We start from the raw sequence: 52,767 nt of genomic DNA on the forward strand, positions 1-52,767 counted from the left end.
CATCTGATGATAGTGTTTGAGAATAGCACTGTCCGTGACCAAAATCTACAAGTCTGCCAGTATTTTGGAAATGTCTCCAGTATATTTTCCATTCCTCCTGAAAGCCCTAATCTGCTCACTTAAATGAATAGAGATCCTGGTCATGGTGCTACATTATAATCAAAGTGAGGACAATCTGCAATCTGCTGTATACTTTTTGCCTATTGTAACCTGAAAGTCATGCCTTTCCTCACCCCGCCCAAAACTACACACTAAACACAGTTACCATTCCAAAACGAGCTGTTAATAAACATTTAAATCACATTGCGACCAAAGAGAACAGACGGAATGGACATGGTTTTCATCAAACCAGCTTCTTTCTATGGTGCTACCCGTTCCAGGGTTTGGACTGTAACCACCAGAGGACTTGAAAATGAGCCGGAGCTGAGAGGATCACCAAAACTAAAGGTATTTTGGTTTCAGAGCATTTTATTAAAAAAGAGAGAAGGTATGTAGCCTATCAATGTGTAGGCATACTGTATAATAAAATCGATAATTGTGTACTAAAAACATGAACGTATTTTTGCAGAGCTTACAACCATGCGGACAACCATCCGTGGAGATCAGTGGACAAAGGGCTGGACAACGGGCCGCACCGAAAAAACGCATGGTTGCCAAGAAAGTGGTTAGTTAAGCTAGATTCTTAAAATGTGTACGCAGCATTTGTGTGTTGGAGTCACTTTTAATTCTTAATTGATCTACCGTTTCTATCATAGGCCACTGTAATCGATGGGGGCTCAGGGCGGTACCATTCTGCTCATCTGATGAAGGTGCTCATGGGTGAGATTCAAACTTTGAAGACCGAGATCGAGTCATTAAAGGCAGACCAGCAGAAAGAGAAACATTATCTGAGGGCAGAGATATGGGCGACAGCTGATGCATTGGTCCAGAGTCAGGTGGTATTGGTGGAGAGTCACTCCTCATTGGTCCAGAGTCAGGTGGTATTGGTGGATTGTCACTCCTCATTGGCGGAGAGTCAGGTGGAGATGTGTAACCGAAGAGAGATACCACGAGTGGGCACAAAATACAAACTGTGATGGATCCCAAGGCAAATGTGGCTTAACAGTGAACCTCCAGGTGTTTATCATTAATACTGTGTCTCAGAAGTTTCCGTCCATGACTGATGCAACCCGAAAAATAATTAATGACAGAGTTAATGAGTACTTGAGTTCACCGAGAAAGTCTGGACATGGCCTGCTCTCCCTTATGTAAGGAATTAGGCACTTTCCCATGTTTACTACAGTATGTACTGTAGGCTATGTTTTGTTTATAAAATAATGCTAAAAATAATATTTAAAAACGCTGATGTTTATTTCGTTATGGATCCACAACAAATTACGTGTTCAAAAATGCCTGATATTCTTGAGATATGTGTTGAAGCAAGTGATGTCTGTTTTTTTGCCTTTTTCTCGCTCACTCTAGGTTAAATGAAAACGAGATCTCCAAAATATAGTTACTTTTTAAACAAAGTGATTATTATTATTAATTCATTTAGAATTATACAAAAGCCCCTTAGGATCTGTGAGAATATCTAACGGAAAATGCCCCTTAGATATTCATTTAGAGTCCTCCAATCCTCTAAATGTAATTATTGGCAGAATCAAGTCATTGAAAAAAATATTTTTTTGATATAATGTAGGCCTACCATAGGTAAAATGAGTCTCACTAGTGTTGATTAATGTCTAATGAAGGCAAACAATTTAGAATCCTCCAGTCCTGTAGCCTACTCCTGACTGTCACGTTGTACTGGCTCTATTTACAAATTAGTGAGAATGTCTCACCCCATGTTCAATAATTGCCTTTTTCTCGCTCACTCTTGGTTAAATGAAAATGAACGGGATTTGAACCCTGGTCTCCCACTTGCCCAGCATTCTGTAGTAGACATCAAAACTATGTTGTGAAGACATCTCATCTATGAAATAACACATATGGAATCAGTTAAGTACAAAGACAGCCTACTCCTTCCTCCTCGTCGGGGTTCTCCACACAACACAGGGATTCTTTAGCTAAATAGCCCAGTACTGTACTGCCTACCGTCACGTTGTACAGCGCTGTATTTTCCGTTCCATTCTAACAGAAACCCAGAGGTTTTTTTGTTTTTCATGGAATAGAAACACCATAATAATACTCAATTTAATTTAATTTAATTAAGCAAGTACCAGTCAAAAGTTTGAACACACCTACTCATTCCAGGATTTTTCTTTACTTTTACTATTTTCTACATTGTAGAATAATAGTGAAGACATCACAACTATGAAATAACACATATGGAATCAGTTAGAAGGAGTAGGACAGCCTACTCCTTCCTCCTCTACGGGGATTTGAATCCCGATCTCCCACTTGCCCCGTATTCTGTAGTACAGACATGGCCTGCTCTCCCTTATGTAAGGAATTAGGCACTTTCTCATGTTTACTACAGTATGTATTGTAGACTGCACAGTAGCCTAACAAACAAATAAACACATTTTGTTTATAAAATAATGAGAAAAATACTCTTTCAAAATGCAGATGTTGATTTAGTTGTGGATCCATAACAAATTACTATGGGAATAAATATCACTGATTTACAGAAATATTGGAACAAAGTTGTCTAATGAAGGCAAACAATTTAGAATTCTCCGATCCTGTAGCCTACTCTCAACGTCACGTTGTACAGCGCCATAGAAACCCTGAGAGTTTCGTTTTTCATTTTTCTCTGAATAGAAACACCATAATATTAATCCAATTAATTAAGACAAATTTCTTAAAATCAATCCCATATACTATGTTATTACAAAAAAGGTTTTAAATGATCTGGTAATGCCAATACTGAATACTATCAAATGCTTCTCAAAGATGCCCTTTGGTGGTCAAACTAGCAATAACTTGCAGTAACAGAAAAAATGGCTGAGAATTAAATGACGTGCCACAGAATACTGCAGCAGCACGCAAGGTGTGCCGTAGTATGACACAACTTTTAAAGGAGGAACCAGAAGTCACAATTTTCTTAAATGTTTTATTCATTTATGGATAGCCAAGGGCACACTCCAACACTCAGATATATTTTACAAATGCTGTATTTGTGCTTAGTGAGTCTACCAGATCAGAGGCAGTAGGAATGACTCCTTGTTCTCTTAAAAAGTGTTTGAATTGTACATTTTTCTTTTCCTGCTAAGCATATGAAATGTAATGAGTACTTTTGGATGTCAGGGAAAATGTATGGGATTAAAAAATAGGGAGAGTGGGGTAAGTTGAGCTAAAGGGCTAAATTGAGCCATCCTTGTTTACCAAAATGAATAATTTGATCAAATATTTAGGAAGAGGTCATCATTTCATGGAGTCTGTGAAGGAAGAAACCACATGGAAAAAGTGGTGAGCTAGTTAGGTCCAAAACAGATTTTCACCAAGTCAAATGAATTTATTGTGTTTTGAGGTTTCATGATGCTTGTATTTAAACCAAAGTGGATCATTTTAAGATTGTTACAAGAGTTGGGGTCTCTATAAGCTTAAATATGATGTCCTAAAACTAGCATGAAAGTGCATCCTTGTAGCTGTGTAGGCTAATATAGTCAAAATGTTTGTCTTGGGGTAAGTTGAGCCAATGGCAAGTTGTTTTCTGCCCAGGCGTATTGCAAGGCATTATCGCTGGGATGTGAGGTAACAACAGGGCCAGATAGGTTTTAAGCCTGTGTTAAAATATGTTTAAAATGGTTTTTCAAAGGTAGTGAGAATATTTCATTGAGTACAGAAATTTGTAGGTGACTTAACTATCCCTGTGCCGCAACTCGTGCAAGAGACCACTTTTTCTTTGGACAAGCTATGTTTTCAAAACTGTAATGTTTACATTAATTCTGATTATTTCCAGTGATACACAACATCCTGAAATATATGTAGATACTGTATCTTTGTTAGAGAGAATACTATATTTCCCTTGATGGAGTGATGCTGACCGTAAAAAACGGCTGAACTTACTCCACTCTCCCCTATATATTTTCTTTAGGAATGTAGTGGAGTAAAAGTTGTCAATGATATAAATAGTACAGTATAGATTCCCCCCAAAACTACTTAAGTAGAATTTCAAAGTATTTCTACTTAGTTACTTAAAGGAAAAATTCACAAAAAAAAACAAATTCTTATAATTTACAGTGGTAATTAACACTAATATTAACACTCACTACTTCGGGCGCCGACAGAGATGGCCTCCTCGCTTCGCGTTCTTAGGAAACTATGTAGTATTTTGTTTTTTATGTATTATTTCTTACACTGTTACCCAGGAAATCTTAAGTCTCATTACATACAGCCAGGAGGAACTATTGGATATAAGAGCAACGTCAACTTACCAACATTACGACCAGAAATATGACTTTCCCGAAGCGGATCCTCTGTTTGGTCCATCACCCAGGACAATGGATCAGATCCCAGCAGGCGACCCAAAACAACGGCGCCGCAGAAGGGGAGGACGGAGCGGTCTTCTGGTCAAGCTCCATAGACGGGCACATCGCACACCGCTCCCGAGTATACTACTAGCCAACGTCCAGTCTCTTGACAACACGGTAGACGAAAAGTGTTGCCTTCCAGAGAGACATCAGAGATTGTAAGATTCTCTGTTACACAGAAACATGGCTCACTCGGGATACGTTATCAGAGTCGGTACAGCCACCTGGTTTCTTCACGCATCGCACCGACAGAAACAAACATCTCTCTGGTAAGAAGAAGAGCGGGGATGTACAGTCGTGGCCAAAAGTTTTGAGAATGACACAAATATTAATTTTCACAGTCTGCTGCCTCAGTTTGTATGATGGCAATTTGCATATACTCCAGAATGTTATGAAGAGTGATCAGATGAATTGCAAAGTCCCTCTTTGCCATGCAAATGAACTGAATCCCCAAATAACATATCCACTGCATTTCAGCCCTGCCACAAAAGGACCAGCTGACATCATGTCAGAGATTCTCTCGTTAACACAGGTGTGAGTGTTGACGAGCACAAGGCTGGAGATCACTCTGTCATGCTGATTGAGTTCGAATAACAGACTGGAAGCTTCAAAAGGAGGGTGGTGCTTGCAATCATTGTTCTTCCTCTGTCAAACATGGTTACCTGCAAGGAAACACGTGCCGTCACCATTGCTTTGCACAAAAAGGGCTTCACAGGCAAGGATATTGCTGCCAGTAAGATTGCACCTAAATCAACCATTTATCGGATCATCAAGTACTTCAAGGAGAGCGGTTCAATTGTTGTGAAGAAGGCTTCAGGGCGCCCAAAAAAGTCCAGCAAGCTCCAGGACCGTCTCCTAAAGTTGATTCAGCTGTGGGATCGGGGCACCACCAGTACAGAGCTTGCTCAGGAATGGCAGCAGGCAGGTGTGAGTGCATTTGCACTCACACCTGAGCAACTTTTCCCAACCATCCAGGAACAGTTTGGTGATGAGCAATGCCTTTTCCAGCATGATGGAAAAGGCAAAAGTGATAACTAAGTAGCTCGGGGAACAAAACATAGATATTTTGGGTCCATGGCCAGGAAACTCCCCAGACCTTAATCCCATTGAGAACTTGTGGTCAGTCCTCAAGAGGCGGGTGGACAAACAAAACCCCACAAATTCTGACAAACTCCAAGCATTGATTATGCAGGAATCGGCTGCCATCAGTCAGGATGTGGCCCAGAAGTTAATTGACAGCATGCCAGGGCGGATTGCAGAGGTCTTGAAAAAGAAGGGTCAACACTGCAAATATTTCATGTAATTGTCAATAAAAGCATTTGACACTTATGAAATGCTTGCAATTATACTTCAGTATTCCATAGTAACATCTGACAAAAATATCTAAAGACTCTGAAGCAGCTTTTGTTCACCTGACCTAGAATTCCTTACAATTAAATGCGGACCGCATTATCTACCAAGAGAATTGTCTTCGATTATAATCACAGTCGTGTAATGCCAGTGCTCAGGTCTGTTCAACGCTGGTCCAACCAATCTGATTCCATGCTTCAAGATTGCTTTGATCACGTGGACTGGGATATGTTCTGGATAGCGTCAAAAAACAACATTGATGTATATGCTGATTCGGTGTATACGCTGATTCGGGGATTCGAGTTTATTAGCAAGTGCATCAGTGATGTTGTACCAACAGCGACTATTAAAACCTTCCCCAACCAAAAACTGTGGATTGATGGCAGCATTTGCACAAAACTGAAAGTGCGAACCACTGCTTTTAATCAGAGCAAGGCGACCAGAAACATGACCGAAAACAAACATTGTAGCTATTCCCTCCGCAAGGCAATCAAACGAGCTAAGCGTCAGTAAAGAGTCAGTAAAGAGACAAAGTAGAGTCACAATTCAACGGCTCAGACACGAGAGGAATGTGACAGGGTTTACAGTCAATCACGGACTACAAAAAGAAAACCAGCCCCATCGCGGACCCTGATGTCTTGCTCCCAGACAAACTAACAACTTCTTTGCTCGCTTTGAGGACAATACAGTGCCACCGACACAGCCCGCTACCAAAACCTGCGGACTCTCCTTCACCGCAGCTAACGTGAGTAAAACATTTAAACATGTTAACCCTCACAAGGCTGCCGACCCAGATGACATCCCTAGCTGCGTCCTCAGAGCATGCGCAGACCAGCTGGCTGGACATATTCAATCAATCCCTATCCCAGTCTGCTGTTCCCACATTCTTCAAGAGGGCCACCATTGTTCCTGTTCCCAAGAAAGCTAAGGTAACTGAGCTAAACGACTATCGTCCCGTAGCACTCACTTCCGTCATCATGAAGTGCTTTGAGAGACTAGTCAAGGATCATATCACCTCCACCCTACCTGACACCCTAGACCCACTCCAATTTGCTTACAGCCCCAATAGGTCCACAGACGACGCAATTACAATCACACTGCACACTGCCCTAACACATCTGGACAAGAGGAATACCTATGTAAGAATGCTGTTCATCGACTACAGCTCAGCATTTAACACCATAGTACCCTCCAAACTCATCATTAAGCTCGAGACCCTGGGTCTCAACCCCGCCCTGTGCAACTGGGTCCTGGATCTTCTCACGGGCCGCCCCCAGGTGGTGAGGGTAGGAATCAACATCTCCACCCCGCTGATCCTCAACACTGGGGCCCCACAAGGGTGCATTCTCAGCCCTCTCCTGTACTCCCTGTTCACCCATGACTGCGTGGCCATGCACGCCTACAACTCAAACATCAAGTTTGCAGACTACACTACAGTGGTAGGCTTGATTACCAACAACGACAAGACGGCCTACAGGGAGGAGGTGAGGGCCCTCGGAGTGTGGTGTCAGGAAAACAACCTCACACTCAACATCAACAAAACAAAGGAGATGATTGTGGACAAATTGTCTTTCACTAAGACTGCCTGTTCTCTGTTGCCCTCTTGCCATCTCTCCTTGTGTCCTTCCTTCCCCCTCTCCTTCCCTGTTCTCACACCCGTCTGCCTCCATCAGCCGCCAGCCTGTCTGCTGGGGATAAAGGACAATTAGCTGTGGTTCTCTGTCGCTCTAAAGACTCTCCTTCCTCTAGTGGCCATTACCATGCATCTTCCTAATTAATTTATGGCTTGTCAATAAAAGATGACTTTCAAAATAAAAAAATAAAAAAACAAAAAAACGGTTATGTTGTGTGTATTTGATCTTGTGTATTTTGAACTATGTAACTCTATCTTCTGATTATTTCCTTATAATCTCCCAGATGTCTTCTTTCCAAATATACCAAGTTTTGACAGAATCATGTAATTACGCATGAATAGCAATTACTTTTGGGTATATCTAATTATGTGGAAATCTACTTTTTGCCATTACATTTAAGCATCAGCTGTCAGAGCAGCTTACCAATCACTGTACCTGTACACAGCCAATCTGTAAATAGCACACCCAACTACCTCATCCCCATATTGTTATTTATCCTCTTGCTCTTTTGTATCCCAGTATCTCTGCTTGCACATCATCATCTGCACATTTATCACTCCAGTGTTAATGCTAAATTGTAATTATTTCACCTCTATGGCCTATTTATTGCCTTACCTATCTACTCTTCTACATTTTTTCACACTGTACATACATTTTTCTATTGTGTTATTGACTATACGTTTATGTGTAACTCTGTGTTATTGTTTTTGCCGCAATGCTTTGCTTTATCTTGGCTAGGTCGCGGTTATAAATGAGAACTTGTTCTCAACTGGCCTACCTGGTTAAATAAAGGTGAAATAAATAAATAAAATAAAATCAAGAGAACATCCCTGGTCATCCCTACTGCCTCTGATCTGGTGGACTCACTAAACAGATGCTTTGTTTGTAAATTATGTCTGAGTGTTGGAGCATGTCTGGCTATCTGTACATTTTAAAAATAAGAACACGGTGCAGTCTTGTTTGCTTAATATAAGGAATTTGAAATTATTTATATTTTTACTTTTGATACTTAAGTATATTCTAGTAATTACATTTACTTTTGATACTTAAGTATATTTAATATCAAATACTTTTAGACTATTACTGAAGTAGGATTTTACTGGGTGACTTTCACTTTTACTTCAGTAATTTTCTATTAAGGTATCATTACTTTTACTCAAGTATGACAATTGGGTACTTTTCCCACCACTGATCATAACTATGTCCATCGATGCAAGACTCGGGTTCCGAGCTTCTCACCACACCTTCCACCTCACTTAAATCAACCTCATTCACTTCCATTTTTCACCTCCAGGACATCTCGCTCTGTTTGTACTTGACCCCGGTCTTCTTCGACACACCATCTCCCTTTTTATCGCCATCTTCATCAAATTCAACCTCTGCTTTCCTCATTCTCTTCAACCTCTTCTTCCTCTTTTTCCTCATCCATTCCTCCTCTGAAATCCATATTTTCGTTACCCTGTCTCAATATTGCTCTACTCCCAGCTTTGTTATCGGCACGGTGGTATCCCGACATAACTCCATTTCATAATAATTTCGACTTCATGAATTAACTTTTCCATCATCCATGTTGTATCTTCCCGCGTCACCTCGATTCCACACCTGTTTGCAACCAGCTCCTACCCAGAATTCCATACCTTAACCACTGAGTGCCTTAGACAATGTAAGCACACTAATCTGCCAGGAGGTGGCGTATTACCCATTTTATGCAGGAATTCAACACAATTTATTTAAACCGTTACACATAGTCATGAGGACAGTGTCAGTGTGGGATAAGTTAATTCACTTGGCAGATGGACAACGGCTAGGATAAGAGGCCGTATTGGGGTGACAGAGTCTAACCGTGGAATCGGTATGGAGCTAGTCCGTCTGCTGGCAGAGTCCACCAGTCCCCCGGCCCAGCTCTTGCCGCCCAGCTCTTGCCGGGTGTAGAGATCAAATAAAAAAAATTTGTCACATGCGCCGAATACAACGTGTAGACCTCTACTCCGGATGGAGCTCAGGTAGTCCACAGCATCTGAGGCCAGTTTACAGAGAGTACTGTAGCAGAGAGCTCCAGAGACTAACACTGGGCACATATAAGGATCCGCCCCTTTTTTTCAATTTTCGCCTAAAATGACATACCCAAATCTAACTGCCTGTAGCTCAGGACCTGAAGCAAGGATATGCATATTCTTGATACCATTTGAAACGAAACACTTTGAAGTTTGTGGACATGTGAAATTACTGTAAGAGAATATAGCACATTAGATCTGGTAAAAGATAATACAAAGAAAAAACTGTTTTTTTGTATTTTTCTTTTGAACATTATCTTTGAAATGCAAGAAAAAGGCCATAATGTATTATTCCAGCCCAGGCGCAATTTAGATTTTGGACACTAGATGGCAGCAGTGTATGTGTAAAGTCTTAGACTGATCCAATGAACCATTGCATTTCTGTTCAAAATGTTGTATCAAGACTGCCCAAATGTGCCTAATTGGTTTATTAATAACTGTTCAAGTTCATAACTGTGCACTCGTCTCAAACAATAGCATGCTATTCTTTCACTGTAATAGCTACTGTAAAATGGACAGTGCAGTTAGATTAACAAGAATTTAAGCTTTCTGCCAATATCAGATATGTCTAATTCCTGGGAAATGTTCTTGTTACTTATAACCTCATGCTAATCGCATTAGCGCACATTAGCTCAACCGTCCCGAGGGTGGGACACCGATCTGTAGAGATCCTTAAGAGTTAGAGAGGGAGATATAAGTCTCCAGCTTCAGTGATTTTTGCAATTCGTTCCAGTCATTGGCAGCAGAGAACTGGAAGGAAAAGCAGCCAAAGGAAGTGTTGGCTTTGGGGATGACCAGTGAAATATACCTGCTGGAGCGCGTGCTATGGGTGGGTGTTGCTATGGTGACCAGTGAGCTGACATAAGGCGGGACTTTACCTAGCAAAGACTTAGATGATCTGGAGCCAGTGGGTTTGGCAACGAATATGTAGTGAGGGCCAGCCAACGAGAGCATACAGGTCGCAGTGGTGTGTAGTATATGGGGCTTTTGTGACAAAACGGATGGTGCTGTGATAGACTACATCCGGTTTGATGAGTAGAGTGTTGGAGGCTATTTTGTAAATGACATCGCCGAAGTCAAGGATCGGTAGGATAGTCAGTTTTAGGATTCCTGTGAGTAGAAGATCTGTGCCAGCACAGAGCGATCGGCCAATGAGCTTTTTAGCGTTCACAGCAATGGATATCAACTATACCACAGGAATGGAAAGTAAATCACAGAAAACAGATGTTGTGGTGGCAGCTGCAGAGAAGTACTTGGGTGTACCAGACTTGACTGTACCAGAAGAGTTATAGGGCGTGCTGACCCGTCCTCCTAGGCCGTTGGTTAATTTAGTGGAATAGGGTGGTGGGTTTTTAATGTCACAAAGTATAATGGATTTATACACCAGTCCAGTTGGTGGCGGTAATGCAACATATTGGATGCCAACCGCCATAAAACCTAATTGAAGAAGAACAACAACAAATTCTGGGTAATCCACAGTAGGTCTATGGATAATTGTTGTGGGTGACTTGAAAGTTGAATGACCCAGGGATAGAAACTGTCATAAAGTTGTCATTAGGTCATAAAAATTGAATCTCTCCCATGTAGGTTTTATGCTAGGTAAGTTTGCCCCGTTGTAACTCAAATGCATCTTCTTTAGGAGTGCTGTTAATATCCCTTTGATGACTGAACATTCATCAATATACTGTCTCCCATCATTGCAGGTAATATTTTGTTGACGATTGTACGAAGTATGTTTTTATAAGCTCATGAGCACCAGCTAGCTTGTTAGCTGTGCCTGTTAGCATGGTTGTTAGCCCAGAAAGTATTGTGTGTGCATTCTATTTCTTCATCACAAGAGTGTTACATTAAGTCACTTTTCAGGTTCATTTGATATATTTTGTATACTAAAATGGATGATTGTAGTTTATTCTGTTGTACACATGAGAACATTTGAAAATTATGTATTTGTTTTTATTATAGTAAATTAGGAATTACTAGAAATAGTTTAATCCACTATTACAATCACTATAACTTTTATAGACATTTAATATACTAACATTTGTTAGTATATTAAACAGCAACTATAAGGAGAATTGTTATGGAAGTGCTGTTAATAACCCTTTAAAGACTGAACATTCATCTATACTGTGTCCCATCATTGCAGCTTGGCAATAAATGAACTGTCATCCAACACTTGACTCACTGACTTGGGAGATGGGATCGAGAGATCACATATGGATAATGTATGCGTGAAGGAGTACAGTATTCATAGTTCATGCTCTCTTTAGTTCATGCATCCTTACCTATGTTAATGTTTACTATTCCTGGGCTGCACCTTAGAACCAACCCTTTTCCCCAACAATGGCTGGCCTGCCTACTCACTATTCAGCAAACATATAGACTAGCATTTTCCTAATGCTTTGTTGTGCCATCTGTAGCTGAATTGGGCAGTACATTGTTCATGGCAAGACCAGTATAAGACAAAATACATGGACAATTTAAGCAGTGGACCACACAGAAGACCCTAGTTGTGAAATAATTCAAAAATACTTCACCAAAGGGAGATAATGCATTATGTCCACAAGGTGGCATGAGTGACCCATAGTTCAGAGCAATGGTATGCTGTAAGACCACTTGCAACAGAAAATTCCCCAAAACACATTGGATATGGGGTGGATAGGAAATGTGATGGACTATTTTGATCTTCAATCACCTGGTAATAAAATTAACATAGAGACATACATAAATGGATCTGTTTTTGCATTTATTTTGACCAGTGGCTTTGGGACATTAAAAATAGCAGAACTATGGGAAGCATGACAACTGATGAATAGAATTGGTGAGAAGACAGACCAATGATATCTACAAGACATAAATGGATGCTTTTTCCTTTCACAATCTCTCCGTCTCTCTGAAAGGCATGGTATGTGCTGATATCAGATAAGGAACTTTCACGACTTCATTGAAACACAACAAGGCCATCGTAAAAACGAATACACTATGCGTGCGCGAACACACACAAACAGTATCTCCTCTCAACTGGAGAATAAAGAGCATGCGTTTCAGTCAGGTGAACACGGTTACCTTTCACATTCCTGTTACAGTACTCAAATTTCAATATATTTATGTCAATCAATCTTGAATCCTCACAGTCATGATTAATCCCATTGAAAAGTTATGGATTGATGGATGAGTAAATAAATAAAACACGCATTCAAATAAGCTAACTACTTTTTATCTTCAAGGGACACAAACAGCGAAACAAGCTTATATATGATGTGGCATGCTTGGCATTTCAACCAGACAAAACACATAAGAATGTGTACAAGCTCGTATTTCTCCTTAGGGCTATGAATGCACATGGCTGATTGTAGGCCAACCATGAGTGGTTCTCTCTCACTACTGTCTCTGCACTAGTGTCTCCTTCAAAGTATATTAGTCCCCCATCACAGTGAAACATTCCTCACAGAGTTAAAGTCTCTTTTTGTTTTGATGCTTGACTCAAAAATGTTTGAATCCTTCAGTAAGACGTGTGGGACTTCTACAGCAACTTGCCCTGCACCATGCCGGATTCCTTTGACTAAAGCCAGAGGAATGCTGGGTAGGTAGCCAGGCTGCTCTGAGCCAGTGGGTCGGGCCTGGTAACCTGCTGAGGTGTGGGAGTCATAGAGCTAAGGGTATGCAGGGCCCAGAGCAGACAGGCTGGTCTGACAACATTACTCAACCATCCCAGGAATCTTCTACAGCATTCCACACAACTTTCTTCAAAATTTAGAGCACTGCACAGGTTCCACCTGCATCATCCACCTTGGGTACACTGTGTTGTGTTTACTGGGGGATGGCTTGCCTATGTACAGACCCTTTCATTCAATGAAAAAAAGGCCACCAGTTCTATCTCATGAATCATTTAAACATCTGCTGCTTGCTCTGCTGCACTATCATTGGTGTCTCTCTTAAATTCTTTAACCCAAGCAAGTCTTCAGTACTATTGGCACAAGTTTGAATATGTATTATTGCTCAGGTAGTGGTGGTGGTGGTGATAGTATGCTCAGATAAGTTACAGTAAAGGTACAGCATAATCCTTTCCCTATAAAATCTTAGCAGAGAAAAGGTGTGGAGGAGACAACTGTTCACAATTAAGTAAATTCATCTAATTTATAAATGTTATCTTCGAAGAGGACATGAAAAGGTGAATAACCAGAGAGGTGGCTGTGGAAAGGTAGTACCACAACAGTGGGCGAGTTGCAGCTATTGAATACAGCAACAGGAATAACAAACATGAGACTGAAAACCGCCCCCCATTGTCTATTTGGTAGCAGGATATGAATAGAGGCATCTCAAAGAGGAACCATCACTTGAACGTCATCACCTGTACCTGTCCATCTATGAGCTATCACAGGGCTTTCGATTTCCGTGCTTGTGCTTCTGATAGACATATGCTACTCGAAACTCTCTAACATTTGCCCAGTAGTTTACTGTAGTTTCCCCAAATTAGAGACGTCAGACAAATACATCACTTTGTTTTAGAAGAATATTGCATTTCAGGATACCAGTTAATTTAATATTTCACAGAGAAAACCTTGTCTTAGTAGTATTTTCAGTCACTATAGAGTGAATTACATTCCTGATAGATGAGAATGTTTTTCCAGGGCAGTCGCCAGAAGGACAGGGAGTCAGGGGTGGGAGCATTATATATCTTATCAACATTACTGCTCAGAAACCTGACATGGCTGACTCACATACAGTAGCTTACATTCTTAGGCAACAACTAGTGGAAATTCTGATGGAAGTTGTCCTGTGACTCTCTCAAGGGTGTGGCTACAGAGGTGAAACTGCAAACGTATAGGGTTTCTTTGACATGCACCCTTTCCTCCTGGGTGATGGAGGAGTTTTATGAGCTGAATCTGTTTATTAGCAGAATTAACCATATTAAATATATTTGTGTTCATGTGGGTAGGCTCCTTGGATACCTGCGTGCTGACATGGAACATGCATTTACAGGAACCTTCCTCTGAGAAGAGCTCAGGAAATTGCTTGTCCCCCTTGGCAGCGGTGTGAAGATGAAAGCACTGGCAGGCGTTGAGCAGTATCCACTGAGGTTGCAGGATTATCTCTCCACATTCCTGCATTCCAGCTCTCTCCATCATCTGAGACACTGTGGGGCCCCGGGAGGGAGCTCCACACTAAATACATTTGCTTCTAGAGATCTGGTCAGGTTTTTAGCTGTTAGTCAGGATGTTGTCATTGTCCCAGTCTGAACAGGTTGAACTGTGAATGAAGAGAAAGATGGTACAAAATACAGGGGTGAAACAGAGAAGGTTAGGTCACAAACATCTCATTGGTGAATTTAACAAAACAAAATGAACAATCTAATCCTTAGTATCCTAATCTGGAAAGCTTTTGAGGCATTTACATAACTTAGTAGGGTCCATGCCATACCAAAACCATGTTCTTTCGTCAGAGATACAGCGTGATACTGATTACACAAGGTCATGAAGGTAAGACCCTATTCATGCTCCCTAACAAAGTGGATTGGGTTCTGTTTCAAAATATCACTTTTTTATAAAATATGTGTGTTGACTGTGATCGGGTAGATTTTTTATTTTTTTATTTCACCTTTATTTAACCAGGTAGGCAAAAGTTCTCATTTACAATTGCGACCTGGCCAAGATAAAGCAAAGCAGTTCGACACATACAACAACACAGAGTTACACATGGAGTAAAACAAACTTAGTCAATAATACAGTATAAAAATAAGTCTATATACACAATGTGAGCAAATGAGGTGAGATAAGGGAGGTAAAGGCAAAAAAGGCTATGGTGGCAAAGTAAATACAATATAGCAAGTAAAACACTGGAATGGTAGATTTGTAGTGGAATAAAGTGCAAAGTAGAAATAGAAATAATGGGGTGCAAAGGAGCAAAATAAATAAATAAATACAGTAGGGGAAGAAGTAGTTGTTTGGGCTAAATTATAGATGGGCTATGTACAGGTGCAGTGATCTGTGAGCTGCTCTGACAGCTGGTGCTTAAAGCTAGTGAGGGAGATAAGTGTTTCGAGTTTCAGAGATTTTTGGAGTGTGTCTTGTTAATGAACAAAATAACAAACTATTGATTTCATTTGGATGGTACAGTCATGCCTGCCAGCCCATAACATAGGCCTGATTAAACCAAAAGTATGCTATTCTATTATTTTGAACAATTGTATTACCTGCCTCAAGAAATGAATAATGGATTACTTATTGATGGGGTATATTCTCAATTGATTGATTAAAATAGATGCCCACCCACATCTGCACACCACTACCAACACTTTTCCTCAGCATGCATGCACATAAAATGTGTATGCAGGCAAGAATGTGGTAGAAATGGGCCTGTTTGTAGGGTCATATAAACATTGCCATTTTTTCCACAGGCAAAATACCATAAATCCTACTTGAAAGCAGTATATGTTGTTTTTCTTAAAGTTGCCGGAATACCACGTGCATCCATTTTTATACGTACATTTATTTGTAACAGCCTAAACATTAAGAAACTTATATTCGATTAAATAAGCTTAACGTAACTTCACACTCTCATAGACCATACAAGGACAGATTTTGGGCCGAGTAAATCCTCTCGCTTCGCTGACTATCTTCATTTATCCTCCATCTTTGGCCTCGTCTCACCTGCTCTATGCTTCCTGGTCTCCAGGGCAACACCAACTGAAACATTTCATCTGACACCACGCACGACCCCATCCCCGCCTTCAAGCGGCGTGTCTAGCTGACGTCATTGTTATTGAGGCAGTGGTGTAGCTCTGCCCATCGTGAGGAGAACAGATACAGATCTGATTCCTGTTACAGCGCCAGGACTGTTTAAGGGCTGTACCTGTGCGTCTATCTAGCCCCATGTTGCTGCGAGCAAATTAGTTTACAACGAAGTGACTGACTATCTACTCAAACCTGTTTCAAGGAAAGCCTGTGGATGGTTCAATCCGCCGGGGTTCAACGCGCAAACATGTCAAGGCATCAGAGGACCCCATTGAAAAACACGAACAATGTGGTCGAGGTCAAAAGCAAAGTAAGTGGATGGCTAATTCATTTCACATTCATAATGCGGTTACCGTGGAACGAACCGGTAGACCGCGGTTTATTGGTTGGTAGGCTACCGTATCACAGGGCTAACAAAATTAAGATGTAGCCTATAAATGGGATTGTCCGCATTGCACTACCTGTCACAACGGCGCTCTTGAATCCCCCCTAAACGAATCATATCCGAGCGCGAAACACTGATGTTCGTGTCCTTGATTTATGTTTGTCACCACGACGTTCCGGCCGCGAGCGTGTCTATCTCTATCCATGGGGTCGTCATTAGTTACCACAGTCACAAAGTCCTAAACCCCGCCTATTTCTAATATGTATCTACTTAAAATCAGATTTTAAACATAACCCTAACATTAACATTAACCACACTGACAATATTATACCTAATCGTATACCTAATCCTAAACTTAAATGAAGACTAAAAAGATAATTTTTGTTTTCATACATTTTTACGATATAGAGAATTTTTACTTTGTGGCTTCGGTAACTAGTGGAAAGAATCCCTATCCATGACAGTTCGCATGCTATCCATGTGTAACAGGCTAGGAGGCTATGACAGTTCGCATAGTCGCTCTCTGCTCTGAAAGCGCACTGTCAGTTGCCATTTCTGTTATGCATTGTAGCGCACTGCTATGGTGCAGAATGGAGGTAACTGTACGTGGTTAATTAGAATATAGGGCCTGGCTAGTTAATTAGGCTATGCATGAAACCTACAAACCATATGGCTTAAATTATTTAATCTTTATTTAACTAGGCAAGTCAGTTAAGAACAAATTCGTATTTACAATGACTCTGCCCTATGGGACTCCCAATCACAGCCGGTTATGATACAGCCTGGAACCGAACCAGGGTCTGTAATGATGCCTCTAGCACTGAGATGCAGTGCCTTAGACCGCTGCGCCACTCGGGAACCCCAATGTTTATGAATTGCCCATAATTGAATAGACCATAGGCCATAGTAGCCAATACAATACCATAGCCTAACTGTAAAAAAAACATTGAAGATAATAAATTATATATTTATTATCATTTATCATTCTCATCTTCATCAGTGTATCACCTTAAAACCAATTGACCTTCTGTCAATTATACTCTGACATATTGGTTAAGGTGTCCTTTATTATAAAAATATTAGTGAGGACAATACTTCTTTCACACACTGTCTGTCCTGGCAACACATGTTTTTGCAAATGTACAACTTGCAATGGCTCCATGGATCCCCCGAAGATAAAGAGTACTCAAAGAGTTAGGAATTCAATAGGAATAAAGTTGTTGCGAAATAATATCTAATTATAGCTGTCACAAGAGTTCAAATTCAATAGTGGTTGTAGTTTTCCTTTAGACTGCATGTTTTCATTTCAAGACAAGAATGAGCTAGTGTGAAAAGTAAAACCTCATGCCTCCATGCACTTCTTTCTTAGACAAAGCAAAATTGGTAACTGAGTTTATGTTAAAAAAAATAGGGTTAATACCTCTGATAATCACTTTTTCAATTTTACTATTGTTGTTCACTATTGTTGTTCACGACTCAGATCCTATACAATGGCGGCGGTGGAGATGGCTGCTGTTTTACGGTCTCCTAACCAATTGTGCTATTGTGTGTATTTTTTCGTGTTATTTGTAACTTATTTTGTACATAATGTTTCTGCCACTGTCTCTTATGACCGAAAATTACTTTTAGATATCAGGACAGCTATTACTCACCTCGTACTGGAAGAAGATTTTTTTATTTAACGAGTCGGACGCAAAGGATTTACTTTAGACACCCGACAAGGCCCTCATTCCCGTAATTCGCAGGAGAAAGAGACGGAGATATCGGGGACATAGGTTGGGGTGCCTTGTAAGGATCCAACGGCGAGTGGGTAATCTGCCTTTACCATCAGTCCTATTAGCCAACGTACAATCAATGGATAACAACATAGAAGAACTACGATCACGTATATCCTACCAACAGGACATTAAAAACTAATATCTTATGTTTCACCGAGTCGTGGCTGGACGACGACATGAATAACATACAGCTGGCGGTGTTTTACCCTGCATCAGCAAGATAGAACAGCCGTCTCTGGTAAGACAAGGGGTGGCGGTCTGTGTATATTTTTAAACAACAGCTGGTGCACGAAATCTAATATTAAGGAAGTCTCGAGGTTTTGCTCACCTGAGGTAGAGTATCTCATGATAAGCTGTAGACCACACTATTTACCAAGAGAGTTTTCATCTAAATTCTTCGTAGCTGTCTATTTACCATCACAAACCGATGCTGGCACTAAGACCGCACTCAATGAGCTGTATCCGGCCATAAGCAAACAGGAAAACGCTCATCCAGAGGCGGTGCTCCTAGTGGCCGGGGACTTTAATGCATGGTTACTTAAATCCGTTTTACCTCATTTTTACCAGCATGTTAAATGTGCAACCAGAGGGAAAAAAACTCTAGACCACCTTTACTTCACACACAGAGACACGTACAAAGCTCTCCCTAACCCTCCATTTGGCAAATTTGACCATAATTCTATCCTCCTGATTCCTGCTTACAAGCAAAAACTAAAGCAGGAAGCACCAGTGACTCGGCCAATAAAGAAGTGGTCAAATGAAGCAGATGCTAAGCTACAGGACTGTTTTGCTAGCACAGACTGGAATATGTTCCGGGATTCTTCTGATGGCATTGAGGAGTACACCACATCAGTCATTGGCTTCATCAATAAGTGCATCAATGACATTTTACATTTTAGCAGACGCTCTTATCCAGAGCAACTTACAGTAGTGAATGCATACATTTCATTTAATGCAGGTTTTTTTGTTTGTACTGGCCCCCCGTGGGAATCGAACCCACAACCCTGGCGTTGCACATACCATGCTGGCATTGCAAACACCATGCTCTACCAACTGAGCCACAGGGAGCCACTGTGATGTCGTCCCCACAGTGACGGTACGTACATACCCCAACCAGAAGCCATGGATTACAGGCAACATCCACACTGTGCTAAAGGGTAGAGCTGCCACTTTCAAGGAGTGGCTCTAACCCGGAAGCTTATAAGAAATCCCGCTATGCCATCTGACGAACGATCAAACAGGCAAAGTGTCAATACAGGACTAAGTTTGAATCATACTACATCGGCACCGACGCTCGTCGGATGTGGCAGGGCTTGCAAACTATTACAGACTACAAAGGGAAGCACAGCCGAGAGCTGCCCAGTGACAAGAGCCTACCAGACAAGCTAAATGACTTCTATGCTCGTTCAGCAACACTGAAGCATGCATGAGAGCATCAGCTGTTCTGGATGACTGTGTGATTACGCTCTCCATAGCCGATGTGAGTAAGACCTTGTGCCCAAGAACACTAAGGTAACCTGCCTAAATGACTACCGACCCGTAGCCCTCATGTCTGTAGCCATGAAGTGCTTTGAAAGGCTAGTCATGGCTCACATCAACACCATTATCCCAGACACCCTAGACCCACCCAAATTTGCATACCGCCCCACAGATGATGCAATCTCTATTGCACTTCACACTGCCCTTTCCCACCTGGACAAAAGGAACACCTATGTGAGAATGCTATTCATTGACTACAGCTCAGCAGTCAATACCATAGTGCCCTCTAAGCTCATCACTAAGCTAAGAACCCTGGGACTAAACACCTCCCTCTGCAACTGAATCCTGGACTTCCTGACGGGCCGCCCCAGGTGGTAAGGGTAGGTAACAACACATCCGTCATGCTGATTCTCAACACAGGGGCCCCTCAGGGGTGCGTGCTCAGTCCCCTCCTGTACTCCCTGTTCACTCATGACTACTTGGCCAGGCACGACTCCAACACCATCATTAAGTTTGCCGATGATCACCGACAAAGGAGATGATTGTGGACTACAGGAAAAGGAGGACCGAGCACGCCCCCTTTCTCATCGACGGGGCTGTAGTGGAGCAGGTTGAGAGCTTCAAGTTCCTTGGTGTCCACATCACCAACAAACTATCATGGTCCAAACACACCAAGAGAGTCATGAAGAGGGCACGACAAAGCCTATTCCCCCTCAGGAGACTGAAAAGATTTGGCATGGGTCCTCAGATCCTCAAAAGGTTATACAGCTGCACCATCGAGAGCATCCTGACTGGTTGTATCACTGCCTGGTATGGCAACTGCTCGGCCTCCGACCGCAAGGCAGTACCGAGGGTAGTGCGTACGGCCCTGTACATCACTGGGGCCAAGCTTCCTGCCATCCAGGACGTCTATACTAGGAGGTGTCAGAGGAAGGCCCTAAAAATTGTCAAAGACCCCAGCCACCCTAGTTATAGACTGTTCTCTCTGCTACTGCACGGCAAGCGGTATCGGAGCACCAAGTCTAGGTCCAAAAGGCTTCTTAAAAGCTTCTACCCCCAAGCCATAAGACTCCTGAACAGCTAATCAAATGGCTACCCTGACTTTTTGCATTGTCCCCCTCCCCTTTTACACTGCTGCTAGTCTCTGTTTATTATCTATTTATAGTCACTTTAACTCTACCTACATGTACGTTTTACCTCAATTACCTCGACTAACCTGTGCCCCCACACGTTGACTCTGTACCAGTACCCCCTGTCTATAGCCTCGCTACTGTTATTTTACTGCTGCTCTTTAATTATTAGTTATTTTATTAACATTTTTTACTTATCTTTCTTAAAACTACATTGTTGGTTAAAGGCTTGTAAGTAAGCATTTCACTCTCCACCTGTTGTATTCGGTGCATATGACAAATAACATTTGATTTGATGTCAAAATCTTTAAAGGCCCAGTGCGGTTAAAAACATGATTTACCTGTGTGTTATGTATATTTCCACACTATAAGCTGGAATAATACTGTGAAATTGTGAAAATTATGATAATTCCCTTTTAGTGTAAGAGCTGTTTGAAAAGACCGCCTGAAATTTCAGCTTGTTCTGGTGGGATGGAGTTTTGGCCTACCTGGTAAATTAGTTAATAGACTAATAAGAAAGAGAGTTCCAAACCTCTCTGCCCAAAACGGCTAGTTTTCTCCTCGCCCTCCCCACTCAGACCACACGAAGACAGTCCTATCAAAATTCTTGCTTGAGAAATTGCTCTTCACTAAGAAGCTATTTTTGTTTATTTTTGACCATTGTTTTCAATTAAAATCACAGTAAGGTACTTAATTGTTACCCGGAAATGATTTGATATTGAGATAAAAATAGCTGCATTGGACCTTTAACAATCTAATATGGTCTGAATTAGAGGTCGACCAATTAATCGGAATGGTAGAGTAATTAGGTCCGATTTCAAGTTTTCGTAACAATCCGTAATCGGCATTTTTGGACACCGATTATGGCCGATTGCATTGCACTCCACGAGGAGAATGCGTGGCAGGCTGACTACCTGTTTTGCGAGTGCAGCAAGGAGCCAAGGTAAGGTGCTAGCTAGCATTAAACTTATCTTATAAAAAAACAATCAATCTTAACATAATCACTAGTTAACTACACATGGTTGATGATATTACTAGTTTAACTAGCTTGTTCTGCGTTGCGTATAATCGATGCGGTGCCTGTTAATTTATCATCAAATCACAGCCTACTTCGCCAAACGGGTGATGATTTAACAAGCACATTCGCGAAAAAAGCACTGTCGTTGCACCAATGTACATAACCATAAACATCAATGCCTTTCTTAAAATCAATACACAAGTATATATTTTTAAACCTGCATATTTAGTTAATATTGCCTGCTAAAATGAAATGAAATGAAATTGTGTCACTTCTCTTGCGTTCTGTGCAAGCAGAGTCAGGGTATATGCAGCAGTTTGGGCCTGGCTCATTGCGAACTGTGTGAAGAACATGTCTTCCGAACAAAGACCGTAATTAATTTGCCAGAATTTTACGTAATTATGACATAACATTGATGGTTGTGCAATGTAACAGGAATATTTAGACTTAGGGATGCCACCCGTTAGATAGAATACGGAACGGTTCCGTATTTCACTGAAAGAATAAATGTTTTGTTTTCGAATTTTTTTTGACCATATTGATGACCTAAGGCTCGTATTTCTGTGTGTTATTATATTATAATTAAGTATATAATTTGATAGAGCAGTCTGACTGAGCGGTGGTAGGCAGCAGCAGGCTTGTAAGCATTCATTCAAACAGCACTTTCCTGCATTTGCCAGCAGCTCTTCGCTGTGCTTCAAGCATTGCACTGTTTATGACTTCATGCCTATCAACTCCCGAGATTAGGCTGGCAATACTAAAGTACCTATTACAACATCCAATAGTCAAAGGTATATTAAATACAAATGGTATAGAGAGAAATAGTCCTATAATAACTACAACCTAAAACTTCTTACCTGGGAATATTGAAGACTCACGTTAAAAGGAACCACCAGCTTTCATATGTTCTGAGCAAGGAACTTAAACCTTAGCTTTTTTACATGGCACATATTGCACTTTTACTTTCTTCTCCAACACTTTGTTTTTGCATTATTTAAACCAAATTGAACGTTTCATAATTTGAAACTAAATAGATTTTATTGATATATTATATTAAGTTCAAATAAGTGTTAATTCAGTATTGTTGTAATTGTCATTATTACAAATATAAATAATAATCGGCCGATTTAATCGGTAGTGGGTTTTTGGCCCGCCAATAATCGGTATCAGTATCGGCGCGGAAAAATCATAATCGGTTGACCTCTAGTCTGAATGCACAGTTCATGTGTGTTTATCAAATTCAAACAATATGCTACTGATTGTGGTGTTAAACTCTAATAGGGAAATCTATACAGGCAATATCTCTGCAGTGTAATGTACAACTGCCTCACTGTCTGTCTCTCTGTCTCTCCTCAGCAGTGATTTTTAACAACTTGTTGACAGTGGATTCTTTCTAATTCTGTTAGTATTTCAATTATGTGCCTCAGCTGCAGCACTGCATGTTAAAATGGTTTGAAGACAAATAGGCCCATCGTTAGCTGCCCTGTTCTACAGCCTTTTACACTGTTCTCCAGAGGGCTGGCTTTGGCGAACTAGTACGGACTTTCTTGACTCAGCAAAGATGTTTTGCACATTGGAGCCCCAGGATGGTTGGGAATACAGTAGAATCTTCTACACTAACTTGTCCAGCACTCACTCACTCATTGATTTGTTTTCTTACACATTTACCGTCACCTTCTATATTCTCACACTCAAATACTCTTTCACTTGACTACTTGGTATGAAGGTGATATTTAGGCAGAGTTGATTTAATCATAATTGATAGAAGCTGTCCTGCCCATACGTAGTTTACTGTATCCACCCAAATGGCTCATTAAGGTATGAAGAGAACTAAGGAATTGAAGCTATAATGTTTGACTTCGTTCTCCAGAGTGCATTCCTTGATATTGTTACAAAATGAGAACTCCATGTCCCCATAGATACCACCATCAGAGGAGGGGCGATAAAGAGCAAACAGAGATGATGTGTTGAGAGTTGAGATGAGAGTGTGCATTGTATCTCTGATGGTCATTATAAATATGGTGATTTCCCCTGCAACCCTGTTCTGATCTTTGTGAAATTGACTGAAGCTCAGAAGCTGTGTTATAGGTGAATGGGTGGAAATGGCATAATCAGTCACCCTTTCTGTCCAGTAAAGCACGCAATATATTCTTCTTCTTCAATAGGAAACCCCAGCAGAGGTAGAATGGTGAGAGGAAAAGGTGATTAGGGCCTGGATCACTCATTTTCTGTGAGGACCTACAATCACTCATAAAGTAGTCATTATTTGTTTGTCTGTAAATACGGTTGGACATACAAACAAGTCAATCATGCTATTATGAAAACACCCAATGGACTTAAACTGGTGGTGCACCATCCAGTACTCTTCAGTCCACTCCAGACTGTCTGGCCCTGTTTTCCCATCCTCTCTCTATCTGTCTGTCTGCCAATCTGTTTTCTATCTGTCTCCCTGTCTTTGTGATTGAGGAAGTCTGTGCCCCAGACAAGGATGGGATTGCACATTATGTGAGAGGAGTGACACAACCTTCTGTGTGTGTTTCCATGTGACACGCACCTCAGAGATAAATTCACTAGCCTTGCAGGGCAGCAGCTCCACACAGACAAGCATATCTCACAGTTTGTGTTGTCCCCAAAACAATCTTTATGTATCTGTGCTACACAGCTACCTCACAATGACCCACACTCCACCGTGTCGCACCTAGTGAGACATCTCAGAACATGGTCCTAGTTGTTACATACTGGACTATGTCTATAGGTCTAGTTCTGTGTCTAGTCAAGTTAATACCTAGGTTATGTTATGAGGACCAGAATGCATCCATGAAAAGCAGTAAGAGGGGAATTTTAAATTGTTTAGTGAAGGGCAATGTCATGACCGAGGCTTTTATTGGAGTCTGGATGAATTGTCTGGAGTTTGTTGCTGCACCATTCGTTATGAGTTCGCTTTATTGTTTTCATGACACAATGTTCTCTGACCTTTGTGTTCTAGTTTGAGGCGGAGTACAGACGTTTCGCTCTGAAGAAGAGCAGCACCGGTGGCTTTCAGGAGTTCTACCGACTGCTGCAGACTGTTCACCGCATCCCTGGTGTGGAGGTGCTGCTGGGATATGCGGACGTCTATGGTGACCTGCTGCCAATCAACAACGATGACAACTTCTACAAGGCCCTGTCCTCAGCCAATCCACTACTCAGGATCATCATCCAGAAGAGAGGTGAGGCTGTGGCATGGAGAGAGGAATGGGAGGGGAGGGGAGGAAGGGAAGGGAGAGAGGGATGGGGTGGGAGAGGAGAGTTATTTATAGGGGAAACCTCATTGTTAGCTTACATAGTTGGTTATAGCTCTCTGCTATTGATGTTGACCTTATTGCAATTGGAGTCACTGTGTTTTTGTTCCAATGGCTGTTGACTGTTGTGTTGAAGTGAGTTGTTTGCCAGTGCTACTGTTGATGCTTGTTTGTTATCGGCGCTGTTGAGGTGTTTTTAAATCAGTTGTCAATCATGGAAATTAGTTTTGAGGTGAGCTAGCAGAAAATTATAGCTTAGTAGAGTGTGTAGTGTGTGTTCATGATTAAATACTGTGTTATGTCTTATGCTGTTGTCTAATTGTTAGCAGAAAGGGTTCTGCTGTTGACAGCTGCATTTCTTACTGTGACTGATAATGGAAGTATGAGAGTCAGTCAGTGTGGCAATGGTGATGACGTTGTTGTTTGTATTGTGAGTGGATGAGTGTCTGGGGCTCTGCTCATTGTTGCCAGTCTGGCCTGCCTCAGTGGGTGGGGCTGTCTGGTGCTGTGCCAGCCCTCAGGAATGCAGAGGCAGAGTGCTGTGCTGAGAGGAGATGGAGCTGGGGATGGAGCTGGGGATGGAGCTGGGGATGGAGCTGGGGATGGAGCTGGGGATGGAGCTGGGGATGGAGCTGGGGATGCAGTCGGTGAGGGAGCTGGGGATGGAGCTGGGGATGGGTCTGGAGCTGGGGATGCAGTTGGGGAGGGAGTTGGAGCTGGGGATGAAGCTGGAGTTGGGGCTGGAGCTGGGGATGCAGTTGGGGAGGGAGCTGGGGATGGAGCTGGAGCTGGGTCTGGAGCTGGGGATGCAGCTGGGGAGGGAGCTGGGGATGGAGCTGGAGTTGGGGCTGGAGCTGGGGATGCAGTTGGGGAGGGAGTTGGAGCTGGGGATGAAGCTGGAGTTGGGGCTGGAGCTGGAGCTGGGTCTGGAGCTGGGGGTGCAGTTGGGGAGGGAGTTGGAGCTGGGGATGAAGCTGGAGTTGGGGCTGGAGCTGGGGATGCAGTTGGGGAGGGAGTTGGAGCTGGGGATGAAGCTGAAGCTGGGACTGGGGCTGAAGCTGGGGATGAAGCTGGGACTGGGGCTGAAGCTGGGGCTGAAGCTGGGGATGCAGTTGGGGCTGGGGCTGACTCCTCACCCTTATCTCACCCAGCCTGCCCTGAAACACACTATACCTCAGATGCTCCCCTCTCTTCCCCACCACGCTCTGTTTCTTGCTCTTTATCTCCATCTATACCCCTCCATTCCTAATGCCCCATCACGGTCAGTGAGTTTGATCAAAACCAATTCTGCATTCAGGAAATGGTCCATTAATGCTCTTAAAAGTCGCTCCCCTATTGTTTATACTCCAATCTTTCTATGTGATGTTGTTTTATTGTTTTGTTTGTTTGCATAATTCATTTGGAAATGTTAATCTGGAGAATGGCTGCTATTGTTCCCAGTTTTAGAGGACCATCCTGTTCCATAATCAGCTCTGTTTTATTTTGTAACAAAAAAAAGAGCTTAATGAAATTCCCATTATTATCCTTCTTTATTAGCCAAGTCCAGCTGCTTTGTGATTGCTACAGGATAGAATCCATGATTCAATTACCACTTTATATAATTATCCATCAGGCTCACAATGTTATACAGTCCAGTGGGTATAGATGGGTATTCTAGTTAACCGTCTTTAGTATGTGCTCAGCTGTGGGTAGAGAGGAGAGAGGAGATTCCCTGTAGTGCCCTGTAGTTCAACCCTCCTCTGTGTGGTCGCCGAAGCTCTAATGGTTTAGTGTGCTATGTGTCAGTCAGAAGAGAGATAGGCTGTGCAGCTTTGCCTCTCTGTCCAGGCTCTCTGTGGGAGTGAGTCCTGCTGCATCAGCACCAGGGCCAGGGCCCTGCTCTGCCTGTCATTGTGGGGTGCACAGAAACCTCCCTTCTGGGGCCTGAGAGGAAGTCAACACAGGTGTGGTTAGGAGCAGTAACACTGGATGAACAAAGATGACATGGATGCTTAGAGTGGCATGCTGGAATAGTACATTTCAGGAAGAGCAACTGAAATGCCATTTGTGAGGTGCACTGAGAGGTACGGCTTTGAGGGTTGGCGGCTGGGGGAGGGAAGCTCAGAGGGAGCCTTCCGTTCAGCACAGACCAGGGGAGCGAGGAATGTAGCTAATGAGATCTAGTCGGCCCTGTGGTTCTAGAAGAAGGCTTCAAGAGAGAAACCCAAAGATGGAGATGAAAAGTGAGAAATGGAAACAGAAATAGAAGGAGAGAAAGAGACTGCTATAGGGAGATCTTTTTCCAATCCATCTCAGTGTTTGCTACCTGTTCTCATCTACAGCATCTGCAGTATATATGTGGAAGAAAGGCCTAGTTGAATAACAAAGCCATAGCTTGCACAGTGAATGTTTCTGTGTATAAACAGGAAGCCATCATCCCTGTATGCTCCAGGAGATCCAGCACACCTGCTAATTACTCATTAGCTGGGAAAAGCCTCCTCGCTTTACAGACAATACTCTGATCATTCATTTGAATGGCTCAGGAGACAAAAGCAATCAGAATCTTTGAGCTCTATTTGTTCATTCAGCAGGAGTTTTTCTGTTCTGCTGCCACCGACTGACAACATAGTTACTTCCTGTTCTCATGGGGGATGCTCTTTAGTGTCCTGAATAGCTGAACACCTGTCAGCCTTTCAACGGGCTAAATGTCTGGCTATAGTTCCACTTACTAACCATATGGTAACAGGAAATATGTTTGTTCCCTCATCAAAATGCAGTTTCATTTAGTTTGATTTTATTTCGTACCCCTCTGCAATACTACTGCATGTGCTAGTGTTTTTTCTTTCTTTTTAAGATTATACTATGCGGCTAGTGAAATCTTCATTAGTTATGCCTGTATTTCTATTTAAAGGAGAATAAGAAGGCAGATTAGCCCCTGGTCCTCAATCTCAGCTCTCTCCCTCTCTTTCTCTCTTCTTTCTCTCTCATTTCTCTCATTCTCTCTCTCGTTCCCTCGCTCTCTCTCGTTCTCTCTCTCGTTCTCTCTCTCCCTCCCTCTCTCTAGCATAGGTTTTTCAAAGGATCTATTTGATAAAACCATGTTTTGCGGGGAACAGAAATGCACATTTCCAGAGAGGGCTTATCGCTGTTCCAGACATACCCGTGCAGGGCCTGGCGCTACGTGATTACAGCTTCATCTTCTCCATGGAAGGAATGTCATTTTTCCACAGTAATGGCTTTTTCGCTCACAAGTTTTGTTGTGAGAGCAAATAAGCAGCAAATCATTAGTGCAGTGCTCTTCATTCAGTTGAACTGCTTTACACGGTCGTTATTCAGTCAACCACGTTTCGCTCAACCTTACTTGCTTTTCTCTCTATTTCTCATCTCCCTTTCATCTCTGGAGAGACCATCTATACGGAGAGACTATTCATCCTTGCCATACAGTTCAGACACATGATATATTTGAATAATAACCTCAGAGGACTATGGGCAATCATATCAGATGGTGACATGGGGGTGGAGTCCCTGTCTGTTGTCAGCTTAATGTAAAGGTTGTAGTGATACTAACAGACCGTAGGTAGTGGTGATACTAGTCTAGGACCACGCCTAGGAAACTGGTCAACCACTCTGACCAGCACAACTGGCCCATCTGGCTATTGAAGGCCCAATAAGCTGCTGTCCAGAGATGGACTCTTATAGCAGCCTCTGGGGGAGGTTAGATATCACAGAGCTTTGGTCCATTGACACGTTACTGGCATGATGGACACATTGTGTTGGTGGAGCCATTAAAGTCTCTGATCAGATCCTCCCTTCTCCACTGCCCCTGTATGGGGCATTAATGTCACAGAGTGCTGCTGGTTCACCGAAACACTGATGAGATTGATGGGGCTTTTAGCATGAGCTCATCTCACAGAGTGGCCATTGACAGGCTGGCTAATGGGATTCCATACAGAAGTGATCCAACGCTCGCTTTCATCCTCACCCGTATATAATCCCAGCACAAAACACCTACGGTATCTGTCAGCCCAGTGAGTCCACTAGCCCATCCTTGCCGTTCTGTACTAGCTAGCTACCACGTCCCTCCACAATCTCTGGGACAGTCACAAGAGGCCAGTAGTAAAGGTCTGGGGAATTAGCTGGGCTATAGCTGGCAGTCTGAGAAGCATAGATTAGTGAAAATAAGATATTTTTTGTGGTTGCTCAATCTACTTCATTGAAGATTTATTTCAGCAAACTGTTTTATAAGCTGGGGTTTAACCGGCTAATTCACATGGAAAGAAAGGCTGAGAGGAGGGAGGGAAAAGAGGGATAGAAGGGAAAAGAGGGAAGGAAGGGTTTTCTCTTCTCTCCTCACTCTCCAGAGAGGGCCCTGAAGACGCCTCCAGTAAGATCTCCTCTAGCTAACATTAAAAGTCAACCCCCCCATCTCCCTTACCCACACTCATGCACAAACACAAACACACACTGCTACTACATTCAAAACAATATGCAAATTCAAACCGTGCTCCGACGTCGTTATGCAGGAGTGCTTTAGGTAGTGTTTTAGTGGTGTTATTGTGGGTCGGCATGCTGGTGCAAAGCCCATTGGCTGTGCTGCTGTTTTTTGCATAGTCAGAGAGATTCCCTTGTGTTCACCCAGCACACGCTCAACTGAGGCTGCACCAGCTGCTCAATACCCCGAGGAGCAACTCTGTGTGTGTCTGTGTGTGTCTGTGTGTGTCTGTGTGTGTCTGTGTGTCTGTGTGTGTACATTGAGTGTACTGTTGTGTGGGTTTGTGTGTGCCTGGGAATGCATTTGTGTTATGTATAGGACTGGGAGGGAGACGGTGAATTTATGCCCCCACAATCCTGCTGTCTTTGCACGCTTAATGCAAATGCTTACAAATGTATCTGAGGATTTATGTACATTGCACGGTGCCCACATTGATCGTGTCCTCGCTTATAAATATGTGGGTATCTGGATTGACTAAAAGCTATCTTTCGAAAAACATGTTGATGAGTTAACGTTAGTTAAGAAGTTAAGAATTAAAATGGGCTTCCTTTATAGGAATAGGGCATGCCTGAGTTAAATAGCAGAAAACAAATCATTCAGTCGGCATACATTCTGGCTTTAGACTGTGGTGATATCGCCATGCAGCTGCCACTGTATTGAAGCCATTGGACGCACTTTCTCATAGCACACTACACTCTTAGAAAAAGGGTTCCAAAAGGGTTCTTCGGCTGTCCCCATAGGATAACCCTTTTTGGTTCCAGGTAGAACCCTTTTTGGTTCCAGGTAGAACTCTTTGTGGAAAGTGTTCTACATGAAATCAAAAAAGGTTCTACCTGGAGCCAAAAAGGGTTCTACCTGGAACCAAAATGGGTTCTCCCATGGGGACAGCCGAAGAACCCTTTTAGGTTCTAGATGGGATCTTTTTTTCTAAGAGTGTACGGTTTATTATGGGCAATAGGTTCTTTTTTAATGAGGAATGTGATTGTTTTTCATAAGCGTGTTTTGTAAGTACATTTTTTTAAACTGCTTGTAAATATTGTACTACCCCCCAATAGGAATTGTAAATATTTTGAATTGTATGATTGTGTACAGGGCTCCCATGTAAAAGAAGCCTTGGTCTCAATGGGATTTCCCTGTTTTAATACATCAAAAATACATTTAAACAAGGATAATAACTGTTGTTAGTGACAGAGTGAAATCAAATATTAATAGTTATGGAGATTTAAATATAGGTGGACTAAAGGAGGAAGATACTTTTGATCATGTAGTGTATGTGGACACCTGCTCATCGAACATCTCATCCCAAAATCATGGGCATTAATATGGAGTTGGTCCCCCATTTGCTGCTATAACAGCCTCCACTCTTCTGGGAAGGCTTTTCACTAGATGTTGGAACATTGCTGCGGGGACCTGCTTCCATTCAGCCACAGGAGCATTAGTGAGGTCGGGCACTGATGTTGGGTGATTAGGCCTGGCTCGCAGTCAGCATTCCAAAGGTGTTCGATGGGGTTGAGGTCAGGGTATGTGCAGGCCAGTCAAGTTCTTCCACACTGATCTTGACAAACCATTTCTTTATGGACCTCGGTTTGTGCATGGGGGCATTGTCATGCTGAAACAGGAAAGGGCCTTCCCCAAACTGTTGCCACAAAGTTGGAAGCACAGAATCATCTAGAATGTCATTGTATGCTGTAGTGTTAAGATTTCCCTTCACTGGAATTAAGGGGCTTAGCCCGAACCATTATTCCTTCTCCACCAAACTTTACAGTTGGCACAATGCATTGGTGCAGGTAGTGTTCTCCTGGCATCCACCAAACCCAGATTCTTCCGTCGGACTGCCAGGCGGTGAGCTTTACACCACTCCAGCCAACGCTTGGCATTGGCTCGGTGATCTTAGGTTTGTGTCTGTGGCTGCTCGGCCATGGAAACCCATTTCATGAAGCTCCCGACAAACAGATATTGTGCTGACGTTGCTTCCAGAGGCAATTTGAAACTCAGTAGTGAGTGTTGCAACTGAAGACCGACCATTTTTACGCGCTACACGCGTCAGCAGTCCCGTTCTGTGAGTTTGTGTGGCCTACCACTTCGCGGTTGAGCCGTTGTTGCTCCTAGACATTTCCACTTCACAATAACAGCACTTACAGTTGACCAGGTCAGAAATTTGACAAACTGACTTGTCTGAAAGGTGGTATCCTATGACGGTGCCTCATTGAACGTCTCTGAGCTCTTCAGTAAGGCCATTGTACTGCCAATGTTTTGTCTATGGAGATTTCATGGCTATGTGCTCGATTATACACCTGTCAGCACAGGGTGTGGCTGAAATAGCCGAATCCACATACTTTTGGTCATGTAGCGTATATTAGGATAGCAGAGCTAGAGGAGCGAGAGAGAAAGGGATGAGGAAAGTAGGCAGTTTGAGTACTGCTAGGAACATCTGCTGTGCAGGTGTAGTGCTGGGCAGGGTTCTGTATAGCGTTCTCTCTCTCACCTCGGAGCACCGCATGCCATGCCAGATCACGAGACAGAACACCTGCTCTGAGGCAACACAGATCACCCACTGTTACAGCAGACTCTGAATTTCTTCTCTAGCCAAGTCTTTCTCCATGTCTTTCAGCCTCTTAGAGTTCTGAGAACTGCTGGGATTTCTTGTTTCTGTGAAACAGCCAGCCTGGTGCATGGCTTGTTTGGTACATTCTCAGAGCCTGGCTGAGGGCGGAGTGTAGGCAGTGAGAGAAATGTACTGGCATGCAGCAGGTTCACTGGAGGTGTGGGAACAGGAGGTTACCAACCACAGGTTGGCGTGGTTGGTTTGCGGGTGCCCATGCCACTGAGGATCAGTGGTGTGAATAAAGGGCAGTATGATCCAGGGCTATTGACTAATTACCTGGGCAGTATTGACTAGTTGATATAGAGGTGCAGTTACCAAGTTCATCAAATAAATAACGATGGAGAAACTGTAAACCACTGTGTAGTGTGAAAGAGTAAAATAGAGTTTTCTATTTCCAGTTTCCCACTCAGATTTACAGGATGGAATTCCTTTCCCCCAGATTGCATGTGATTTGTGATCTGACCTTCGATCAAAGACCCAGTGGTTCACTGAACAGCAGCACAGGGGTCTATTCTATTCAGTTGTGTTTGTTTGTCCAGAAACTAGCAATATGGCTGGTTAAAGACAGAGCAGACGCATACACAGAGGCAAGAGGAAGAGAGGGACATTGAAGGGACGGTTGTGAGCGTGCTGCCTGCTGAGTTCAGAGAGGGTATGTGGGCGTTGTTTAGGGTTTGCAAGAATTCTTGCTGGTATTGGCAGCTGTCCACAGCCCATTTCTGGATTCTGAATGGAATGTGTATGTATGTACACTACAGTACGCCTACGATGGAGATGACTCAAGTCATACTGATGGAGACGTTATACTGTTTTGTGATCCAGCGCAGTGTTGACAGACAGAGGCATGAAACAGCACTCTGTAAGGGAGCTCATAATGAAATGATACAACAGTAGGTACAGAAGAGAAGAATAGAATTTTGTCAAATTGACAAACGCAGGTGGAGCAAATTCAAATCAAATTGTATTAGTCACATGCGCCGAATACAACAGGTGTAGACCTTACAGTGAAATTCTTACTTACGAGCACCTAACCAACAATGCCGTTTCAAAAAATACGGAGAATAAAATATAAAAGTAATAAGTAATTAAAGAGCAGCAGGAAAATAACTATAGCGAGACAATATACAGGGGGGGTACCGATACAGAGTCAATGTGCGGGGGCACCGGTTAGTTGAGGTAGTATGTACATGTAGGTAGGGTTAATTAAAGTGACTATGCATAGATGACAACAGAGAGTAGCAGTGGTGTAAAGAGGTGGGGGGATGCAAATAGTCTGGGCAGCCATTTGACTAGATGTTATGTCTTGGAAGCTGTTTAGAACAGAAGCTGTTTAGAAGCGTCTTGGACCTAGACTTGGCGCTCTGGTACCGCTTGCCGTGCGGTAGCAGAGAGAACAGTCTATGACTAGGGTGGATGGAGTCTTAGACAATTTTTAAGGCCTGGTATAGAGGTCCTGGATGGCAGGAAGCTTGGCCCCAGTGATGTACTGGGCCGTTCGCACTACCCTCTGTAGTGCCGAACGGTCGGAGGCCGAGCAGTTGCCATACCAGGCAGTGATGCAACCAGTCAGCTGTAGAACCTTTTGAAGATCTGAGGACCCATGCCAAATATTTTCAGTCTCCTGAGGAGGAATAGGTTTTGTCGTACCCTCTTCACGGCTGTCTTGGTGTGCTTGGACCATGTTAGTTTGTTGGTGATGTGGACACCAAGGAACTTGAAGCTCTCAACCTGCTCTACTGCAGCCCCGTTGATGAGAATGGGGGCGTGCTCGGTCCTCTTTTTCCTGTAGTCCACAATCATGTCCTTTGTCTTGATCACGTTGAGGGAGAGGTTGTTGTCCTGGCACCACATGGCCAGGTCTCTGACCTCCTCCCTATAGGCTGTCTCATCGTTGTCAGTGATCAGGCCTACCACTGTTGTGTCATTGGCAAATTTAATGATGGTGTTGTAGTCGTGCCTGGCCGTGCAGTCATGCGTGAACAGGGAGTACAGTAGGGGACCACCTGGGTGCTGCCTGTCAGGAAGTCCAGGATCCAGTTGCAGAGGGAGGTGTTTAGTCCCCAGGTCCTTAGCTTATTGATGAGCTTTGAGGGCACTATGGTGTTGAATGCTGAGCTGTAGTCAATGAATAGCATTCTCACATAGGTGTTCCTTTTGTCCAGGTGGGAAAGGGCATTGTGGAGTGCAATAGAGATTGCATGATCTGTTGGGGCGGTATGGTGTTGATGTGAGCCGTGACCAGCCTTTCAAAGCACTTCATGGCTACAGAAGTGAGTGCTACGGGTCGGTAGTCATTTAGGCAGGTTACCTTAGTGTTCTTGGGCACAGGGACTATGGTGGTCTGCTTAAAACATGTTGGTGTTACAGACTTGGACAGGGAGAGGTTGAAAATGTCAGTGAAGACACTTGCCATTTGGTCAACTCATGCTCGCAGTACACGTCCTGGTAATCCTTTTTGGCCCTGTGGCCTTGTGAATGTTGACCTGTTTAAAAGTCCTACTCACATCGACTACGGAGAGAGTGATCACACAGTCTTCCGTAACAGCTGGTGCTCTCATGCACTTTTCATTGTTATTTGCCTCGAAGCGAGCATAGAAGTAGTTTAGCTCGTCTGGTAGGCTTGTGTCACTGGGCAGCTCTCGGCTGTGCTTCCCTTTGTAGTCTGTAATGGTTTGCAAGCCCTGCCACATCCGACGAGGGTCAAAGCTGGTGTAGTACGATTCGATCTTAGTCCTGTATTGACGCTTTGCCTGTTTGACGGTTCGTCGGAGGGCATTGCAGGACTTCGTATAACCTTCCGGGTTAGAGTCCCGCTCCTTGAAAGCGGCAGCTCTAGCCTTTAGCTCAGTGCGGATGCTGCCTGTAATCCATGGCTTCTGGTTGGGGTATGTACGTACGGTCACTGTGGAGACGACGTCATTGATGCACTTATTGATGAAGCCAATGACTGATGTGGTGTACTCCTCAATGCCATCAGAAGAATCCAGGAACGTATTCCAGTCTGTGCTAGCAAAACATGAGACATTTACACTGTAAACTTCCCTTTTCCTGTGTTTGTGTCTTCGAGGACAGGGAAGCAATTGGTGGGTATGAGGATGTACCTGTATGAATGATGCTCACAATGCCCGGTGTGAGCCTGTTTTGTGAAAGCTATAGTTGTCCATCCTCCAGCTTTCAGAGGTTTATAGTGTGATCAGGGTTAGTCCTGTGGGGGTGGGGTTTATATAAAGAGAGGTTAGACCAGGCCCCTCTCATGTGTCTGTGTCTAAGTAATAATCCTGGGATGGGATTAGAGCTGCCCTCAACCTTAAAGGGTAATCCCAGAAACACACACACAAACACACACACACACACACACAGGTACGAGGCCTATTGCTGCTCCCGCCTCACGCGTGGCACATTGCTGTTGATCTGATCTGCTGCTCCATTAACACACTGTGTTATCGTCGAGACTCTTTCAATTAGAAAATGAGTGTTTTCTTCTGTGTTGGCACTGTACATGTTTTGAATGTGTTGTCAATTAGTTTAGGTAGACTTTGCTGAACCCTTTGTAGATGGCAGAGGGAAGTTCAACTGAAGCCTATTCTTCCTGGAAACAGTGGCGCGTTAAGGGTTGCTGTGGTGACCATATGGCAGGGCTTCAGTTCAGCCTCCAGATGGTTGGAGTGCAGACACGGTGAGATCATAGGCTCAGGATGGGGACAGCATGGTCCGGCACACACACACACACACACACACACACACACACACACACACACACACACACACAAACACACAGAGGGAGACCTGTCAGGAAAAGGTCAGTCACACTATATGGGTAGGGCAAGTTTTTCCTGACCTTATGACCTGACAAGGAAAAAACTCTTAATAGTCTACTAGAGTTCTTCCGGGTTAGATCAGAGGATCAATAAAAACTCCTGGGTCCTATATATGATCTGTATTTGGAGCACATGCTTAAAGACAGGATCATATCTGAACACTGATAGACAACAGAGCTCAGCTGTTGTAGACAGGAATAGTTTGTTCTTGGAGCAGCACTACATTGCAGCCAGTGGCCAGCCCTTGTAAGTGGATCCAGGAGGTTTGGTAGCAAAGAGATGCCTCCACAGCACTGTGATCAGCTTCCCGCTGGCAGCATCAGGTATCCATCTACCCTGGAGGACAGGGGCTCGCTGGTGCTAGTGCCGCCAGGCCAGGCTTCCCATCCCACGGCCTGGCCTGTTCACTGGGGAATAATTCATCTGACAGCAAGGGTCTGACAATGGGCTCAGAGTGGGACCCCTTCAGGGACCTCACTAGCATATTCATGGTGACCAGCAGGTTGATGATCATCTTCGTATTCTCAATAATGAGGCAGACAAGAACAGTGATGGTGAAGTAGAAACAACCTACTCCTCAATGACCTATCAGCAAGGCTGCTGTAAGGGCACATGGGAGTATTAGTGCCTGTGTGTGTCTTAAGGCAGGACTCTCCTTGTCAGATTTATGTGATGTGACTGAACAGTCAGTAAGTCATTGGACTATTGCTGTCTGTCTGATTAGAGCGTGAAATCAGCTGATCAGCTAATCCTCAAAGGAACCCAGACAGCTGATAGACTGCCAAACAACACTACCTGTGTCTGCTGTGGTGGGGAGTGAAAACTGGAGTGAAAATTGGCTGTAAACAATATAAAAAAGCCACACAGTGCTGCAGAAAAAGGAATCACATTTTTAGTATTTGAATATATGGTCAGAAATAAGCGACTAGATTTCAGCAGCCTTATAACACCAGCAGCCAACCAATGAGATCTGTCATTCTGTAATAACCTGTCATAGTGATGTATAAATACACAGTCAATAAGCTGTTCCACTCTGCAATAACACAACATTATGAAGTGCAAACTCACAGCCAATAAGCTGGAACACTGCAATAACACGTGATACAGAGGTGTAACACTGTCAATAAGCTAGCATACTCTAAAATAGCATGTCTTTCTGAACTATAGACAAGAAGGGATTGTATCAAGATGGAGGCAAACTAAACCAGTTCAAGTGCCTTTTTCACCCTATTCTATTTGAAAAGGCAGCGTAATCAAATCAAAATGTATTTGTCACGTGCCCGAATACAACCTTACCGTGAAATGCTTACTTACGAGCCCTTAACCAACAATGCAGATTTTTTACAAAGTAAGTAAGAAACGTTTGCTAAACAAGCTAACGGAAAAGTAATAGTAACACAATAAAATAACAACAACAAGGTTATATACTGCACAAGGGTACCAAACATTTTGAATGCTTAGCAAGAGAGGAATTTGGTCTAATTCACGCAACTTATCAAGAGAACATCCCTGGTCAACTGCCTCTGATCTGGCAGAATCACTAAACACATGCTTTGTTTTGTAAATTATGCCCCTGGATATCTGTAAATCAAAACACGAAAATGGTGCCATCTGGTTTGCTTAATGTAAGGAATTTGATTTTTTTTATATATACTGAAGTATATTTAAAACCAAATACTTTTACTCAAGTAGTGTTTTTACTGGTTGACTTTCACTTTTACATGAGTCATTTTCTATGAAAGTATCTTTACTGTTATTCAAGTATGACAATTGGGTACTTTTTCCGTGTGTGTGTGTGTGTGTGTGTGTGTGTGTGTGTGTGTGGGGTCAGTATGTATGTGTCTGTAGCGCCTTGCGGTCGGAGGCCGAGCAGTTGCCATACCAAGCGTTGATGCAACCAGTCAGGATGCTCTCAATGGTGCAGCTGTAGAACTTTTTGAGGATCTGAGGTCCCATGCCAAATATATTCCTGAGGAGGAAGAGGCGCTGTCGTGCCCTCTTCATGACTGTGATGGTGTGTTTGGACCATGATAGGTCCTTAGTGATGTGGACACTGAGGAACTTGAAGCTGTCGACCCGCTCCACTACAGCCCCGTCGATGGGAACGGGGGCGTGTTCAGCCCACCTTTTCCTGTAGTCCACCATCAGCTCCTTTGTCTTGCTCACGTTGAGGGAGGGTTGTTTATGGCAGAGCAGAGAGACAGATGTTCACTCTATACCCATCGATACTTAATACACACACCTCTCTGTGGAGACCAACAGTGAGTTCTCTCGGGACCCCCTCCAAGGTTAGCATGAATGGCAGCATAAACGGACCTGTCACTATAGACTATGGGCAGGAGGCAAATTGATGGTAAAAGCTGTCTGTCTGTCTCTCCCTCCCTCCCTCTGCATCTCATACCCATTCCTCCGTGTCCTCTGTTTGTGAGTCTGAGAGGGGCTTGTCTGATAGGTCCAGTGGGAGAGAGGCCTGAGAGGCTCTATGTCTGTAGGCTGCAGACAACTGGCTCTATTATAGTTATTTTCAATTCTGGTAGTCATGAATACTATACTGAACAAAAATATAAACGCAACATATAAAGTGTTGGTCCCATATTTCATGAGACGTAATAAAATATTCCCGAAATTTTCCATACACAGAAAAGGCTTATTTCTCTCAAATGTTGTGTACACATTTTGTTTGTATCCCTGTTAGTAAGCATTTCTCATTTTCCAAGATAATCCATCCACCTGACAGGTGTGGCATATCAAGAAGCTGATTAAACAGCATGACCATTACACAGGTGCGCCTTGTGCTGGGAACAATAAAAGGCCACTCTAAAATGTGCAGTTTTGTCACTAAACACAATCCCACAGATGTCTCAAGTTTTGAGGGAGCGTGCAATTGGCATGCTGACTGCCAGAACTGTTGCTAGAGAATGGAATGTTAATTTCTCTACCTCCAACATCGTTTTAGAGAATTTGGCTGTACGTCCAACTAGCCTCACAACCGCAGAACACGTGTAACCACGCCAGCCCAGGACCTTCACATCCGGCTTCTTCACCTGCAGGATCGTCTGAGACCAGCCACTGGACAGCTGATGAAACTGTGGGTTTGCACAACCAAAGAATTTCTGCACAAACTGTCAGAAACTGTCTCAGGGAAGCTGATCTGGGTGTGCTTGTCGTCCTCACCAGGGTCTTGACCTGACACGCTGGAGAAGTGTGCAATCCCGGTTTAAACGGTACCGGGCACATGGCAGACAGCTTGTATGGCGTTGTGTGGGCGAACTGTTTGCTGATGTCAACGTTGTGAACAGAGTGCTCCATGGTGGTGGTGGGATTATGGTATGGGCAGACATAAACTACGGAAAAATAACACAATTTCATTTTATCAATGGCAATTTGAATGCACTGTGACGAGATCCTGAGGCCCATTGTTATGCCATTCGTCCGCCGCCATCACCTCATGTTTCAGCATGATAATGCACGGCCCCATGTCACAAGGATCTGTATACAGTTTCTGGAAGCTGTATATGTCCCAGTTCTTCCATGGCCTGAATACTCACCAGACATGTCACCCATTGAGCATGTTTAGGATGCTCCTGATCGGAGAAACTGGGGTGTTACAGTTTCCACCAATATCCAGCAACTTCACACAGCCATTGGAGTGGGACAACATTCCACAGGCCACAAGCCTGATATGTGAAGGAGATGTGTTGCGCTGCATGAGGCAAATGGTCACACCAGATACTGACTGGTTTTCTAATCCACGCCCCTACCTTTTTTTTTTCGGTGACCAACAAATGCATATCTGTATTCTTAGTCATGCGAAATCCATAGATTAGCCTAATTTCATATATTTAAATGAACTGATTTCCGTATATGACCTGTAACTCAGTAAAATCTTTGAAATTGTTGCATGTTGCGTTTATAATTTTGTTCATTGTAAAAGCCCATCCCTCCACTGCTGACTTCATTTCAATGTCCTCTCCTGAGGCCCAGTGCTGCTGACCACTCCCACCTCAGCCTTTCTTCCCAGTGTTTAAATCCAATGACTGCCTAGTTTTGAATCAGCATCTCACCTTATGATACCAGCATTGTTACAAACCATCATTGTATTAAACTCAACATGCTCAAGGTTATGTAAGATGTCAGCCGGCAGTGCTTCAGAACTGAGTTGACCTCCTGATGCTGGTTATTCATTTCATTAACAGGCATTTACTGGCTCCTGTGCTGCAGTAATGTAGTGTATAACATGATTCAGGTGATTCATGCCGTAGCCTACAGAGATCACATGATCTAGAGAGGAGGGTAGTTGATTCATTTCATCTAGTGAGGGAAGCATATTTGGTATTCGTCATCAATTCTTTATGTTGGAGACTCCCACAACCCCTCACCAGAGGGTGGAGACAGGGCAGGGGAGAGGACAACTTTATAGATGTTCCAGACTGTCAGTGTGCAATACAGGCTCTGCCATACAGGCATACCTAGACATGTGTACATGTTTTGTGTGTGTTATTTATATTTTACAGGACCGGGTGAAGGGATGGTTTCAATGGATCCTTCTTATATCAGCACTAATGCACGCACACGCACACACACACACACACACACACACACACACACACACACACACACTAGGGAGACAGTATCTCTGTAGCTAGCCACTCTGCACATTAGCCTCTGATCTCACTCACCGTTAAACCACATTATAGCCCAGTTGGTCAATAATACTGGAACAGTGTAGACGTGCTCATAGACCACACAGATCCCTGGGCGTGCAATGCTTACACTGTGTACAAACACAATCACAGAGACACAAGGGAAAGAGAAGCAGAGATTGATAATAAGAAAAAGGGGGTAATGGATTTAGTAGGGAAGTGAGTCTAGCTCCAGCTGTTTTTATGTCCAGGGTTTTCTCTAGTAGCATTTCAGACGTTTCCTTCTTTTCTCTATAGACAGTAGACAAGGTCATGCTGTCAATAACCTACTCCGTTAACCTGCACGTCTCTGTGTGTTAGCCGTTCTGTCCAGACTCTTTAACAGACCATTGTAATGAACTCTGGCATTCTCTCTGTGGGGATGATGTGGACAGGAAGCATCATTCAGAAGGTCTCCCTGAACTGCTGACTTTTTTTTTCATTTTTATTGACAGCTAGATCGTTGAGCAGACCCAACCCCCCTAGTCTGTAACCTCGGCCCCCAGCCTACCCCTCCTCCTGGGTGCCTGGCTGTCACGCCAGTCTGGCTGGTTCATTTCCAGTCCTCCCCCCATGTGCTCTCCGGATGGGCTCTCCCTCCCGCCCGCCTCCTCCAGCCCCTGAGTGGGTTTAATAACAGAGGCTGCTTTGCTCTTTGTGGGGGTCCAGACAATAAGCCTAATGGAGGTGACAGGGAGGGAAACAGGGCAGGCTACAGCTCTGTGTGGACCACTCACAAACAGACAGACACTCACAAACAGACAGACACTTACAAACAGACAGACACACACAAACAGACAGACACACACAAACATATATGTTATGAACTCAAACAAACAAAGAAATGTCAACTATACCACACACATGCTTTTCATAACTGCAAATTCACATAGTATAGGAACATATAAATATCTATTTAATACACATACAGTGAATGCAGTGGGTTTTCGGTCTACTCTCCACGTTGGAAGAGATTTTCTGTTGGTGAGCAGATGATTGTTTTCACTTCTTAGTGTTGAGGTCAGGGATCACCACTAGTCTGGCCAGTCAGTCACCTGCTCATTATGTCTCATGCCCTCTAGTTGAGCCTGGAGATACATCAAATCTCCCTTTTATCCCGCCATACAACAGCCTGTGGCTTTGGTCAAATCTGTTTAATGTTGTCATCCATAAAACCTCTTTGCAGTGACTAGCCTATAGCCTCAGTGTGTTAGGGTTAAGTGCCTTGTTGAAGGGCACATCGGCAGTTTTTTCACCTAGTCAGCTCAGGGATTCAAACCAGTAACCTTTTGCTTACTGGCCCAACGCCCTTAACTGCTAGGCTAGCAGCCACCGTGTTGAATGTGACTTTATAACGGTATCAAGAGGATCATATCCACTGCGTGCTTTATGATATATAGTGGTCGTACACTGACCTCCCAAAAGTATAAGCAAACAGGCAGTAAAATCATACCGCCGGAGTGGGAAAAGGTCTCTCTTCTTTCTTCATGGCCTCACTGAGGTGTTGATGACTTCCTGTTTTTCACCCACTCAGCAGACAGTGCTCCTCATAACCACATCAAATTTTATTATTCACATAGGCTGAATACAACTTTACTGTGAAATACTTTCTTACGAGCCCTTCCCAACAATGCAGTTAAATTGTTTTAATGGTAGCACTAGGAATAAAATACACAATAATTAAGCTATATACAGGGAGTACCAGTACCAGATCATTGTGAAGGGGTACGAGGTATTTGGAGTACCAGTACCAGATCATTGTGAAGGGGTACGAAGTATTTGGAGTACCAGTACCAGATCATTGTGAAGGGGTACGAGGTATTTGGAGTACCAGTACCAGATCATTGTGAAGGGGTACGAGGTATTTGGAGTACCAGTACCAGATCATTGTGAAGGGGTACGAGGTATTTGGAGTACCAGTACCAGATCATTGTGAAGGGGTACGAGGTATTTGGAGTACCAGTACCAGATCATTGTGAAGGGGTAAGAGGTATTTGAGGTAGATATGTACATAAAGGCAGGGTAAAGTTAGCTCTCAGAATAGATAATGATGATGGTGGTGGTGGTGGTGATGATAATGATGAAGAACAGCGTGTGAAAGTGTGTGTGTACAGTGTGTGTGTGTGTGTGTGTGTGTGTGTGTGTGTGTGTGTTGTTGAAAAATAGAGAGAATGAACAAATGTGAACGATGATGAAGATATGTCTAGCGACTTGCTGGGGACGAGGCCCAGCGCGATGACTCAATCACGATTTATGACATTGTTTGGATGGCTGACCATCTGTGGGCTATCACAGAGGTCAAACACACCTCATCTGTGGGCTATCACAGAGGTCAAACACACCTCATCTGTGGGCTATCACAGAGGTCAAACACACCTCATCTGTGGGCTATCATAGAGGTCAAACACACCTCATCTGTGGGCTATCACAGAGGTCAAACACACCTCATCTGTGGGCTATCATAGAGGTCAAACACACCTCATCTGTGGGCTATCATAGAGGTCAAACACACCTCATCTGTGGCTTTGTCCGAGGCGGGAAGTTCCCGCAGAACCCTGGGAGCACGGACACCATTGGAGGTGTGAAGGATTGTTTCAGGTGTTCATAAAGAGTTACCAATTTTGATATGTTTTATTGTATTGCTCTGGATTCTTTTTTTACAGGGAAACAGTGTTATTCTGTTATTCAGTTCAAAGAGGAGCGACACAGGAGCGACACAGGGTTGCGCTCCTACCATACAGTTTTGAGAATGCGTGAGAAGTTATATGCCTTTTGTGTTAATGTGTTGTGCCATGCAAAGTGATGTAAATTAGATGATGGGAGATACTGGGATTTGGCCCTCTTGGAACCTTTATTTTAACAGGGAAGACATTGAGACTTAGGTCTCTTTTCCAAATGTGCCCTGTATAATACAATATAAATATGCATATTATACACTATATTATATATATATATATATACACACACACAGTTGAAGTCAGAAGTTTACATACACCTTAGCCAAATACATTTAAACTCAGTTTTTCACAATTCCTGACATTTAATCCTAGTACAAATTCCCTGTTTTAGGTCAGTTAGGATCACCACTTTATTTTAAGAATGTGAAATGTCAGAATAATAGTAGAGAGAATGATTTATTTCAGCTTTTATTTCTTTCACCACATTCCCAGTGGGTCAGAAATTTACATACACTCAATTAGTATTTGGTAGCATTGCCTTTAAAATTGTTTAACTTGGGTCAAACGTTGTGGGTAGCCTTCCACAAGCTTCCCACAATAAGTTGGGTGATTTTTGGCCCATTCCTCCTGACAGAGCTGGTGTAACTGAGTCAGGTTTGTAGGCCTCCTTGCTCGCACATGCTTTTTCAGTTCTGCCCACAAATTTTCTATAGAATTGAGGTCAGGGCTTTGTGATGGCCACTCCAATACCTTGACTTTGTTGTCCTTAAGCCATTTTGCCACAACTTTGGAAGTATGCTTGGGTTCATTGTCCATTTGGAAGACCCATTTGCGACCAAGCTTTAACGTCCTGACTGATGTCTTGAGATGTTGCTTTAATGTATCCACATTATTTTCATCCCTCATGATGCCATCTATTTTGTGAAGTGCACCAGTCCCTCCTGCAGCAAAGCACCGCCACAACATGATCCTGCCACCTCCGTGCTTCACAGCTGGGATGGTGTTCTTCGGCTTGCAAGCCTCCCCCTTTTTCCTCCAAACATAACGATGGTCATTATGGCAAAACAGTTCTATTTTTGTTTCATCAGACCAGAGGACATTTCTCAAAAAGTACGATCTCTGTCCCCATGTGCAGTTGCAAACCACAGTCTTGCTTTTTTATGCCGGTTTTGGAGCAGTGGCTTCTTCCTTGCTGAGCGGCCTTTCAGGTTATGTCGATATAGGACTTGTTTTACTTTTCGCACCAAAGTACGTTCATCTCAAGGAGACAGAACACATCTCCTTCCTGAGCGGTATGACGGCTGCGTGGTCCCATGGTGTTTATACTTGCGTACTATTGTTTGTACAGATGAACGTGGTACCTTCAGGCATTTGGAAATTGCTCCCAAGAATGAACCAGACTTGTGGAGGTCTACAATTTATTTTCTGAGGTCTTGGCTGATTTCTTTTGATTTTCCCATGATGTCAAGCAAAGAGGCGCTGAGTTTGAAGGTAGGCCTTGAAATACATCCACAGGTACACCTCCAATTGACTCAAATTATGTAAATTAGCCTATCAGAAGCTTCTAAAGCCATGACATCATTTTCTGGAATTTTCTAAGCTGTTTAAAGACACAGTCAACTTAGTGTATGTAAACTTCTGACCCACTGGAATTGTGATACAGTAAATTATAAGTGAAATAATCTGTCTGTAAACAATTATTGGAAAAATGACTTGTGTCATGCACAAAGTAGATGTCCTAACCAACTTGCCAAAACTATAGTTTGTTAACAAGAAATTTGTGGAGTGGTTGAAAAATGAGTTTTAATGACTCCAACCTAAGTGTATGTAAACTTCTGACTTCAACTGTGTGTGTGTGTATGTGTATATATATGTGTATATATATATATATATATATATATATATATATATATATATATATATATATATATATATATATATATATATATACTATAAAAATATGCAAAAATCAGAAAGGGGGAAAATACTTTTTCACAAAATACTTTTTCACAGCACTATATATATATATATATATATATATAGTGCTGTGAAAAAGTATTTTCCCCCTTTCTGATTTTTGCATATTTTTATAGTGAATGTTGTCAGATCTTCAACCAAAACCTAATATTAGATAAAGGGACCTGCGTTTACAAATAACAAAACAAATGAATGCTTACTTTATTTAAATTATGCAACACCCAATTCCTCTTTGTGAAAAAGTAATTGCCCCCTTACACTCAATAACTGGTTTTGCCAACTTTACCTGCAATGACTGCAACCAAATACTTCCTGTAGTTGTTGATCAGTCTCTCACATCACTGTGGAGGAATTTTGTCCCACTCTTCCATGCAGAACTGCTTTAACTCAGCGACAGTTATGGGTTTTCAAACATGAACTGCTCGTTTCACATCCTGCCACAACATCTCAATAGGGATTAGGTCTGGACTTTGACTAGGCTATTACAAAACTTCAAATGTGTTGCTTTTTAGCTATTTTTATGTAAACTTGTTTGTGTGGTTTAGATTGTCTTGCTGCATGACCCAGCAGCGTTAAGTATGTAATTGTTGTGTTATTTGCATTACTGGGCATCTCAAGGCTGGGTTTCCCTTTGTGATCCATTATCGTCTGCAAGCCCTGCAACATCCGACCAACGTCAGAGCCGGTGTAATAGGATTCCACCTTCCTCCTATATTGTCAATTTTGCATGTTTGATGTGTCATCGGAGGTCCTAGCAAGCTTTTTTGTATGTGTCCATGTCCGTGTCCTGTTCTTTGTAAGCGGTAGCTCTAGCCTTTAGCCCAGCGAAGATATTCCCTATTATCCATGGTTTTTGGTTTGGATACGTTCGTATTTAGCAGCAGCTACTCTTCCTGGGTTCCAAGAAAATGAAAGCAGTTATACAATTTTAAAAACATTACAATACATTCATAACAGATTTCACAACACATTAAGTGTGTGCCCTCAGGCCACTACTCTACTACCACATATCTACAACACATATAGTATAGCCACTGTGGGGGGTATGTCGTCTATGCACTTATTGATGAAGCCTGTGACTGATGTGGTAAACTCATCAATGCTATGGGATGAATCTCGGAACATATCTCAGTCTGTACTAGCTTCATCAGACCACTTCCGTATTGAGCACTCCACTGGTACTTCCTGTTTGGAGATTTTGTTTGTTAACAGGAAGCAGGAAAATAAAGTCATAGTCTGATTTGCCTAAGGGAGGGTGAGGGAGCGCCTTGTCTGCGTTTCTGTGGGATGAATAAAAGTGGTCTAGAGTTATCAGGGCCCCTAGTGGCGCAGGAGACGTGTTGGTATAGAACGGTTTGAGATAGAACGGTTTGAAGTCTCCCCGCGTTAGTCTCCGCCCACCAGAGTAACATCTAGACATATCTCTCTGAGGAACAGGTTCACATAGCACACCCTTCTCCGCAGTTTAAAAATAACTACAAATATTATCTCTTCCGCAGCGAGCGTGGCTTGTCATTAGACCTGAGCCTTGAGTGGTTTCTCCCCATGCTGCTACCTGCCTGCTAGCACTAAAAACATGACTTTCTATATGTCGCCAGAGGTGTGTGTGATGATGGATCTAGGCTGCCTGGTCTATTTCATCTTAGCAGTGGGTACTGAACCTGTGATTCATCTGCCTGCTATGTAAACTGATTCTGCTTCACAACCTCTGACCCCTCAGTAGGGGCTGAGAGAGAGTTATGGAAATCCTCACTGTGTCCTTACACCTACCCCAGCAGCCCTGCTCCATCTCTCCGACCGTCTCCGTCTGTCTATGTGGCAGGTTCTGAAATACTGTTCTCCTGTTGCCAGCAACCTCTGCTCTCAATCAGCACAGGGAAGATGTGAGTGAGAGAGACAGGGAGATAGAGGTGGAGTGGAAAGGAGAAGTGGGATAGAGGGCATTGGGAATCGTAACTATGAAAACAGTGTGGAATAGAGACTCAATGTTTTTGGAAATCCTACACTCAGCTCAGATTGTTGACATCATAGAAATTAGTATATAACTTCATAGGATCTCTATGGTTGACATAATATTTGATCTTAACGAATCTCTCGCAGAAAAGCCAAAAGAAACATACAGCAGGAGACCACTGCATTCTATATCAATATGTATTTATATAGTAGGGAAATTAAACTTCCTTCTTGAGAGTTGAAAGGTGAGCTTTTTCCTGCTCTGAGAGTTTGAGATTGACGGTTTACACACGGAAAGACAGACGGAGGCATTGGAAAAGATTACAGTAGATTTAAAACCTGTGCTATGTCTCTCCACCTTTCACACTCTAAACTAACTCCATTTAATCCATGTCTTACCTTCAGGTTAGCTGTCGACACCAGAAGGGGACATGATGACAGGATGTGATGCCTTTTATTTTTAACGGCAGAACATGTTTCGCTGTATTTTATTATCCATATTTGGAATGAACTGAGGCTCTGGTGCTGCCTTGTCATTGTACAGTATGTGTATTTCTAACATGGCTTCTCTGTCCTGTAGATATGGATGAGCCTGTGGTCTTTGCCACCAACTCCCTGCAGAGGAGGAAAAAGGGTCTGGCAGGGTTGCGCCCGGTGCAGCAGAAGACCAAACCAGGCCTGATGATTGGCCATCCCCAGGACTTCCGCCAGATCTCCTCCATCATCGATGTCGACATCCTGCCCGAGACACACCGGCGTGTCCGCCTGCACAAGCACGGTACCCACAAGCCCCTGGGTTTCTATATCCGGGACGGGGTGAGCGTGCGGGTCACGCCTCAGGGAGTGGAGAAGGTGCCTGGTGTCTTCATCTCCCGGCTGGTGCGTGGAGGCCTGGCTGAGAGCACAGGCCTGCTGGGGGTCAACGATGAGATCCTGGAGGTCAACGGCATTGACGTGGACGGCAAGTCTCTGGACCAGGTGACAGACATGATGGTGGCCAACAGCCACAACCTGATCGTGACGGTGAAGCCAGCCAACCAGCGCAATAACGTGGTTCTCCGAGGAAGCAAGGTCTCGGTAGGGGGGAACAGCTCCTCTGGATTCATAGGCTCCACCATCTCCCATGACCTGGCCCCCAGCCCCGCCTCTCAAAGTGTCAGTCACTATAGCAACAGCAACAGTGTGGCGGAGGGAGACAGCGACGAGGATGGAGACCTTATCATTGAGAGTGACATCCTGCCATACCTGCCCCACCACTGTGTGTCCAATGGTAATGGCAGCCACAGGGAGTTTCCATTGTCCTCATCACTGGGGCAACGGCCCCTCCCCCAGAGCATTTTCCTGCCCAGCAGGGGCTCTCTGTCAGACAGCAAGGCCTCTCTGAACTCCCTGACCACTCCTACTCACAACGGCAGCCCCACCAAGACCAGCAGCAGCCAGGAGAGCATGAGAGAGGATGGGAACATCATAACAATGTAAAATCTTGTCATAGTGCTAATTTTACTGATGTGTTTAGGAGACATCAACAAGAGAAGACAAAACATGCACAATTGGTCTCATGAGAAAAACAAGACAAATGATAAACATTAGCTGACCACAAAACAACAATTTTAGTTGTTACCTCACTACAGAAAACAACTCACAACAATGATGCAGGCAATGATGATGGCTTTGCCTTAAAAGTATCCGATGTGTATTCCATGCTACTAAACACTGCAGAACTAGCAGCCATCATGTAAGGAACTCAGTGGACAGTGTGGTGTCAATCCTGAGAGCCTACTTACTACAACACACATGATAATGGCTGTCACCATCACCATACTGGAAGTGCCTTATGGCTTTCCGCTCAAATCGCCTTATATTTCTCACTTTTATTTAACTTTCTAACAGGACCACCTCTCTCTTCAATTCTAGACAGTGTCATTGGGTGTCAGTGAAAAGGTGAATACTGGCAGGAAGAGAAGCAGACAACACTTCACACTCTATCTCACTGTGAGTGTCTGTCTGTGAGGGACATGTGATCTATGTGGACACAGTGTTAGAGACAACATGGTATTAGTCTACTTGATCCTGCATTCTGCAATGCTTCAATGTCCATACAGTGTGTTCTCTTCTGTGACGGTGACAATCACTGCCGGTTGTTAGCCTGCTTAGCTAACATACACTAGCTTTCATTCCTCTGTCCAGAAATCATCAAGTGGATTCACATACAGCACATCTCGAAACATACATTACCTGTTCCCTCTTCTCAGTTACCACAAAGATGTCATGGCATTACTGTACACACAACACAACAAAGTCAAGCGAGGCTATTACAATATGTGTGCTTGGATCCAAGGGTCCCTCTGACCTCCACAGGACAGGACAGGACAGGACAGGACAAGACAGGACAGGACAGGACAGGACAGGGCAGGGCAGGACAGGACAGGACAGGACAGGACTAAACATTTTATTCAGCCCTTGAACATCCTTACTCCCATTTGATACACACAGTTATGGCATATCATAACCTTTTATAGGAAAATATGTAACACTACTGTTAGTCATCATGGTGTTAGTATAGGAAGTAGGAGTGATATATGTACATCATATTTATTTAACTTTTACATGCAGTAGTGACAAACGAAGCCTACGTTTAACTGCGTTTACACATTGGCGTGGGGGATGGGGATGCATCATAGCAGTATATCGATCCAATTGATTCTGTCTCGGAACCATCTTCAAGAGAACACCACCTTTTTATCGCAACATGGGCAGTTTTCTCCTTTAATGTACTCCACAGCCACCAAACATGTTCTTCATCTAAAACATAGTCAGATGGTTTGACTTCATATTCATTTAAGTCAGTCGTTGACTGGCGTTAGAGGTCCCAGGATGAAACATTAGACTCAGGAGAATTTCCCTGGCAGACTTGCTGTCTTGCTTTTAAAGAAGCCAATTCCATTTTGCTTCAGGACAAGGTTTCTCTCCCCTGAAAATTTGACAAAGAGTAAACACAACAGAAATAACATGGAGTGCTGTTGCTCCAGAAGGTCACGGCCTCTTATAGACCCAGCTGTCTTCAGGCCCACTTGTGACTGCCATGTTGTTGTGTAAAATAAGGAAATTCCTTTCATGTTTAAAAAGCCTACAACTCTGCACATTGGGACCTTGTTCATACACTTTACTCCATTCTTGATATCTAAACCTGAGGGGCATGGCGAGGGAAGGAGGAGAGATTTCCTCTTAATTTGAAGGCCAAGGGTATCATCTTGCAGTGAGAGCTGTGAGGCAGACAGTCTCAAAACTCCAAGCTTATTGTTGTTGCTTCTTACCCTTACTGCACCCGAACACAAGGGCCCTCTGACTCTCTGTTAGTACTGGACTGGAGGGAGAGCTGCCGGCCCTCACAGCTAGCAATGCCCAAGACCTCCAGGCTGGTTGGTGGGCTGTGTCTGGAGTGATCTATAGAGCCAGAAGGAGCATCAGATGACCTACCACAACAGAGGGATAATATTGTGTTTTACATGGACATGATGTATCTGTAGGTCATCTTTTTCACTCTGGAACCAGCTGGAATAACACATCAATTCAATAACTCTCCATCTTAATGATGACTTAGATTATTGAATTGACCAATAAGACAGAACAAAACCAGCAGAGCACGAGGACCTCCTGTGGCCTGGTTGTTATTGTTTTGCTAGAGCTGCAGTTGTATGGGTCACTGGCACTGCTGCACCAGGTGGCAGCCAGGTAGCATGATACATTCATTAACCTGAGAATGAAGTTACTCACTTTAATATCGGGAGGGGCAATTATTTATTCAACGAGGAAAGAGGTCATCATAAGATCACAGGTGTCAAACTCATTCCACGGAGGGCCGAGTGTCTGTGGGTTTTTCACTCCTCTCTTGTACCTAGTTGATGAATTAAGGTCACTAATTGGTAAGGAATTCCCTACACCTGGTTGTCTAGGGCTTAATTTAAAGGAAAACACAAAAACCTTCAGACACTCCATGGAAGGAGTTTGACACCCCTGTTGTAGAACATACAGCAGAATCACCTGTCTTCACAGATACAGTATATTGTCTGTTAATCTACTTATAGAAAACTGCTATCTATAACAGAAAAGCTACCACATACTGTACTGAATACTTTTTTCATGTATGTAATTATGAAACTATAAATACAAATGAAAAATTATATAAGCAAGGGATTTTTTGATTAACTGGGAGATTTTTTTGTAAAATAACATTTTATAAATGTATAAAATATGGAGAGTATTTTTCTTATTCTTGTACTTTTGTTTGTATATGAGAATCCCGGAGAGGACATTTGTATTTCTTTGAGTACCGGGAACCAAACAGAGGAACAAAGTGTTTATATGAATCTGATGGGTCAGGGTGTACAATACTGTGAATGTGGTATAGAGATATGCTGATTATGAAATGACATATTATTATAAAATAATATAAAAAAATACTCCGATGTTGTTTTTTTGTGGTCACATAGGGCTAATTCACTTTGAATTCTTTACCTGTGGTCTTGCCCTCCCTCTCTCATTCTCTCCCTCTCTCATTCTCTCTCTCTCATTCTCTCCCTCTCTCATTCTCTCCCTCTCTCTCTCTCATTCTCTCTCTCTCTCATTCTCTCCCTCTCTCTCTCTCTTCTCTCCCTCTCTCCTCTCCCTCCCTCTCTCCCATTCTCTCCCTCTCTCCCTCTCTCATTTCTCCTCCTCTCTCCTCTCTCCATCTCTCTCTCTCTTCTCTCCCTCATCTTCTCTCCCTCCTCTCTCTCATTCTCTCCCTTCTCTCTCTCTCTCTCTCTCTCATCTCCGTTCTCTCCCTCTCTCTCTCATTCCTCCCTCTCCTCTCATTCCTCCTCCTCTCCCTCTTCCTCTCTCATCTCTCTCCTTCTCTCTCCCTCTCTCATTCCCTCCCTCCCTCTCTTCCATCTCTCTCCCTCTCTCATTCTCCCCTCTCATTCTCTCCCTCTCTCTCTCTCATTCTCTCCCTCTCTCTCTCATTCTCTCCCTCTCTCATTCTCATTCTCTCCCTCTCTCATTCTCTCCCTCTCTCTCTCTCTCTCTCATTCTCTCCCTCTCCCTCTCTCATTCTCTCCCTCTCTCTCTCTCTCTCTCTCTCATTCTCTCCCTCTCTCATTCTCTCCCTCTCCCTCTCTCATTCTCTCCCTCTCTCTCTCTCAGGCTTCTTACAAAGGTGATTTTGTGTCCCTTATCATAACATTCCAAAGGCTGTTAACCAAATGGAGTCACACTACTACCACTGTCACTGCCACCATGACCCCT

The 52,767-nt window shown here is 43.2% G+C and overlaps 1 protein-coding gene and 1 long non-coding RNA gene across 2 annotated transcripts; one reads left to right on the forward strand and one right to left on the reverse strand.

Moving 5' to 3' along the window:
• Positions 1–12,217: 12,217 nt before the first annotated feature.
• LOC115151956 (uncharacterized) lies at positions 12,218–16,853 on the reverse strand. Its single transcript, XR_003867395.1, has 2 exons — positions 16,688–16,853; positions 12,218–14,742 (listed from the first exon to the last, which is right to left on the reverse strand). It is a non-coding gene; the product is annotated as an uncharacterized LOC115151956 (long non-coding RNA).
• LOC115151955 (partitioning defective 6 homolog alpha) lies at positions 15,937–51,941 on the forward strand. The gene is made up of 3 exons (XM_029696336.1): positions 15,937–16,536; positions 25,003–25,225; positions 48,062–51,941. The coding sequence occupies exons 1-3, from the start codon at positions 16,441–16,443 to the stop codon at positions 48,958–48,960; spliced, it is 1,218 nt and encodes a 405-aa protein (XP_029552196.1). The 5' UTR covers positions 15,937–16,440; the 3' UTR covers positions 48,961–51,941.
• The last annotated feature ends 826 nt before the right edge of the window (positions 51,942–52,767 follow it).

This window comes from Salmo trutta, chromosome 17 (genome assembly GCF_901001165.1).
Source record: "Salmo trutta chromosome 17, fSalTru1.1, whole genome shotgun sequence".
In the NCBI taxonomy this organism is placed as follows: Eukaryota; Metazoa; Chordata; class Actinopteri; order Salmoniformes; family Salmonidae; genus Salmo; species Salmo trutta.

Coding starts and splice junctions, on each gene's coding strand:
- LOC115151955 (XM_029696336.1), top strand. CDS start 16,441: ATGGTTCAATCCGCCGGGGTTCAACGCGCAAACATGTCAAGGCATCAG. Junction 16,537..25,002: donor TGGTCGAGGTCAAAAGCAAA/GTAAGTGGATGG, acceptor TTTGTGTTCTAG/TTTGAGGCGGAGTACAGACG. Junction 25,226..48,061: donor GATCATCATCCAGAAGAGAG/GTGAGGCTGTGG, acceptor TCTGTCCTGTAG/ATATGGATGAGCCTGTGGTC.